The sequence below is a fragment of the Crocodylus siamensis genome, chromosome 3, assembly GCF_052110815.1.
Source record: "Crocodylus siamensis isolate JL-2025a chromosome 3, ASM5211081v1, whole genome shotgun sequence".
NCBI lineage: Eukaryota > Metazoa > Chordata > Crocodylia > Crocodylidae > Crocodylus > Crocodylus siamensis.
The window spans coordinates 29,215,039-29,287,127 of NC_143397.1; the positions used below are offsets into that span (position 1 = coordinate 29,215,039).

General features: G+C 44.9%; 1 long non-coding RNA gene across 3 annotated transcripts; it reads right to left on the minus strand.

The window, feature by feature from the left end:
• Positions 1–10,239: 10,239 nt before the first annotated feature.
• On the minus strand, positions 10,240–31,740 carry LOC149868131 (uncharacterized). 3 transcript variants are annotated; one of them, XR_016441187.1, is made up of 4 exons: positions 31,581–31,740; positions 24,223–24,375; positions 12,766–12,988; positions 10,240–10,950 (listed from the first exon to the last, which is right to left on the minus strand). It is a non-coding gene; the product is annotated as an uncharacterized LOC149868131 (long non-coding RNA). The 3 variants fall into 3 exon arrangements; XR_016441185.1 differs by having other exon boundaries at positions 24,127–24,375; XR_016441186.1 differs by lacking the exons at positions 10,240–10,950; positions 12,766–12,988 and adding an exon at positions 17,014–23,104 and having other exon boundaries at positions 24,127–24,375.
• Between the last annotated feature and the right edge of the window lie 40,349 nt (positions 31,741–72,089).

Below are 72,089 nucleotides of genomic sequence, written 5' to 3' on the forward strand. Positions count from 1 at the left end.
AGACTGAATCTTCCTCAGGATTTCCATTGGAGGCTGCCAGGGTCAACTCAGCAGCAAATGGGTACCTTGGCATTCAAATAACTGGACACCATATTAATCCTGTCACTTGTTGTCTATGTGGCACACAAACTGATGTGCCTTAACTGTACTAGCTCTATAGGGCACTGGCTCATCTAGCTACCCAGACCTAGATGACCTAGATCTAGGTGGGCCTTTAACATTTTTCTTTAACATTTTTCCATCATCTTCCTGGTTTGCTTTTGGGTCTATGCAGTTATATGCTGCATCTCTTGCAGAGCTTGTGACAAAGCCACAGTTAAGCCTAGATGTCTTAGCAGAGGTGTTGTTTAAAAATTCTGAGGCTGGATGGGCTTGAGTGGATGTCAGATTAGGAATGACCTCAACACTTCAGGGATTACTAAATGAAATAGCACAGTCATCCACTGATTTAAGATGAAGGGTGTGTGGTGTTAAAATATAAAGTGAAAAATAAAGAAAAATAAAAGGACAGACTAGAAAAACATGAATGGAAGGGAGCATGAGAAACTGGGTGAAATCAGATGCAAGAAATAAAAAACAACAATAAAAAAGGTAATCAAGAAACAAAAGCCAGGATTATAAGGGTAGATGAGTGAATAATAATAAAAAAAAAATGATTCCACTAATATGCAGTTGAATTTTAAGTGAAGTAATTTTAGCAATACTTGTGTAATATACTGTTTTCTGTGTTATGGGCTTCCATCTGAGCTTGATTCACCAAGGATATCAGTTTTCTTCTCTTTTCCCTTAAGCTCAAATTGTAGAATCATAGAAAATGAAGGTCGGAAGGGACCTCAGGACATCATCTAGTCCCATCCCTTGCTCACAGCAGGACCACCCCTAACTAGATCATTTCAGCCAGTGCTTTGTTGAGCCGGTCCTTAAAAACCTCCGAGGACAGAGACGACCACTTCTCTACATAACCTGTTCCAGTGCTTCACCACCCTACTAATGAGAGAGTTTTTCCTAATATCCACCCTAAACCTCCCTTGTTGCAACTTGAGACCATTGCTCCTTGTTCTGTCATCTGCTACCACTGGGAACAGTCTAGCTCCATCCTCGTTGGAACCACCCTACAGGTAGTTAAAGGCTGCTATCAAATCACCTTCATTCTTCTCTTCTCAAGACTAAATAAACTCAGTTCTCTTAGCCTCTCCTCATAAGTCATGTGCCCCAGCTCCTGAACCTTTTTTGTTGCCCTCTGCTGGACTCTCTTCAACTTGTCCACATCCTTTCTACAGTGGGGGACCCAAAACTGGACACACTACTCCAGATGTGGCCTCACCACTGCTGAATAGAGCAGAAGAATGGCTTCCCTTGATCTGCTGGCAACACTCCTACTAATGCAGGCCAGTATTAGGGCTGTGCAACCTTTCACCAGCTGTTTCATTTTGACTCATTTTGAACTCGAAACAGTACAATCAAAATGAAACAAAGGGCTTTGAAACACCCGTGAAACGAAATGAGGGCAGTTGAAACATTTTAAAAGTTTCGAAGCTCAAGCTGGACTTGCCTGCAGGGAAACAGAAAGTAAGGAGAGGGAGGGGGAAGAGTGGGGAAGGACTGCTTTGGTATTGACATGTGTAGCTGGCCAGTGACTGTGATCCTTCTGTGGCGTCCCTTCCAATCGCAGTGCTTTGAGGAGGGATGGAAAAACAGCATAAAAGGCAGCATTATTTGAACTAAGCTTTCTCTGTGCCTTCACACTTACAAGTGACACAAGTTTTGCTCTGAACAGTTTGAGGTGCAGTTTCCTAGAAACCCCTAAACCTATCTCCTTGAAACTTGGCAGATTTTGTGGCCTCAGAAGGGGCTACTATCCCTTCAAAATTCATCTGAATCAGGCTATAAATGACAAAGTTATAGGCAGTTTTGTACTTCCTCATTATAGCTTGCATGTGAAACATCGAAACAGCAGAACAATTTTGATGAAACGAAATGGAATAGTAGTTTCAAAACAAAACAAAATGAAGTGAAATGAAACATGTTCCGTTGAACCGTCGACATGAAATGGTGCTGTTCGCACAGCCCTACCCAGTATACTGTTAGCCTTCTTGGCAACAAGGGCACTCTGCTGACTCACATCCATCTTATTGTCCAGTGTAACCCACAGGTAATTTTCTGCAGAGCTCCTGCTTAGCCAGTTAGTCCTGGGGGTGTACTGGTGCACGGGATTCTTCTGTCCTAAGTGCAGGACTTTGCACTTGTCCTTACTGAACCTCATGAGATTTTTTTGGCCCAATCCTCCAATTTGCCTCGGTTACTCTGAATTCTAGCCCTACTATGCAGCATAAGTACTACCCTCCCCCCACCAATTGGTGTCATTGGTGAACTTGCTAAGGGTGCACGCTATGCTATCTTCCAGGTTGTTGATGAAGATATTAAACAAAACTGGCCCCAGGACTGACCCCCGGGGCTCTCCACTTGATACTAGCTGCCAACTAGACATCAAGCCATTAACTACTATATGAGCCTGATGATCCAGTCAGTTTTCTGCAGGAAACAGTATCAAAAGCCTTGCTAAAGTCAAGGTATATTATGTCCACTGCTTTCCCCACATCCAGAGCCAGTTGTCTCATCATAGAAAGCAATTAGGTTGGTCAGGTATGACTTGCTATTGATGAATCCATTTTGACTGTTCCTAAACACCAGGGATTCTGGTTCCTTGATTAAAAAAATTGCAGATTTTCTGATAACTCCCCCAAAATCAGTGTTGAAAATGAAAGGCCCCTCACCCCCCTACCCACAGCCCCCCCCCCAGTCCTGCCAGAGGGGGCTGTCAGCTGCCAGAGCTATGGTGCCAGGGACCCAGGTCCACAGCCCCTTGCCCCTGGCAGGAGGCAGCAGTTGCTGTAGCTGAGTGGAGTTTGGGTCCTTGGCCACTGCCTGCTGCTCAGCAGGAGGTGGCTCCCCACTGCTGCATAAACTCCTGGGGGCAGGGCAGAGTGACAGATCTGTGCATGGGGTGGGGGCAGGGGTAGGCTACTCACTGTGGGCTCAGCTCCCCACTCTGCTGCCCTCCCCGGGGCCTCCACAGCTCAACAGGTGTGACTTGGCACTGCAGGGCAGAGCAGGGCTGTATAGGAAAGTTGCTTGCTGTTGCAATCTTTGCGGTGCTCTGATGACACATTACTTGTGCAAGCAGCAGCAGCAGGGATGGCGGCATGGGCTGTGCCCCTTATTGCAGCTGCATGCACAGTGGGCATGTTGCCAAAGCAGCATGGAGCTTGCAGCAGCAAGCAGCTTTCCTGCACTACTCCACTCTGCCCTGCAGTGCTGGTTGCTGCTTCTGGGATGCAGAGGGCCCAGAGGAGGGCAGCAGGGTGGGGAGCCCAAGCCCACAGTCCAACCCCACCCTGTGCACAGATCATGGGGGCATGGGTCCCTTCTGCCCCCCAGGGAGTGCATGCAACAATGGGGAGCCAGCTTCACCTCCTCCTGCCCTCTAGATCAGCTGCCTACCTTCCCAACCAGGGCCCTATGGCTGCACATCGTGTTCCCAGGCCCCAAGCCTCATGCACTCTCCAGCTGGGCAGCAGACCCAGCCCCAGCCCTGCCAAACTCTCTCCCAGTGGTGCCTAAATCTCTCCCCTCACCCCAGCCTAACCTGTGGGAGCTGCTCTCCAGGCTGCCTGGTGGCTATGTGCATATACATGCACTTGGCACCCCCTGCCTGACCACCCTCCTCCTGCTCCCTCCCAGCCCCTTACAGGCTGGAACTCTGCCAATTTGCAGAGAGCTATTAGTAAAAATGCAAAATCTGTGGGTTTCTTCGCTACAATGGGATATCTCTGTTTTCCTCTGGTAAAGAGAAAAATCCATGTTTCTCAGTTTTCCGTTGAAAACTGGAAACCTGGATCCTTGCTAATTATCTTTTCCTCCTCCAAATGCTCAGACATGGATTCTCTGAGGACCTGTTCTCTGGTTTTTCTGGGGACTGAGGTGAGGCTGACTGGTCTGTACCTCCTCCTTCTTCTTACCTTTCTTAAAGATGGCCCCTATGTTTGCACTGTATTTGCCCTTTTCCAGTTGTCTGGGACCTCCCCCAGTTGCCATGAATTTTCAAAGGTAATGCCCAGTGGTTCTGCAATCACATTAGCCAGCTCCCTTAACACCCTTGGATGCATTGCGTCTGGCCCCATGGACTTAAACAACATTCAGCTTTTCTAAATAGTCCTTAACTTGTTTTTTTCTACCATCGAGTGCTGCGCGCCTTCTCTCCAAACTGTGCTGCCCAGTGCAGAAGTCTGGGAGCTGACCTTGCCTATGAAGACTGAGGTAAGAAAGGCATTGAGTACTTCAGCCTTTTCCTCACCATTTGTCACTACATTGCTTCCCATTCAGTAAGGGACACGCATGTTTCCCAACCTTCCCGTTTTTGCTAACATACTTGTAGAAACCCTTCTTGTTACCCATCATGTCCCTTGCCAACTCCAACTCCAACTCCACTTCAGCTTTCTGGACTTCATCCTCGCATGCTTGAGGAATATTCCTATCCTCCTCCCACGTTTTTTGCCCAAGATTCCACTTCTTGTAAGCTTCCTTTTTGTGTTTTTGCTCACTGAAGAGTTCTCTACTAAGCCAAGCTTGTTGCTTGCCACATTTGCTAGTCTTCCTGTACTTTGGGATGCTTTATTCCTGCACCCTCAGTAAGGTTTCTTTAAAGTACAACCTGTCCTCCTGGACTCCTTTCCCCCTCAGACTGACCTCCCAAGGGATCCTGCCCATCAGTTTTCTGAGTGAGGCAAAGCCTGCTTTTCTGAAGTCTGGGGTCCTTTGTCTGATGCTCTCCTTTCTTCCTTTCCTCAGGATCCTGAACTCGATCATCTTATGGTCACTGCTGCCCAAGTTGCCATCCACTTCTACGTCCCCCACCAATTCTTCCCTGTTTGTGAGCAGTAGGTCAGGAAGAGCATGGTCTCTTCAATACTTGCAACAGGAAGTTGTTTCCAACACTCTCCAAAAACTTCATGGATTGCCCATGCACTGCTGTATTGCCCTCTCAATAGATGTCAGGGTGATTGAAGTTCCCCATGAGAACCAGGGCCTGTGATCTGGACACTTCTGCTAGTTGTCTGAAAAAAGCCTCATCTATCTCATCCTCCTGGTCTGGTGGTCTATAGCAGACATCTACCATGACATCACCCTTGTTGCTCTCCCCTCTAACCTTAATCCAGAGACTATCTACAGGCGTATCTTCAGTTTCATACTGGAACTTTGGGCAATCATACCACTGTTTTACATAAAGTGCAACTCCTCCTCTTCTTCTCCCTGCCTGTTCTTCCTGAACAGTTTGTACCCACCCATGACAGTGCTCCAGTGATACAGGCTCTCCCACCAGATCTCTGTTATTCTGATCACATCACAGTTCCTTGACTGTGTGAGGACTTCCAGGTCTCTGTCCTCATTTCCCAGGCTCTGTGCGTTCATGTACAGATGTCTGAGAAGACTATTTGATTGCCCTACTTTCTCAGGGAGAATGAGATCTCCCTGTTGCCTCCTCCTGCTTTTGCTTCCTGCAGGTCACCTGCTTCCCCACTTATCCCCCCCTCCCCCCCCCCCCCGTGAACCTAGTTTAAAGCCCTCCTCATTAGGTTAGCATGCCTGTCTGCAAAGAAGCTCTTTCCTCTCTTTGTCAGGTGGATATAATTTCTTCCTAACAATCCTTTTTCTTGGAACAACATCCCATGGTTGAGGAAGCCGAACATCTTGCTGGTGACTCCATCTGTGCAGCCATGCGCTGATGTGTCCACTCCTGCCATGACCTTTTCCCTTGGCTGGAAGGATTAGGAGAAAGCCACCTGTGCCCCTGTCCCCTTCACCTTTGCACCCAGATCCCTGTAGTCACTCTTGATCTGCTCAGTATCAGTCCTGGCAGTATCATTGGTTCCCACATGTACGAACAGCATGGGGTAGTTGTCAGAGGGTCAGATGAGTCTTGGTAATCCTTCTGGTGTCATCTGGGCTCTGGGCAAGCAGCAGATCTCCTGGGACAACAGGTCAGGCTGGCAGATGGATCCCTTTGTCCCCTGTAGAAGAGAGTCTCCAGCCACCACCCCCCATCACTTCCTCTTTGTGACAGTGGTCTCAATCCTCCCCACACTGGGGGTTCTTGGCCTGGCCTCTCCCACCAATGGAATGTGCTCCTCTTCCTCTGTTGCTAGTGCTCCATATCACGTCCTTGGACCTGCTCATGATGCATCTGTACATTCATGACAAGGTGCAGTTAGCCTGTCCTGCTCACTGCTTCCCTGGTCACTTGGGCTGTATCCTTATATACCTCTCCTGGGCATGGACTGGGTAGGCCCCTTTGTCACAGCTAGGCAGCATTCAGTCAGCAATCAGTCCACTCAGCTGCTCAGAGCACACACCCAAGCATGCAAACCCACCAAACATCTCTCAGCAAGCCAAAAATACAGGCAACCCTGGTTCAGTTACCTTCCCAGAGCCTCATGCTGTTAGCTTGGGAAATTTCAATGCGTTATAAATAAGCATTTCAAAATCTACTACTTTGTTTTGCTTCCACAAGTGACTGTGCTGGGAGTGCTAGTGCTTTCAACTAGTCAGGGAAAAGAGATACTACCATGGCACTTATCTTTCCTGAGAGGACCAGTCACAATGAAATTATACTGAAATTTGTAACTTGCTAAACATCATTCCATGAGCAAATTTAGGAGCAAAATTCATTGGATAAATGATTTGTTCTAAATAATTTGAACAGTTTCTTATATTCGTACATGAATCACCATCATTGGCAATCCCTCACAGTTGAGGATGATTGTTTTCCATGATTGCCTTATCTGTGGGTCTGAAGATGGCTAACAAGGTCAATCTGGGATCAACAGGCTCTATTGCAACTTGGGCACATGTCTCCATGAGGGCTGGATGGCTCTGGTTTCTTGATTTGGGCCACAACACACTGTTTCTGTTTACTCATTACAGTTACCCTTGCATATTTTGCAGCTAACCTTCTCTGAAGGTCCTTTCATTATCTGCTACCTGTGGACATGCTGGGAAGGAGCATACCTCTGTTGCTAGCACACATGAATGACAGTACTGTGAAAAATACAGAAAGATAGAGGTAAGAGAAACCAGAAATAGAAACACATGCTGGCTTTTACCTTCTCAGCTGCCTTGGAAACTGAAAAAGCCAAAGTTTTTTGGTGATATGTTTTATTGGACCATCTGTTGGGAGAGATGGTAAACAAGGTTTGGGGCATAAAATGCCCTTCCTCAGTTCTTGGAATGAGGCCACTACAGCTTAAGTTAAATAACAAATGAAACAATGGCTTGTGTTTAACTCCATACTTAAATGAATCCAATCACTTAATATAATGGAGAAGGACTATAAACTAGGAGTAAAGAAAGAAGTTATCAGAAGTAGCTTCAAGACAAGTAAAGTGCAGTTGAATAGATAATCTAATTATGCAGAAGAACAGAATCTTTCAAAAGAGGAAATGGGTCATTATTACCCAAAGAGGACAGAGAAGTTAGCAGATAATTGGTAAGTTGTAATGAGCTATAAATCCATTTTTCTGTGTTTAGTCCATCATTTTTTGGTGTTCCGTAAGATTAGGAATTTTTGTTCCCTGGCCTGTGCAGGTTGTTTTGTAGATTTCCCTTGAGGATTATGAAGTCAGAAAGGGAATAGCTGTTGTGTGAAAATTGTTGTATTGGTGACTGTATTCAACTGGGCAGTACTCTGCTTGATGTCTGTTGATCAGCAGGGAATTTCTTCTGATGATGAGGTGGGCAAAGTTTGCAGGCTGTTTGAAAATGAAGAGCAGGGGTTTGGGAATAGATCTGATCACCTTTGAGTATAAGCTATATTTCTTTGATGATCCTCTTGCAGGTCCCATTGTAGGAGAGTATGTGACAATGAGGAATGCGTGGTCATTGGGGGCTTCTTTTTGAATTGTAGGAGGTTGCTGCAGCAAATTTGGGAGACGCATCGAAAGGTAGAGTCTATTTCTCCACTGGAGTGTGTGGGTAAAAGGCAGATTGTAGGTTGGTGAGGTAGGTGTCAAAAGTGTTCTTAGAGTAGATGTGGTCATATCGGAGAACCTGGCTATAGAATCCCATTTTCTTGATGTATTTGGGATTATTGCTGGTTTTGTGGATGTAAGTGATCCACAGGTCTTTTGTATATAGTGGTTTGTAAGGTGCCATCTCAGATGTAGATCGCAGCATGTAGAGAACTGATGTTGATATAGGAGTATTCCAGAGAGCACTAGATAGAAGGGTGGTAGGTGTTGAAGCTATGGAAGTCAATAAGTGAGTCAATTTAACATCACACATCTCTAAACAGTGAGGAAGAACTTAAAGGAAATACAGATGAACTCACTGAAGAATAAAGGTGGGTGAGGAAGTTTTATTTAAAGTGATTTGTTTAGTTCTGAACTCTGAAGGAGCAACTTTGTCTAATTTGTGTTAAAAAGTAACTGCATAGTTACTGGAAGTTGGATCACATGATGCATTTGAATGGTAAACCAAAGTGTTGAAAGGTAGTTGGAAGACCCACTTGATGTTTCATATATGAGTAATGAAGAAAAGATTGCATCCAAAATGCTAACACATGTGACAAATGGCAGAGTTAAAAAAATGTCTATTCATCCTTTCCCCAAATAAACTGTGTTGTGTAGAGATAAACAAGTGAGCTCTGAATGAACTAGCTTGGGTTCCAGAAATAGCATAGCTATGTTAGCATGACGCCTTGGCCAGACTAACTTTTGCAGCAGATCTAATCGTCTTGGGCAGGTTTCCAAGCTAACATGGCAATACTGTTTCTAATAGTCAAGCTAGGTTATTTGGAGCTAGCCCAGGTATCTGTCCGCAGAACTGGACTTTGCCACATTGACATGCCTTGTACGAGGCCCTAAAAAAGTCCTTTTTTTTGCTTTTGAAAAGCTGCACCTTCCCATTATGACTCTCCAACACTGCTGTCAGGGCCAACCAGATGGGCATTATGGTAAACACTATAAAAACAGTGCCAGGTTATCCCCTACTCCTGTCTGTGGATATTATAATCTAAATAACAGGAGAGACATGGGGTTGGGCACAGGGAGATTGGTAGTATGTACAAGCAGGACGAACAATATGATGGTAGCAGTCAGGGTTTTTTTGGTGGTGGCGGGGAGATGGGTCAGGTAGGCAGGGAAAAGTGAAGTTGGTTTACAAGTTCGGGAGGAAAGAAGAAAGCTAGAAGAGAAGGTGTGGAATGAAGCTGAGGTAAAGAGACTACAAGGGAATAAGAGGAAAAGAGAAGTGGAGCAAATCGCTAATCAGCACAGGGAAGGGAAAGTCCAGTCAGGTCTGCAAAAGTTCTCTGGGGCTAGGGATAGAAGGTGTACGTAAGCCTGTTTAAGTGATTGGAAACTGGCTTAAACCTGTGGCAGAACAGAAGCTCAGTGCACATAAACCAGTTTAAGATAAACCTGGTTGAGTGTAGTGTCAGATTGAGGCTAAACTGGTTTATGGAACTTCCATCCCAGATCCCTTACTGGTTCAAATTAACTCACAGTCCCCTAGCATCCCAGGATGCTTGGCAGCTCTGGGCTATGCTGTCTGCTCCAGTGGGGCAGGGATTGCCTTGCTCTCTGCTCCTTAGTCTGCTTCCTTCCTGCATCCATCAGCCCACAGAGATGGAGGGGTGCAAGGGAACAGACCCCCCAAACTCCCTAGCCAGGGTCTACACAGTGGTGGGGAAACCCCTGTGGTGGGGGCTTTTTGACCCTTGGCAGCCCTCCACTCTCCCCACTCCCAGCTGCTGATTGCTTCAGTGGCGGACACAGGAGGGAGGGTGCCTGCCCATGCAATCCAGCATGGGGACACTAGGGAGCCCCCGCCTTTGGGGGCTTCCTTTAACCCCAGCTCATGGCAGCCCCAGGGAACTGAGGGGAATTCTTTCCCTCCCAAACCCCAGAGCTGCTTGCCTTAGTACCTGTGAGTCTCAGGCAGCCTGAGGGAGCAGCAGGAAATTCTCCTGCTCCTCCGCAACCAGTTTTGCCTTAGCTGCTGTGACTCTGAGGCACAATTAGTTGCAGGGGAGCAGAAAAATTTCTCTCTGCTCCCTGAGGCTGCCCAGGGCTATCCCTGAGAATTGCAGCAGCTAAAGCAAGCACAGGAGGGGAAGAATTCCCCTTGGCTGGGGGACCCTGGGCTAGGGGAAAGCCCCTGAGGGGGAAGCTCCTCTAAGGTAGGTCAGTACCTGGATAGGGGTCTCCTTAGTCCTCTGTGGGGGGACAGCATGTTCTGGGGAGCCAGTTGGGGACACTTGGCTGGGCTGGCAATGGCCAGCAGGCTGGGAGATGTGCTCTAGCATCCCCGCCTACTGGCCTAGGTCAGTGCAGGCCTCCCCAAATGAAAACTGAACATCAGTTCAGTTGGTTATCAGTTCAACCTACGCACCTTAGAGGAGGCTGCCTAGATTGCATCAATTCTGTCTAGGGCTTATTTTGACTGTCTGTACTTAGCCTGAATGTCCGAAGGTTGACTTTGGTTGCCTCCTCACCTGGAGCCTTTGGCTAGTTCCTCCTGCCGGAGGACTCTGCTGGACTCTTAGTATCTCACAAGACAGGACTCTGTCCTGGATAAAGGAAACCTTCCCCTTCCAGCAAACTCTATTAAAAAACCCAAATCTAACTATATTTTCAGATCCATATTCTTGGTTTATCATATCTGCTTTTCTTTGCTACTTAAGACAAAGTTATACTAACAGAGTTCTCTTCCATTATAACAATTTTAATTTGGTATGTGAGACTAGCTGTTGCAAAATAGAGTAGCTTCTACAGTGCTTCCACTTCTATTAAACTTGGGAAATGACATCTTGAGAATCAGGGCACTATACATTCTGTCCTGCCATCTCATTCCCTTCTCTTGCTGAGTATAATTTGGTGTAGGAGACCATCTGGCCTGCAAAAGAAAATAATTTGTGGTTAAATCTGAACCTAAATTTAAGAATCTATGCATGTCTGTAATAATCAGCAGAACAAAATGCAGATCACACAAACTGGCCTATATGCTCTCTTTGCAAATGCCAGGGAGATATTTTTTTTCCTTTGCAGATACAAAGTCTGCAAACTATTTGCATATTTGGAGAGAAAACAAGTGGAGTAACTGGAAAAAGCAGTTAAATCAGTGGTGACCTAAATCTTGAATCTTTTTAAACTTCTACCCTTTAAAAATATAAATTCACATGCTCCATTTATTAAATGATAAGCACAAATCTATCTATCTATCTATCAGTCCTGAGGCCACACTGACCATTGGGGCACCTTTGATGTAGCAATAATTTTCCTCTATTCTTCCCAGTCTTTTGCAATCCTTGTACAATCAGTCTGTTTTAATCCCTACAGTTTTTGATGTTGGTGCTCCAGCTTGTCCTAGGTCTTTCTTTTCTTCTTTGCCATGCACAGCTACCTGCTATACTTATATTCATGCTTGTCTATATATATTTTGTATTTATTACTTAGTTATAGTCAGAATTTTCATGACTGTTCAAGTAAAGAATGTAAAGAATTTAAAACAAAGAAAATTAGTTTTTTTAAATAAATATAATAGTTAGTGACACCTCAGTTTATATATCTCCTTCTCCAGTTCCCTTTTCCTTTCCTGTCATCATACTTACCATTTTCCAAACTCTTTCTCATTATTTTTTTCTAAGATCAATTTTTTATTTATAGAATTTATGACACTTTTTTCCTATTTATAAACAGAATTGTAAGAATGTGGTATGTGGTAAAATACAACACTTGGCATTTAATCTGGCGTTATACATTATTTATCACTGTCTCTGGGTTTGAGAATCTGTTACTGCTATAAAAATAGATCCAGGTGGGTCTTTTCCAACTACCACTTTCAAAACATATTTACTTGAAATCAGAGGTTTTTTTTCCCCCTTACTGCCAATCCTTCATATTCAAGCTGGAACCTGAAAATCAGGCTGCTTCCTCTATACGCAAAGGTAATAAATGTTCTGTATTTGCAAATTAGGTGACAATATTGTTGATGATGCATAGGATTGGCTAGCATCCAGCTCCTTTCTGCATTGCTAACAGAAGTGAAACATTCCTTTTGTCAGGAAAAGCAAGGGCTACTTCTTAGAAACAGGAGCAGACACATTGAACAAGAATGTGACATTTCTACAGAGTTGCTTTACAGATCAGAAATCTGTAGAGCAACTAAACTGTGCCCACATATACCAGGACTGCATTTAGCCCATAATTTATGTGATTGAAGATTAGGGGGAACATATTATTTATCGCTGCTTCTGCAATAGGAAACATGATCAACTTCACCAAAGCTTCTTAAGTAATTCACTGTCTCTTCAGCCTTCTCATTCAGTTTTTATGTGTGTGTGACAAGAATTTGCAAATCGTGCACAAGACAGGCAGGAAGTAAGGAGTGGTATGGATTTGATTAGCCTTGCATGTCTATCTGCAAGGACTGTAGGAATAGTTAAGAAGGAAATTCAGTGCTGTAGGAGGCAGCTCTGGGAGGAAGATCACCTTGAATTTCCAGCTCTTTGTAGAGGCCTTCTGGGAAGTTGAGCTGAGGCTGTTCCCACTGAGACTCTGAATTCCCTAAGGGCCTGGCAGGCTGGAGTGTGAACAATTCCCTAAAGACACTTTCCAGTTCTTTGTCAGAGGGCCTTGGACTAGCTTTGACTTTATCTAAGGCTAGTCAGTGGCTCATTTTGGGACTGGTGGATTGTTTTGTTTCCCTTACTTCTTTTGGAACCCAGGCAGTGGATAGAGTCCAGAGGAAATCTGCTGGAAGTTTTGTTTCTTTCCTTGGACTGGTGATGACAGTTGCTTTGGCCTGGATGACTAGAGACCGAGTGAGTACATGATCCCATCACATCCTATAGAGGTCCTGTCCATAGTAGACTAACTCTTCAACAAATTAGTCATGAGTTCAGACAGTGTTCCAGACCTGTTAAAGAACATGACTACAAAATACAAAAAAAGGAAGGAATTAATATTATTTTCATTCTTTCTGGGCCATGTTGGCTGAAGCTCCAAGTGCAGCATGGATTTAGAGAGGATGCTGAAATGCTTGATTCAGAACCACCAACCAGCATGTAGCAACCGTGTAGCAACAGCAGCAACACACCTTACATTTTTCACACAATGACACTTCTGAAAGCACTCTATAGTTGTGACATAACACACGTTCATGACTGCAGAGCACTTTTAAAATGCCAAAGTTCCTCAGGGAACCCTGTGAGAATTAAGTACAGAAGTTTCCTCCCACATCCCATGCACTTTTGCAGGGCTAAGCTGGTGCTTGCACCAGTGAAGATCAACCCAGTCCTGCCCCCGGGTCTGTCACAGAGAAGAGTCTCCTACCAGTGCAGCAGGGGAGGGAGGGAGAGGAGGAAGAGGGTGGGGGATGGAGGAAGGTATCCCTGCTGGAGTCTTGGGTGGAGTTGGTTCTGGGTCCGCTAGCAGAGAAGGGTCTGTTCCCCACTTCCCCGCCTCCCCCCGCGAATCACAGAGGTTTGACTTAATATTTATATCACAGTATATTAAAAAAATTGAATTTGCTTACCTGTATTAAAATAGCATAATATGTTATAACTCTAATCAAACACGCTTGAAACTTATACACAGTTATCTGATAGGGAAGCATAATGCAGTTTCACTGTCTCATACAAGAATAATAATAGTAGCTAGTAACAATGTACACGTTAATGGAGTGCTGCCAGAATTCAAATGGAAAAAATCAATACCAGATTTTCATATTATACGATGATATTGATCATTACAGTTTTTAAATAGGTAGTATGCAAGAGTAGCTAAGTGTTCAATGTTTTTTGTGTAGTGGGTACGGTCAGGTATAGTAGGTGTGATGCTGGGCTGCCAGGTTCACTAACTGTCAATATAATATGTTCAGAATATAAATTCAATCAGATACTTGTCTGTGTGCAGTGTAATTAACTTAATATAAATATAATATCTTTATATTGTGAAAGTTGCTATATTCTGGCTATTTAAATACAATACGTTACTATATTTTTTGTGATAAAATATTACTTCCATTTGATGTGGTGTGCTCCATGTCAGGGCAACCAGTGCTGGGGCACTGTTGGCATTGCCCTTGATATAGTATTGCATGGTTGTTACCCACAATTGTGCAATAAGTGCTTCTGAAAGCCTGTAGTCCACAAGTCTGGCAACCATCAGGTGAGAGGTCATGAACACGGATTGGGGTTTTCCGTTTGTCACAGAAAAATGCAGTAAAACCTGGATTTTCACCTTTAAAGAGGAAAATTGCAGCAAATGGTATGTTTCCCTTTTTAGGCTGGCAGAGTTCCAGCCTGCAAGGGGCTGGGGGGAATGAGAGAAGGGTGATCAGCAAGGAGCTCCGTGTGCATGTGTGCATGTACACATGCACACGGCTGCTAGACAGCCTACAGAGCAGCTCCTTGCAGGTAAGTCTGGAAGAGGAGGGGGAACTGAGGTTCCCATAGTGAAGGAGGGAGGGAGCTGGGCAGGGGTTGGGTCCAAGCTGGGGTGGTGCATGGGGCCCAGGGCTGGAATGCATGCCCACAGGGGAGCAGGGAGTGGGATGGGGCTGTAGGTGGCCTGTCTGGGGTGGGATGGGGGCTGGCTCCCTGCCACTGTGCACACTCCTGGAGGGAACATGAGGGGGCACATGTCCCCCAGATTTGTGCTCAGGGTAGGTGCAAGCTGACTGCTGTGGGCTTGGGCTCTCCACCCTGCTCCCTGCCCTGCTGGCCTCCTCAGCCCAGTGGGCAGGATCTGGCATGGCAGGCCAGAGTTGGATAGGAAACGGGGATCTGAAAGCTCTGCACCACCATGACGAGACACCCTCTGCCCTCCCAGCAGCAGCAAGGGTGGTGGTGCAGAGTTGTGCCCCTCGCTGCTGCTGGGTGGGCAGGGGGCACCTTGCCACGGCAGTGTGGAGGTCCCAGTGGTGCCAATGAGCTTCCCTGCCTGGCACTACTCAGTCCTGCTTTTCCGGGTCTCACCTGATGGGCTTCAGAGGCCCTGGGGGGAGTAGCAGGCCGGGGATCCCCGAGCCTGCAGTGGGCAGTCTGCATCCACCCCCCTGTGACAGGCTATGTTCCAGCTGTGCTGCCCAAGGGGAGGGGCAGCCAGGCTCTGCACTTTGCTCTGCAGCAGCAGCCACTGCCTTCCATGAGCAGCAGTCAGGGCTTGGGCCTTCCTGTGGGGGGCAGGGGGCTGCGGACCCAGGTCTCTGGCCCTGTAGCCCAGCTGGGGGTGCCCTCTGGCAGGGCTGGGGAAGTGAGGGACTGTAGGTGGAGAGTGAGGGGCACTGGCAAGGCCAGGGCATTGCAGGTGGGGAGTGAGGGGCACTGGCAAGGGCAGAGGGCTGTGGGTGGGAAGTAAGGGGCAAAAGCAGGGCTGGTGGGGCTGTGGGTTGGGAGTGAGGGGCAATGGCATGGGCAGGGCTGCTCAGCACCACAAAGCAGTGGTGGGGGACCAGTCACTGCTGGACCTACATCTTGGTGAGTGAAGGGGACTGGGGAAGCTCTGATTTTCCATAATAAAAAACCCAAAATCAAATGCCAAAATTTATAGGTATTTAGAATTTATTTATTACCATGATTGAGGCACTGGTAGGCTTCCGAACTGCTTTAAAATTGTAAATATATTTGTAAAATATTGTGTTCAACTGATACCTATATATAGTGACATTTCATTTTAATCATGGAAAAATGTAGATTTTGGGGCTTTTAATCAGAGATGTTGTGATTTTTATCACAGAATTTGCAGTTTTTAAACAGAGAAAACCAGGATCCCTGGTCATGAAGCAATTTTCCTGTCTTGGACAATATTCCATGAAGCCATTGAGCTGCTTCTCAAGAAAATGTGGGAAGTAGTTTATCAGGAGCTGAAAGCCATGTTAGACCTAGGAGGAGAAGGAGAGTCACCTAGCGAGGAGAGGAGACCCATTGTAGTGATGCTGGAGCCTGATGGAATGATGTGCTTCTCCCCTGAGTTTTTTGAAAAATCAATAGTATATTACACATGACTTCTATTTAATACCAAAGATTGATGAGTTAGTAGAACAGCAGAGGTGTGGGGGGAAGGGGGAAGGAGGGATGGGATCACAATTCATTTCACAAATCTTTCTCACATGCAAACACTGGCAGATTTCTTTGAAACTAGTCCTTGGGCGGGGTGGAACTGATTTGTTGGCCTTCTAACAGGTTCTTTAACCATATGACCAGTATGCTGCAGCCTATGTGGATGATACAGGACTTTCCAGGCATGACTGCAGCCTCCATTCACTAGCAAACATGAATTTAAGAGAAATTTCACTAAACATAAGCTGGAACCAGGATTTCATTTACCTTGGTTAAACTGTGAGAAAAAGACAACCACAACCTCTGGCCAATAAAGTCTAGTCTTTCCTATCCCAGTTATTCCCAATGAAAGAACAATTTCTTGTGATATTTCTAGTAGCTATTAGAAACTATGCCAGGGCTTTGCACTGTTGCAGCCGTCCTCATAAATATTATACAGGATGGCAGCCCAAAAGATGTTCATAGATCCAAAGCCTAGGGCAAGGCCAATAGAACACTTAAGGCTAACTGAAGCCAGTTCTTTTCAGCCACGACTTTTGAAAGAAACTTTTTCTGCTAGCGGGTGCTTTTGTAGGAAGATGATAGAGAAAAGCACCCTGCCCTTTAAACAGCAAACTCTTCCTCAGTGGGAACAATGTCCAAAAACATGTTACTCATTCCTTGCAAACCTGTAAGTACCCTGGTTGTTTTTTGAGGAAAAGGTTTTGTGATATGGTATACAAATCCTCCACCAGACAGAAAGGGATTAGGGGACTGTGATGGGCTTGAGGAGCCTCATTTTGCCACCCCAGCAAAGGGTGTCAGGACTTGACGAATAGTTCAGCAAGGGAGACACTCAGGCCAGTAGAAGGTGGGTCTTGGGGGAGGATAGACCTCTTGTGCCCATTTTTTGAGAGTGACTTCATGGAGGACAGAACCTGCCCCCACTACTAAAACCTGTGTAAACTTCCTGAAAGTAATGCATGCCGGAGCATAAATAATTCCTTACAAAAAATGTCTGATTTTTAAGCAGAGGATATTCAGCTAGATTGCATAAGAACCTTGAAAGGACTCAACTTAGTAGCTTGTGTAAATTTTCTTTTTTATGGTTGATATTTCATAGGTCTATATTTTAAGAGTAGAAGGAATCATTAGATTATTAAGGATTACACAACTTTAAATGTTACTAAAGTATCTCTCTATACAGTCTAGCAAATTCTGTTTGACTAAATCAAAATGTGGGTTTTGGCTAAAGCCCGTTGTTGCAGAGCACTTCCCCCTATAAAGAGGGGAGGTGTGTAGCAGGGCACTAAGGTGCCTGCTACTTGCGGAGTAGTAATGAAGAGGCACAGGTGCTGGTTGCTAGGGCAGCTGGTGGGAGTAAGCTGACTGGAAGGGGCAGGGCCTGGCTCCTATATAACTCCCAGGCTGAGGCCAGGCAGGAAGGGACCGCATTCAGGCAGACCTGGATAGGTTGGAGAAGTGGGCGGATCGGAACAGGATGCAGTTCAACAAGGACAAGTGCAGGGTGCTGCACCTGGGGAGAGGGAACCAGCATTATGGTTGCAGGTTAGGGGCTGACCCTCTCAGCAGCACAGAGGCAGAGAGGGATCTTGGAGTCAGGATTGACTCCAGGATGAATATGAGTCGCCAATGTGACAAAGCAATAGGCAGAGCCAACTGCACCCTGTCATACATCAACAGGGGCATCACTAACAGGTCCAGAGAGGTCTTGCTCCCCCTCTGTGCGGTGCTGGTCAGGTCACAGCTGGAGTACTGTGCCCAGTTCCGGGCATCCCACTTCAAGAAGGGTGTGGAGGACCTGCAGAGGCTCCAGAGGAGGCCACTCATATGGTTGGGGGCCTCCATGGCCAGCCCTATGAGGAGAGGCTGAGGGACCTGAATCTGAAGGGGGATCTTGTGGCTGCCTACAACCTTATCAGGGGAAAGCAGCAGGGACTTGGGGAAACTGTTCACCAGGGCCCCCCTTGGAGTCACCAGGAACAATGGCCACAAGCTGAGGGAGGATAGGTTTAGGTTAGATATTAGGAAGAACTACTTCACGGTAAGGGTGGCCAGAGCCTGGAATAGGCTTCCCAGAGAGGTGGTGCTCTCACCTTCCCTGGAGATCTTCAAGAGGACACTGGATAGGCACCTGGCTGGGGTCTTATGACCCCTCCCACCCTCAGTGCTCCTTCCTGCCCATGGCGGGGGGTCGGACTAGATGATCTGTCTAGGTCCCTTCTGACTCATTGAGTCTATGGTTCCCTGCTGGCAGCCAAAGGGGTAGGAACTCTGCTGAAGCAAGAGAAGAGAATTGGCCAAGATGCATGAGCAGCTGGTACGGGTAAAGGATGGAGCACCTTTGGGGGTGGCTTGAGTGGTGTTGTAGCCGAGTGGCAGAAATGTATTTTCTAGCCTAGGGGCTTGAGTCTTGTGTTTACTGTTTACTACCGGTGGTTTGGGTGAGGCTATTAGGGGTTGGAGGAGGCCTCATAGGGGATCCATGGTAGCATGGGGAAGCTGGCACCAGAGAGGGCACAGCATTTTGGGGTGCACTGACCCCAGTCCCCAGTGGTGAGGGGGGCAGTGTAGGAAGATCCCAGTGGTGAGGGGGGCAGCAATTGATGAGTGCCTGTGGGGCACAGTGAGAGACAAGGGCTGCGGCTAAGACCAAACAACATCCAGTACAACTGTGAGGCTTGGGGCATGGTACAGGGGTGGTTGAAGCTTTCTCACTTAAGGCACCATCCCCTTGGATCATGTTTGTAATTCTCTTCTGTAGACTCCAACTTTTTAATAGTCTTTTTGAAACATGCTCATATTTCAGTGTTGGTATCCCAGATTATGTATACTGAGATAAAATCACCACCTTACTCCTATTCCTTGAATAGTGTAACACCAGCATTTCTTTTTTGGACACCATGATCAGTCTAAAATGGTAAAATTCAAACCATCATATATAAGAAACCCACAGACCAACATGCATATCTACACAGAACTAGCAATTACCTGAAACACACCAAGGAAGCTGTAATCTACAGTCAAGCTCTCTGATACCACTGAAGTTACAGTCAGGAAAATACCCGTGATTGCCACCTCACAAATCTTAAAAGGGCCTTCAGCCAACAAAGATACTCCTCCATAGAAAGAGATCACACTTTTGAAAGAGCCACCCAGATACTGTGTAAAGAATTCCTGCAGTACAAAAAGAAAATCCCCACAAATCGCACATCATTAGTTATGACGTAACACCCTTCCCTGGAACCTACATGGAAAATCCTCAAACAACTGCAACCCATACTAGACGGAGACCCAGTTTTTAAAGAGATCGTCCCAGAACCACCCATCCTAGCCTTAAAACAAGCACTGAACCTTGCTAACCACATCACCAGAAGCAAACTCCTTATGACCCAAACCACACCTACTGGATCCAGACCATGCCAGGACAAGAAATGCAAAACCTGTCAACATATCTTCATTCCCACCACTATAACTACACCCCACAACAGAACCATCAGCATTCCTGGATCTTTCACCTGCATCACCAGAAATGTAATATATCTCAAACAGAGCACCAAATCCCCTGATGGAAAATATGTAGGAGAAACCAAACAACATCTGTGCGCCAGAATGAATGCACACTGAAAATCTATCAATGACAAGATTACCCAATTACCTGTGGGGGAACACTTCTCACAGGACAATCACTCCCACTCTGATCTCTCAGTTCTAATCAAAGGAAACTTACAAAACACCTTTCATAGATGAGCCTACAAACTCCACTTCTTACATCTACTGGATACAAAAAATCATGGACTCAATATAGACATTAGATTCATGATGCTTTATAACCTGCCTGACATCTGATTCACCAAGTACCTGCCAGACCTGACCTTTTATACTTTTTCTGCCCTTTGTCTTCCTAATTTCCAGCTATTTCCTTTTTCACAGATTGCCTTTTTTCCACCCTGAATTACCACCACTGTAGAGTCTCCCTTACTCACCTTTGGCTTTTTTTCCCCCCTGCTTTACCTTTTGCTTTACTAATTTCTACCTTTTTACATTCTCAGTGACATCCTGTCACACTTTTAGCTTCTCTCATTCCTTGGGGTGTCAGAACAGCAGAGAATTCCTATGCCTGAAGAAGGGTGATTGTGCCCAAAAGCTTGCAAAGAGCTTTTTCCCAATTACTCAGTTGGTCTAATAAGAGAAATCACAGCTACTCAAAGAACCTTGCTCACTTTACTCCTATGTATTAGTTCCCTGTTTAAACATCCAGGAACTACATTAAAAACAACCTTGCCCTGGGAGTTCTTACTGGTGTGTTCTTCATTGTATAGTGCTAATTTTTAATCAGAACATCGAATGATACAGACTTTTAAATGCCCTACAGTCCATGTACAGAACATCTATACTATATCTATCATTTACAAAGTTGCAATCTCATCAACTTGAAACCACTGCTCCTAGTTCTGCCATCTGCCCCACTGAGAATAGTCTACCTTCATCCTCTTTGGAATCACCCTTCACATAGTTGAAGGCTGCTATTACATGTCCACTTAGTCTTCTCTTGTCTGGACTAAACAAACCCAGTTCCCTCAGCCTCTTCTCAGAAGTCATGTGCCCCAGCCTCCAAACCATTTTTGCTGCCTTCTGCTGGACTCTCTCCAATTTGTCCACATCCTTTCTGTGGTGGGGGCCCCAAAACTGAACACAGTACTCCAGATGTGACCTCACAAGTGCTGAATAGAGGGGAATAATCACTTCCTTTGATCTGCTGGCAACACTCCTATCAATGCAGCCCAGTATGCCTTTTGCCTTCTTTGCAACAAAGGCACACTGCTGGCTCATATTCAGGTCATTGTCCACTGTAACCCCCAGGTCCTTTTCTGCAGAGCTGCTGCCCAATCAGTCAGCCCCAGCCTGTACTGGTGCATGGGATTGTTCCATGCTAAGTGCAGGACTTTGCACTTGTCCTTGTTGAACCTCATGAGATTTCTTTTGATTCAATCCAATTTCTTTCTTGCTGGCATGGCTCAGTTCTACCCCAGATGGGAGGTAGGATGGTGGGCCATGTGGGTGGCCTGAGGGCAGTGGCTGTGCCTTGCTGATGGGGTACAGCTATGGCCCAGTGCCTGAGCACTGGTGGCAGGAAGAGGTGAGGGCAGTATGCCTTCCTCCTCCCTGTCCCCATTAATCCTTGCGCTGCTGCCAGCATGGCTGGCATGGGGGTCCAGCTGGTGGCAGCAATGAGTCTCACCACCCCTGCTCTGTCCTCTTGTGCTGGGTCCTGTCTGTGGGACTATGGCTGGAGCTCCATGCCCACTGTGGGTGCACAAATCATGCCCCACACACTCCCCTCCCTGCCCCATGCACCCACCACCTACCCCACACAGTAGGGGGCTGGGGCCCAGGGGTGGGGGGCAGTGGGTTGGGAGTTAAGGGCACCAAGCAGGGCTGGTGTACCCTTTTCTACTTAAATTATTTACTGGATCAGGATGGGCCATCGATGTTTACAAATGGGTCCTGGTACAAAAACAAAAGGCGGAGAACCACTGCCATATGGGTCTTTGGTGTTATGAATCTTGAAGCTGTGCCACTGCCAGAAAGTAATGCAAAATAAAGGGGCGCAGAGAAGGAGAGGGACCAAGCAGGATTAGCCCTGGGATGAGAGATTTTCCCTGGGAGCAGGGAAACTTGGGTTTTGTGTTTTAAGAATTTTGCATTAAAGATAAAATTCATAAACGATACTGTGAGCAGGGACTAGAATCCAGGACTCCCCTCCCAGGGGACTATCCTCGTTGCTTGGCTGTAAAGTCATATTCTCTGTTGTTTACTCTCTCTGGCCCCTTGAAACTTGCATTCCTTTTCTGGAGGAAAACAGGAGGAGGAGTGGATAGTCCTTTTCCCCAGTTTAGCCTGTTAGTTAGAGCACTTTCCTGCAAGGGGTCATATGGAGTTTAAACCCTGATATGGAATTTAAGCCCAGAACTCAGGTCCTTGACTTCCAGAATATGTTCCCTAACCACTAAGTTATCATTTAAAAAATGAATGGCAGCACCACCTACTCCTACAGCTGTTATGTCCTTCAAGAAAGAAGTAAGCTAGTTCCATATGTGTAAAGTGATGATTTAGACACCTAGTTCTAGTAGGGAGTTTCAGGCTATGAATCTCACTCTCACACAGATGCCTAGCTGCTGGTCAGAGTTGGGTACCTAGATCTAGCAGTATTTCTTTAGGATTCCTTAGGCTCCTTCCTACTAGCTTCTGTGAACCCTGTGCCTAGAAGTCTATCTCCCCATTCACTGTAGAGGAGAGTTAGGGGCATCTATCTTGGGTTTGTGAATTCTGGTGACAGAGCTGAGCACCTAAAAATCAGGTCCACAAAGTAGAGGTCCCAGGACAGGACTAGGGAAAGGAATATGAAGGTATGGAACTTTTCCTATAGTTTGACTTTGCTCTTTTTTGAACAATAATGGGACAGCTGTATAGCTCCTTATCTAATACGGCTGGTTATATATTGGGATCAAAAAATGATTTCCCCTTTCTTGCTGTTCTTTGTTTCCTTTATGTTTAATCTTTTACTCACTATAATAAAGTATAAAGACATATTTGGAGATCAAAGAGATTAACAGCTTGAGATAGCGGTCCTGATTCTAGTCTCACGTTGATTTCTACCTGGAATACTTCCATTGGAGTCAATGCAGCTACACTGGGGTAAAAATGATGTGGAAAAATGATGAGGAAACGCTTGCCATTCGCGAGTCACAGTTTCGCCCCATACACTCTCTCTCCCCTCATGCTCTTGCCATGCTCTCCCCGCCGCCGACAGTGCCAGCGGCGTCTGCAGGAGCTTTGTGTTTGCCACCGCCAGGCTCTTGTCACTGCCAGTGCAGCCGTGCCTCCCCAGCCGCCGGGGCCATGCGCTGTTCATGACGTATTCGTGGATTTTGCCATTTGTGGGGATCTCTGGAACGTATCCCTCGCGAATGGAGAGGATCTGCTCTATGTGAGAAGAATAAAGCCTCCAGAGTTTGCAATGATATCTGTAGAACATGTACTTTCACTTTATCTCTTTTACTGAGAATAATTTGCTCCACTACACCAGTTTGTTTCTTTTTTGGACAGGAATAGATCGTTAATATAGGAGATAATGGGTGCTTGCAGATATAGAAGAAACCCCCACAAATGGTGCTTTACTTTAAACTTGGTGAGCTCCTGTGCCAAGCACCACACATGCCTAGAAGAAGCAGTGTGTTATTTCAACTCATCTTGCCCAGCATCTGTAAAGACTGGGCTTTTTGGCACTTTTATCTAATAGCTGATTGACCCAGCCTTAGCTAAAAGCTCCAAAAAGCCCCACTGAAGCGCCTGATCTATACAGATGCTGCAGAGCCGGGCTGAAGTAGTGCCATGCTTTTTCTGGTAAAGCGCAGTTTGGGGTTTTTTAAACTTCTGCAAGCAGCCACTGATTACAAGCTGGAGTACACAGAGTGCAGCACCATTAAGAAAGTTTGACTATAGAAACTTTCAGCCTTCCTAGCAACATGGATGGTCTAGGAATCATCATTACTCAGCCCCTGGAAAATTTCTGATGGAGAAATTACAGGCCTCTTTGTAGAGGTAACTCCCTTTATGTTTCTAATTGGAACAATCTGGCATTTTCTCTCACCCACTCTCTTCTGAGTCTAATCTGTTTCCCTTACTTACAAGAATAATTATAATTACAGTTAATGTATTGAACAAAATGCATTGCTTGGGGCAGATCCTGTGTCTTGCCTAGCACTGAGCATATTGACACTACTTAATTTGTTTGCAGCTATTACTTTGTTAATCTTAATAGGCTCTGCATAATCCAAACATATGGCTGCACAAAGTAGCTTTCTCACAGGAAGGGTAACAAATCTATGGTATGTAAATCCATAAAGATGCCTTCTTGCTCATCTCTGTGAGAAATCTGGAAGGAAAAGGGAAGAAAAGGGTGATGCTCTGCCCTTAGGGTAGAAGAGGATGACATAAAAAGGTACCTGTTATCCCCGCTGCTGGGCTCAGGGCTCTGCAGGGTGGCCATCTTCCCTAATTACACGCTTCCTGAGCTTTCGCAAATAGTTCTTTACACTTACATAGTTCAGGCCATGCTTGCTTGCAGCCTTGAGTGCAGTGTGATGGATGTATATTCTTCCAGTGTGAAGGTGTCAGTACGGAGAGAGTTTCCAGAGCCCTTCACACGAGGTGAGTTGATCTCCAAAATATACTGAGCACTGTTTGTGTCACAGCTGATGATTACAAAGATGCAGATAAACAAATAGAAGAAACAAGATGTCATATCCCAACACAACATAAGGAAAGCTCTTGTCATTCACAGCTGCGGTAGCATCACTATGATTTTTGTTTACCACAGGATGTTACATGACATTTTCCTCAGTTTTTCTGCAGCACATCCAACAGGCCTCAGCAGGTGTTCACCACATGCTATAGCTATTGCCCAGGATTAGTTGAGTAACAGTGAACAAACATCTGTTTTGTATTATTTATACAGACATTGTTGCTATCCGTATCAATGTTCCTATCAGTGTGTGATGGTTGATTTGGTTGTCCAAAGTTCAGGACTAAGCCTGATAGCAATGCATTCAATAACTATATCTTGCTATGCTGGGATGTAGTTTCCCCTCCCTGGTGAAGACCTGGACTATTTGGATCATCTGAACAATAACAAAGGGCTACTTTCCCCCCAAGTCAGCATGAGTGAGCAGATTAGAGTAACAACTTTTATTCTGATTTCACAGGAAGAATTAATTTCCACAACATGTTTGGACCCGAGAGCAAATTTTATCACAATATTCTTCAAAGGAAATGAAATCTGCCAGGGGGAAAAAAATCTTATTCCCAATGTTTTCATAGGTGTAGAACAGGGATTGGCAAACCTCCTGCATGTGTGCCAGAGCAAGAGATGTGAGGCCATTTTGCTCGGCACACCACAGCTGGCATGGGCTCTGGGCAGCTGGCCACGGAGTCGGGCTGCCGCAGCAGGTAGCAGGGAGGCTGCAAGCCCTGCTGCAAGCCGCCTGGGCTCTGTGGCAGGCAGCAGCTCTGTGGTGGTGGTGGCTGCAGATGTGCCTTGGGGCACATGGCTAGGAAGTGGCTAGGGCTGAGCTGCCATGACAAAGATCAGGCCCCTTGCAGCTCCCCTGCCACCCGCCCTGGCACACCAACATCTTCAAAGTCCAGGTTGCAGAGTTTTTTTGGCACTTGGCCCAAAAACACTGCAGACCCCTGGTGTAGTATGCAGTCCAATGGGTGGAATACACTTGACCTGCTTGGTTGTTTCCTCTGTAATAGCCTCCTGTCTCTTGCTGTCCATTAGTCTTGTCACCATTCTTTTTCAGTATATTCATTCTCCTCAAAGCACAGGCTGATAAACAGAAACCCAGTCAAGGAAAATATGCAGTATATTTCCCAATGTTTCCTCAGCCATTAGCAAAGGAAAAACTGATTGAGGTTACGAGTAATGTAAGCTGGTATTTATGCAGTAAACTACAGTGGGCTGGTGAAAGGTAATTAGCTTTGAGGAGTTTCCGTATGGGAGCAAAGGGAATTGCAAAGCTCTCTTATGTTTTTACAAGCTTTCTTTTTTTGCTTATAGATTGCTCCTGTTCTTTTATAGAAAATCTCTGTAGAATTTAATGAAAAGTTATAATAATGTTATGCAACCTCTAAGGTAGCTAATTAAACTTTCTAGTAGGTTGGGATAGTGACACTTGAGAGCAGAGGTGCAGGTGAAATAGTCTTCCTGCACAGGGAAGCTTTTAGGGATTTTTAGTTTATAATTTGGAAAGTAATTTTGATGTGAAAAAACCCTGGAATATTTTGTTTAGAAAATGCCAAAGTGGAGTGTTTCAACAATATTGAATATTTTTTTTCTGAATGTTTTTTCCCCCCAGAGTGAAAAAAATAATTCAAACTAAGCCTCTCCCACAAAGTTTTATTTTTTACTTGGAAAAAGTGATTCATCAAAACCAAAAATTGTACCCTCCCAAAAAAATCACAAATAGATTTATTACAGAGTGACATTAAGTCCAATATGGTCATGGTGAGATCAACAGCTGCATGGAGATTGGCATACATTTGACACACAGAAAAGGATGATGTTGGTAAAATGGTCTCGCTAAGGTTTCCTCACATGGGACTTTTTTCCTTCTATTCTTGTTCTGCAAGACTAAGTATAGACATTCAAAAAGCCTGAGCCTGAATTGAGTCAATCTTTGCAAGTTAGTCTAACCTGTGTAGAGGTGGGGGGCGCTAGAGCAAGCCCTCCCTTCCCTTCAGGCTGGAGGAAAGCTGAGCCTGGGGTGGGGGTATGTGTGCAGGCAGGCTGAGAATGGCTGGAGAGGGGTTTCAACCCCCACCCTGGCCTGCACGGACCTCAGCTGGGGTTTGCCTGGCTTTTTTCCCCTGCTCATGGCTCAGCAAGGCCTGGGATCCCCAGGGTCACCCTTCCAGGCAGGGGGTGATCCCGCTGCACCTTCCCAGCTGCCAGGGACTCACTTGGGCAGCCCAGACACAAATGCCAGATGGGGGGTGAGAGGTGAACAAAATGACCCTAAACCCAGGTGGGGACATGTACAGAGGCACTGAGGCAGTGGCTGCTCCATCCTGGATGTGAGTCCCACTGAGCAGAGGGACTGAGGCTGGTTGGGGGCAGGGAAGCACTTGAGTATGTGTGTGCACTAGCCCAGGGCAGAGCCAAGCTGAGCCAAGCATGCAGCCAGTGTACCCGGTGACCCCTTCTACTCACTGGAGAGCGATGCCTGGACTGGCCCTGGGCCCCACAGCGGTGCACATAGCCTGGGCTTGCCCCCTCAGCCCCAAGTGCTATTACCTGCATCCCTCAGAGCACTGAGCTGTGTGTGCACTGCTCACTTTTCCCCTATCTGGTGGTGGCATCAGTGCAGCACAGCTCCGTATACAAGGTGACAGCATGGAGCGCTACCCCTATGGCTTCTCTGCTGCCACCATTGTTTGCCCATTCGACTGCCAACTGCAGTTTTATGGCATGGGCAGTGCCTACCAGTGTCCCCCTGATGGTGAGGGCAGCAGGGAAGCCATACAGGGAGTGCCCTGCGCCTGGTACATGGGGCTGAGCTACTCTGCTGCTGCCACTAGGAAATGCAAGGCACGTGCACCCAGCTTGGCACCTGGCAGCCCGGAGAATGCAGGTAATAGTGTCTGGGGCTGAGGGGGCGAGCCTATGCCATGCGTGCCATCAGAGGTGACCCAAGAAGGGTGCAGGGCCCAGGGTGAACTAGCCCATGCGGGGCCCCACCCCCACTCCGATCCCAGACCCGAAGAAGCTGCCGCTGCCATTGGCAGTGGGTGGGTGGGTGGGGACAAATGAAACAAGCCACTGGATGCAGAGCCACTGCTCTGCCCAGCTCCACTCCACCCAGCTCTGTGGGGCCTGGGGTGGTTGCCTGGATTTGCCCCCCTCCCCCAGAGATGGCCCTGTGTGCCATGGCAGGGGCCTGAGTGCCACTTTCCAGTGGGTACAAGAGCTACCAGGCAGGAGCTGCTCCCCCAGCTGCACACTCAGCCCAGCTTGGCTCTGCCCCAAGCTAGTGTCCCTTTCCCACCCTCTCTCCCCATCCCCCCCTCCCCAGCCCTCCCTCCAGCCTTGGTCCCTCTGCTGAGTGGGGCTCAAGTCCAAGATAGAGCCACCACCACTATGATCCCCCTGTGCTTGTCCCACGTGGGTTTAGGGCTGTTTTGCTCCCTTCCCTCCTCCCAATCTGGCCTTTGTTCCTGGGCTGTCCCAAGTGAAACCCTGGCCTCAGTGGCTGGGAAAGTGCAGTGGGATCAGCCTCTGGCTGGGAGGGGGTTTCTGGGGGTCCCAGGCCATACTGAGCCATGAGATAGTGGGAAAAGCTGGGCTGACTCTGGCTGGGGTCCCTGCTGGTGGGAGAAGGGAGGCGTGGGAGGTTAATTCTCCTCTGCCTGAGTCTGCTGTCCCCCACATCCACCCCTCCACTCCAGTGAGGAAAAGTCTGCCAGGGGCAGACTGGGCTGTGTCCCCAGCACACCTACCCCTTGAAAGGCAGCCATCACTGCTCCAGGTAGAGAACAGAGGGGCACGGCCAACTCTGCTCTGCTCCAGCAGACAGCCCAGCCCAGCCCAGCCCAAGCCTGCAGAGCATCCTGGGATGCTCGGCGACTGATTTTACTTGAACCAGGAAGGGATCTGTGGCAGAAATTCTATAAGCTGGTTAAATCAGTTAAGTCTGACACAACATTCAACCAGGTTTATCTTAAACTAGTTTTGGCCATTTTGAAACTGGTTTATGTGCACTGGATTTATGTACTGTTACAGGTTTAAACCAGTTTCTGATCACTTAAACTGGCTTATGTGTAACTTCTGTCCCTAGCCCAAAAGCTCAAATTTGTTAACTTCCCATTTGTGGCACAAAATCATACTTGTCTCTTTTCCTCTTTAGCACAGAGATGAGTAAAAACTGGGGTGTTTATGTTACTGGCAGTTCTTTTGTTTTATTATATAGGATTATAATCTATGATGCAGCTAGTCAGATAATAGGAGGATATTAATAATACCTATTTATATTGTAAATTTGAAGAGTTAAAAATAACTGATTTTGTCCCTGCTGTATAATTTGATAGTAACCCATAATTAGGAAATCATTCTATTTAGAGTAATTTCTACAGAATCCATTTTATTTAATTCCTATTAGATTTTAGGGGGAAGGAATTTTTTTGAAGAAAATGTGATATTTCTGAATATTCTTTGACCATGCAGGACTGTATCCTTTAGGACACTGTTAGATACTTTTTCCAAAGCAAGACATAAGCAGAAAGTAGTGGTTGTTCATGAAGTGAGTAGCTATAGTGACAGATTATCACCGCAGCCATCTGCTTTTCTTCTGTGTCCAAAACCAAAGAAAAATAAAAGTAACAAAGTATTACAGTAAATGAAATTTTTGACATAATCAGTGTTTCTGGAAATGATCTAGCTTATGAGTTGTTGCAGATACAGTTCATGTAGTCTGAAATTTTCAGAACCCTCACCTCATCAGCTACTGTTTACAGAGGTTAGATCCTTTGATAAAAATAGATGTTAAGAACATGCATGATAATTCCTTTTCCTACTAAACATCTATATGTAGGAATAGGAGACTTTATCTATAAGACTACAAGAGACTGGAGGATGTTATCAGAGGCCTGAAAATGGTAATAGAAATTGTTTTGACATGAATGAGCAGTAGATCTGATGCATAAACATTTTCAAGATTCTGTTACAATCTCCTTCACGAAAATGTATGCCAAGGAATTATTTCTGTTGTGTCACAGAGGGCATGAGACCCTGACTCAGGTGGCAGAAAGTCTGATGACCCACAGCTTTGAGAGAAGAAACTAGGATAATGTAATCAGGACTGTAGACATCTTATTTGTCTGAAGTATACCTAGGTCAATCAATCAACAACTCTGTATTTGAAAATTGGTTCTATTTAAACAGAACTAGATATTAAAAAGGAGGGCACATTATCAGCTTTCCAATTCATTGGGTCTGATCCTGCTATCAGTGAAACTGATACTAAAGTTCCTGATGATATCAGTGTAAATCATGTGTACTAATGTCCAGGGATCCTGGTTTCCCCTGATAAAATTGCAAAATCTTTGATAAAACCCCCAAATTCTGTGATTAAAATTAAAGGCCTCCCACAGTCCCCACAGCCCTATTGGTACCCTTCTCTCCTCCCCCCACAACCCCGCAGCCCTGTTGGTGCCCCTCACCCTCACCTACAGCCCCTGTCCCTCCCAGCCCTGCTCAAGGGGGGCCCCAGCTGCCAGGGCTATGGGACCAGGGATCCGGGGCTGCAGCCCCCTACCTCCAAGAGAAGGCAGTGGCTGCTGTAGCTAGGTTATTCATCATAGAGGACAGTCTATTGATATGAAACCGGATTACTTTATGTCCTCTATTTTTCTCTTGAAGAGAAAAATAAAGGACAGAAAGGCGATGGGTTTCATATCAATAAAGGACAGAGTAGCAGAAAACTGAAATGTCCTCTATGATGACCACCCTAGCTGGAGCAGAGCAGAGCAGAGCAGAGCACAGAGCTGGCTTTCCTCCCCCCCCCACACCTGCCTCCTGTGCGCTTGCACGGGTGGTGCCAGTTCCCTGTGGCTGCTTGTACTCCAGGGGGATAGGAAGGACCCATGGTCCCCAGATGTGTACATGGAGTAGGGGTGGAGCTGGTGCGAGCTGTAGGCTTGGGCTGCCACCCTGCTGTCCTCTCCTGCAGTCTCCAGGGCCTGCTGGATGTGATCTGGTGGTGCAGCGCAGAGCGCAGCTATGCAGGTAAGCTGCTTGCAGCTGTGAGCTCCACGCTGCCCTGGTGACATGTCTCCTGCATGTGCGGCAGCAGTGAGGGGCACAACCACGTGCGGCTGCCTGTGCTGCCGCCACACCCAGGAGATGCATCGCCAGGGCAGCGCGGAGCTTGCAGCAGCAAGCAGCTTTCCTGCATGGCTGCATTCTGCCCGGCAGCACTGGGTCTCAGCTGCTGGGCTGCAGAGGCCCTGGGGGAGGGCAACTGGGCAGGAGCTCAAGCCTGCAACGGGCAGTGTGCCCTGCCCCATGTACAGATCTAGGGGCACTGGTCCCTGCCCCCCCAAGCGTGTGCTGCTGATGTAAAAATCGCGGTTCGTTTCTCGGGAGGCGAAAAAAACCTTCAGCCACAGACACACTCTATTAGCAACACAAAAGGTATATATTTGCAAATAGGGTCAGAGAGAGAGACAAAAGATCAAACACTCTGCTGCCCCCGAGGGAAGCTGCCCAGCTGGCTTTATCCCCTCTCTCCTGACCACGTGTGCAGAAGGAGGAACTTTTACAACTCATTTCCGATTCATACAAACATGTATGTGAATACGTCAAATCATACGTCGCATGTGTATTATAATTAACTACTTAAGTATGCGGGGCGGATAGGCTTATATGTATTAATTCATTGCGCATGGGTAGAAAGTACCTGAGGTTACAAAAGTTTGAATTTTCCTTGCTTCAAGGCTAGAATTGCAATTTACTCTTATCTGCATGAGAAAAGCTGAGGAGTATATGCTTTACTGTAACAAAGAGATAGTAACTTTGCAAAACAAAGAGAGAGTGATACCTTAATACAAAGAGCTCTCAGTAGCTCTCCCAGTTCTCTTACCAGGGAGGGCTGACAGCTGCGCTGTTTTAACAAGACTTAATTGATAATGCATTTTTAATAATATTTCTAACACTGCAGTGGGGAGCTGTCCCCTCTGCCCCCAGGTTGAGCCACCTGCGTCCCTGTCCCACTCCTTGCCAGGGCCCTGCAGCTGTGCATTGTGGCCCTGGGCACCAAGCCCCAGATGGGCAGCAGCCCCAGTCCCAGCCCCAGCCCTGCCCAACTCCCTCCCTCCCTCTCTATGGGGGGCCCCCACTTACCTGCAGGAGCTGTTCTCCAGGCTGCCTGACTGCCCTCCTCCTACTCTCTGCCAGCCTGCAGAGGGCTTGTTGCAAAACTGCAAAATTCACCAGTTTCTCTGTTAAAATGAGAAATCCACGTTTTACTCCAGTAATGGGGGAAAATCTTCATTTTACTCCATTTTTTCTGTGGGAAACAGAAAAACCTGGATCCCTGCTGATGACTCAATATGTATATAAGCAAAAGAAAAACTGGCCTGTGATTCATATATATGAAACAGAATTGCTCTTAAATTTAGCAGTTTATTACTAGCCCCTGGAAAAATCTAGGTTTTGTTTAATGCTCTGCAGTTTTTGAAAATTCCCTTTGAAAACAACTGAGACAGCATGTTTTTCCCATTACTTTCATTTCTTTACATTATTCTCCTTATTTTGCATGTATATCATAAACATATAGTCTCCTTTGGCAAGACTATTTTTGGTAATGTCTTTTATTGGACCAACTATATAATTTTGAGCAGGAGCAGATCCAGAGGCGGTGTGGTGCTGTGGTCACTCCCCCCTTCAGCTGCGCGCTGCATGCGGAGTGAGCTCTCCGAACTCGTGGGTATGTCAGTAGAGCTCATGTTCGGCGCTCCATGTGTGCTAAGAGGCCATCCTGTGGTCTGCCCAGAGTCCCTGCTTTCAGGCAGCTTTGGAACCTGCTGTTGTTTGTGCTTCCCCTCTCTCTTCCTTTTTTCACCCTTCCCCAAGTTTGGTAGCAGGGGAAAGGAGGAGTGGTAGCAAGGGAAACGGGGAGCAACAGCAAAACTCAAGCTCTTGATTTCATGGAGCCCAGGGGCTGCACCACTGCCACCCATCCCTTTTTCCCCCTGAACCTGGGCATGGGAGGATAGAAAGAAGGAGGGAAAGAGCAAATAGCAGCAGGCTCTGGAGCTGAAAGCAGGGGTTTCAGGGGCCAGTGAGCTCACATTGCTCACAGCACATCCAGAACTCTTGCAGGAGTTGCACCGACATGCTGGTGAGGTCTGAGAGATCACTGGCATCCCAGATAATAGCATATCCCTTTTGGCTGTGTGGCACCTGTCCAATGATCTCCCTCCACTAAGCACGCACCAAATTTCTGGAGGGCGTGTGGTCACATCCCACCTTCCTGAATCCTCTAATGGTTGGGAGAGATGTTAGACAAGCTTTCTGGCACAAAGTGCCCTTCCTCAGATTTTGGAAAAATGCTGCTTTGTGCCTGAAAGTTTAGCTAACATCTCTCGTGGATATACAGTTTGGGCATTAAAAGATAATTAAAAAAAAAAAATTTCCTCATCTCATATATTTCCTGCACCACCCTGGCTACAACAACACCCCAACCCTATTTTCCTGAGAACATATTTAACTCTTTGCCTTTGAATAAAGATGAAATTCATTTAATCTTCCATATCTGTTTTCCCATATTAGTGTCCAAATGCCTTTCCTGTCAATATTACTGTAATATTAAATTATTTTTAAAAATATTACATCAACATAGTAGGTTCTTCCTTTTCTCTAACTGTATGGTTGTTTCTAGAATCTGACACACTGTCTGAGAACACCTGCTCAAGGCATTCATGTTTTTTCTTACAAGATCCTTATTTTGGATTATTAACTGAAGGACGAGTTGGACTTAAGTCTTTGAAACAAAATGTAACTCAATAGTTTCTGAGAAGCAGAATGCTATAAATGTTAGCAAGGTTTTTATGAGACATGAAGGAAAGGGTGAGGTTACTGTGTAAAACAGTTGTGCTTGCTCATCTCTTTTTTTATGCAACATCTGATGTATGGAAAGATACAATAATTCAGAAAGTCTAAACTGCAGCCTTGATTTATATCTAACTTAATAGAAACCTATAATACAATTAAACACAATGCAACATATCTTTAAAATTCTACTGTGCCATGATATCTACAAAAAACTTGGACAATGACTGGTTGCTGATGGGTCGAGACCACTGCCTAATACAACTAGCGATGTGATACAAGTTAAGTCAGGTATGATTCCACTGAAGCCAAAACGAATGACTAGTGTAAAATTGCGGTAAGTGAAGAATCAGGTGCAACATATGTCCTGTAAGATTTGCATTTACGTGCTTCTTTTTTTGTGGACACTTAAAATATTAAGCAAATCTTAAAGTTTTTTCTTTTCCTCTAGATAAGTGAAAAATATTCTTCCGGTTGTCACAAAAAATTGCCTGTTAGTTCAGGCCAAAAGTTCATGAATCAGCCCTCCAGAAGAATTAGCAGCCAACTGAACTTTACGTAATAAAATATATTAATGGATATGTATTGGCTATATCAGTCAATTTAATTGTCTTCTGTCTTCCAGGGAAACATGTTAGCTTGAGATATCATTTTGGTTATTGTTGCATGTTAGCATGTTCCTGAATTGATGTAAAGTGATTTCTTTTTATTTTTGGCGTTTAATATCTGAGCAGATGTGCAGTTTCTAGGAAAGCACTTTCCATTCCTTACATTTATTACACTCTTCCACCCTGCCATCTACTGCATACTTCCATCCAAATTATGGAGAGATACAATCTTGGGTGAAAACCCACCCCCACCAAGCCATCAGTCTCTGGACACTGTACCCAAGGAATGTTTTTTTCTGTGAAATTTGTATTTCCCATAATCTCAAGACTAGATGTTTTACCTTTTAACTTTGTAGACTAAGTTTATATAACGTTCCATGACTACAGCCTGGGGTTTTCTCATAAACTCATACCAGGCAAATATCAAGTTGAACTTCCCTTCTTTGCTTGGCAAACAGGTGACATGGATGTTTTAAGTAGCTTTTCTCAAAACCAGAATGGTTAGTAGTAGGTGCTTCTGGTTAGAAATCCATTTAACAGCAATTGCTACTGAACTTCTGTATGAAGCAAGGAATGCATCAGAATGTGATTTTTTTTTTTTTTTTGGGGAAAACAAGCAAACAAACGTGTCATTCATTTGTTATTTACAGCACTTGTAGCACACAATGGGTCTTTTTATCTCCTCTATAGTTTTTTGAGAAACCTCCTTTTGGTAATAAAATAGCTGAGAGTAAAGCAGTTCAACTTCAGTTATTACTAATATCGTATTATGTTGGCTTGAATCAGGCACTGTGCATGCATTCCTCTCCAGCCACAAAGAGTATTTATGGTTCATTTTGTAACTTTTGCCAGCTTACATGGCTCTCAACTAGCTTCCTTAAATAATACATCTTTACAACCCTGATTTCTAACTGAAGATTATGAGAGGATTAACAAAACTGTTAGAAGGACTTTTGGAAGAAACAGTTCTGTTTCCTCCCTTTTCGTCTTGTTTTGAAGAATACTATCACTACAATAACCCGGCCTCCATTTCTTAATGCAGTTTCTCTCATGGGGGCTAATAATTTCATGATTCATCACATCAGTGAAAATAAAGAATCTAGGTATATAGAAGCACCAGATCCTGCCCTCCTCCTTTCTCCCTTTTGTTATTGCTCCTGTAGTTCAAAAGGGAAAGAGAACTGGGCTCATGGGACAGCTGGGGATTCCCCAGTGCTTGAATCCTGCCTGGTGCACAGCTCTAGCTGGAATGTCACTGGACTGCTTTCAGTTATTTCAGGATGTGGGCTGAGCCCTCACAGGACTGAAGATGAGGCTAACAGAAAGGCATCCTAAAGCCACCTTTTTCCACAGTCTAGGTCCTCTGCCAAGGCCAGCTAAATTGGATCTGAGGCCCTGGATCACAGATTCTGGAACGCTGTTAGTCATTAAACAGACTCTTGTGTGTTAGTGCCAAGCCTTCTGCCAATGTTAAGAAACCTGGGTGCTTGAGATATATATATATTTATTGCTTCTTTTCTGCTTCTCTTTTCCCATGGTAAGCAGTTACAGACTTCCTTATCAGACGTTAGACTGCTAGCAGTAATACTGAGTTTCATTGGGTGCGTCTACCCAAAATGCTACATTGCTGCAGCGATGAGCGACAGCAACAAAGCATTGGCAGGCACTAACTGTGACGCGGCCTCTACTATGCAGTAGGGCAGTAGGGTTGGAAACAACCTGTGCACCATTGGGACTTTTCAGTACCACTGGGTACCATGCAGTGGTGTGAATGTGTAGACATGCTCACTGAGTAGATAAGAACGTAAGGACGCAAGAACTGCCACTTACTGGGTCAGACCAAGGTCCATCTTGTCCAGTATCCTGCACCAAACAGGATGCTCCTTAGTCCATTACTGTCTTATTATCTGCAAGAATAGAATGTCTTTTCTTCTCTGTAGTAGTGCTGATTTTGTACCTTTTTTAAAAAAAAGGAAGAAAAATCTTCAATGTCCGTAACTGTTTATCATCACAGGATTTGGACCTGAAGTGTCACTGAGGTGCAGGCATCTCTGGTTTAATGTCCATGTATTTCCAAAACAAAGAAAAGATTTTTGTGTGTGATCACAGCATTACTGTCTGAAGCTGTACATCCTCCTAATCACAACAGGTATGCTGAAGCTCTGAGTTGCACTTGCATTTGAAAAAATGCAACTGTGTATGCAAAAGGTAGAAATTTGAGTAAGTGTCCACTTAGTTGAATGTGCAATCTGATCTGCATGTACACACCTGTATGCACAAGCTTTACAGGCTGCTTCTAGTTGCTGCTTTTTGAAAATGTTTCATGCTGATTGCTGTTTACTCTTTCAATGTTTCTTCTGTTTTTCCCCACTTACACTCCAGATTGCTTGCCAGTGAAGCAAAGCATAATGGGGACATCCAGTTGTATAACTAGGGGTGGGTTAGTGGGGCATGAGCACAGGGTGCTGCCTAAGCGTGCTACCACACTATAGCCAGAGGGGTGCCTCATCCTACTGCCCCCTTCATCCTGCACCTTCCATGCAGTGGATCTGGCAGCTGGGTGCAACACTTGGTGTGAGATGGGCAGAGAGGACAGAGGTTTGCTCCCAGGTGAAGCCACTGCCGAGTGTGGAGGTGTTGGTTAATCCTGTTGCCTCCTCTTTATTTCGGATGCACAAATTTGGCTTTCAAATTGCCTCATTTTTGTAGCAGCTTCTATGTTAATCCCTGCAACAGTGGCTTGCCCTGTGATGTCTCTCCCTGATGCTGCCCCTGTCCTGTGCACTGCCACTGCTCAGGGTACAGAACAGTCCAGTTATGCTTCTGGGCTAGGGATGGATGTTACACAGAAACCAGTTTAAGTGATCAGAAATCGATTTAAACTTGTAACAGAACAGATGTTCAGTGAACATAAACCAGTTTGAAAATGGCTGAAACCAGTTTGAGATAAACCTGGCTGAATGTAGTATCAGACTTAATCGATTTGACTGGAACCAGTTTATGCTATGTCTGCCCCAGATTCCTTGCTAGTTTAAGATAAATCAGAGTCTTCCAGCATCCCTGCATGCTCTCTGGCTGAGCAGGGCTCTCTGCTCCACAGCAGAGCTGGCCTCTCCCCTCTGCTGTCTCGCTGGAGCTCAGCAGTCTCTACAGGCATCTGCCTGGCTTCTGCTCCCCACCCTCCTCCCCTCCCCACTTTGTGCTAAGCAGGCAGTCCCCTGTCCCTCACAGACACCTTAGCATTAGCTAGCAGACCACATGCTGGCTATAGTTTGTGCTGTGGGAGAGGCAGACAGGCTTTTTGGAACTATTCAACAGGTAGCTTAATGTCCTTCCTTGGAAAAGCTGTTTAAGAGCTGGGTGCTCCCCCTCTTCCTCTCACCACTCCCTGCTAAGCTGGAACTCTCCCCTCCCCTCTGCCTTGCAGAAAAAGTATCTGTGTATTAGCTATCAGACCACATGCTGGGTCCATGCTGAATCAACAGGCAGAATCAACAGGTAGCTGGTAATGTCCTTCTGTTTTATTAATGGGGCGATAAACACTGAGATAGGGTTGACCCTGTTATCAGCCCCCCGCCCCTGCTTGCTTGCCTGTCAATTTGCTGGAAACAGTATACATAAGCAGGGAGGGAGATTGAAAAGCTCTGTATCATCAACAGATACATGCACTGCACCCCTCCCCTCCTTTGCCTCAGTGCTAGCTGGGGCTGGGAGCTGGCAACACTCCTGCCCCTTGAGCAGTGAGCCGAGAAAAACGTGGGACTGCAGGCAGGCTGGGGGTTTAAACCCCTCCCTAATAAGAGCCTCCTCCTGGGACCTGGCCACACCCCCCTCAACTCAGCTCTGCAAGGGAAAGGAGGGCTGCTCTAGCACCCCCCAGCTTCCAGCCTGAGGCACTGTAGGCACGTGCCTGAATTTCCTCAGTCCTGAGATATTGTTTGTATGGTTGGAAACTAGTTCAGCCTAACCTGCAAAGGTTGACTCAGTTCAGGCTTTATGAATGTCTGTCCCAAGCCCTGAGGACAGCACCACAAAACTCTTCAGTACAAACTTGAAAGTGAATCAACAACAAGAAGCTAATGAAATTATTATTTTTTTTAAATCACCTGTACTAGCAAATTCTCTGACCATAAATGAGGCTTGCACTTGAACACACACATCAGCTTCACTTCTGCGCTTAAATCATGTCTAAAGACTGCGCCATGCATCCTCTCTACCCTGCATGCATTTCCTTTCATCTTAGTATTCAGGTTCTGGACGCACTTTTGGCTGGAAATATTTCTGTCAGTAAGCCGGGGGTCTGTAGTGCTGAAGAATTTAGTCACAGCTTGGTCCAACTTCTGAGCAATGATTAAACTTATGATTTCTGAAATGTTTATGTTAGCTGTGTCTTGTATTGTTTATTGCTGTTGTTGACACTAACACTGTATTGTCCAGATGACAGAATAAGATCTGCAACTGAGATTGTGGAATATTGTAAACTCAATTTGCAGATGTACTCCTGACTAATCAAAGACAGAGTATCTCCTTTGAGTCACATGTTGGAAAGTTAATAGGCATGTTTAATTCAACATTCACATTTCCAAGTTGGAGAATTTGACAGAGACAAATAACTGGAGGCTTAGTGAGTTTTTTCTGAAGCTACTAAACAGCTTCTTTCTCATAGAAACCTTGAGTGCAGCTGAGTGAGAAGAGTTTCTAGAGGTTATGTTATATTCATAATAATAATTAGTACCTAACAATAGGAGCAAACTTAGGACCTGAAAATCCTGTTTTATATTTTTGAGGTGTTTTATAATAGCTAACCAATTAATTCCCTACAGCAGTCCTATGCAGCTTGGTAGATCTGAGTGGCCCTAAAAATGTTGCTGGGTTTTTGATTGTAGCCATGTTCATCTAAGGACATAGGTAGGCAAGGGTCTCACAAGACAGTCAGTCCCTCTCTGATCTCTCAGTTCTAATCCTCAAAGGGAACTTACAAAATACCTTTCATAGATGAGCATTTATGAACTTTATAAATCTACTCGATACAAAAAATCACAGACTTAATATAGACATTGGATTTATGACACATTACAACCTGCCTGACATCTGTTTCACCAGGTACCTGCCAGACCTGACCTTTTACACTTTTCTTTCCCCCACTTTCTCCCCTCTCCTCCCTTCCCTTTCTACCCTTTGTCTTCTAATTTCCAGCTATTTACTTTTTCACAGGCTGCCTCTTTTCTACCTTGGAAAACTACTACAGTAGAGTCTCCCTTACTTACCTTTGGATTCTCCCTCCTTCATTTCCCCCTCCCCTCCCTTCTTTACCTTTTGTTTTCCTAATTTCTATCTATTTGCCTTCTCACTGACATCCTGTCACACTTGTAGCTTTTCTCATTCCTTGGAATCTCAGAACAGTAGAGACTTCCTATGCCGGAAGAAGGGTGAAAGCTTTTACCTAAAAGCTTGCACCCTAAGGCTTGCAAAGACCATTTTTCCAACTGTTCAGCTGGTCTAATAAAATATATCACATCTACCCAAGGAATCTTGCCTAAACAGTGTAGCTTTCTTTGGGCTTATTCCCAAAACACAATGAGAACTTTGCCCCCGCTTACTTTTGAGAGGTCAGTGGACTAAGCTGCTGAGGTGTTGCTGAGCTTCTATGGATTTTTTTTAAGTGAACAGAGACTCTGTATTCTTAGCGCTCTTGAAAACCAACTTATTTAGTTACTTAAAGTTGCATTTAGAAGCTCACTTAAGGCCATCAAGTTTGATTTGGGGAGTTCCAGGCTTGTAACACTGTTTTAGCAGTTAGGCCAGCTTTGTGTAGGTGATGAAATTGGAATATCTTGAATTGCAAATAATTCTCCTGTTGTACAATGTTGAAGCAAGTACCCATTTCTGTAAGAATTGTGTTTTTGGTTTTAGTATTTGCTTTTAATACTCTCATTTATTTTAATTAAATGTTATGAATATGCCAGTACAGGGCTGTCGAACTTTTGAACAGCTGGAGGCCTCAAGACACCAATCCATATATCATGTGGGCTGTAAACCCTTGGGCTACACACCATGAGTCTTCAATGAACCGCCTTTGCTGCACCACTGTACCACATGGTTCCCCAACATGTGGACTTGCCATGTCATGGAGGCATCCTTCATGCATGGATTCATGGGTGACTCCTGTTGCACCACCCCTGCCTGGACACCTTTGCAGTCCCCAGATCCCTCTGAGCCCTCAGCTGCACAGTCTGCCCGCTTTGCCCAATGAGGCCCTCCCAGGGGTGGAGACAGCCAGTAGAAGCTGGAGGAAGGAGGAAGAGCCTATGTGGCAGCAACAAAAAGCAAAGTGGGAATTGTGCCCAGACCAGGAGCCTAGAGACCACAGTTTAACCCTTCAGGAGCTGCATGGCAATTGGATAGCCCTATGTTAATATAATAATCAAGTTGTTGCCTACTGACTGCAGTTTTGTTGGCTTAGGATATATATAGACTTGTTAATATGTGATAAGGCATCGCATGTCATTTAGGTCCATAGCTGTTTAACAACATCATGCTACTACTTCAGCAGTAGCTTTAAACATATTTCCCAACAGTCTTTCAGACTTGGAATCTTTCAAATAAACCCATGTCTATTTCTGTTTTTATTTATGGATTTATTTGGTCTGAGTAGCTCAGCTAGTAATAAATAGAAGGACAGGGAGTCATTTCCAGAATGGAAAAGCTTGATTAAATGAGAAAAGGCAATGGAGTGACTATACGAGTGTATTTAAACTGAATAATGTCTGATATGCAGCATCTCCTGCCTTTCATTTTCTTCATTTCTTGCTATCCTGCAGTAATGGGATGATGCAGCATGTGCTCTGTACACAGAATGCATGTTCCTCATTCTGTGGGTTCCTCCCCAGAGAAGCATATAGGCATATGACCATATCATTTTTTTTCTGCCATACTGAGCTGGATGCAGTACACATTAAGGTATCATTAAGATCTCTTTATTTTTATTGTCCTCTAGAAAATAAATTATTATCTGTAGTAAAATCTTCTGCTCTTTAATGCAAGGAATATTGCATATTCATTATAGAAAATATTTTATCACTTTGGTTCCCCTGCAGGTATTATAGAGGACAAACTTTTCCTGTTTTCTAGTTATCTTTCTGCTCCTATTTAATGTAGATATATTCTCCACTGGAATACTTTTTACGTGGGAATCTACTCTTCCACCACTCGACTGTACGTCTCTTGTCTGGTGCACTGTTGGTTTTTTGATGATGTCAAATAATGTGAGTTGATTTTGTTTATGAACTACGCTTGTAATTTATTGAAAAACAATGTAGTTTACACAGAAAGAAACCACAATCTAATTACCAAAAAATGTGGTGCAACTTTATTTCTTATTGTTTTTGTTATTACTACTATATTGATAATCCATTAAGCAACAAAAGAGAAACTGTTTTTTCATAATAGTTAACACAAGTTTTACATGTAGGTGTAAAAATGTGTTATCAATAATACAAAGGATTCTCAGTAGATTAAGCCCAAAAGGGCCAAATACATAATTTCATCCTAGTTCCAATATTTTGATTAAGAATGTTTAAAATTGTTATGCAGAAATTACCAACCGTCTTTAGGTGCCAATGAATTTACTAAATTTAGCTTCACTGAAATAAACAGAGTAAACAGAATATAATGTAGACTCTGAATTGTTTGAAATAGGACCGTACAATACTGCATCACATTTCACTCTTTGTATTTATATATTTTCCTCTGAATGTACAATTGAATTACAATCAATGTACATGAAATATGTATTAGTACGAATTCTTATATTTGGTACTAATAAATGTTGCTGTTTTAGCATGACCTTTTGTAAATATTTATGAGCTTGTCCTTAAAAACAAGAATCTTAAAGGAGGTAGGGAAGAAAAACAAAAGAAAAGTAACAAATCAGGAACATGTTTTTCTTGGCTAAGGAAAAGATGGACTCAGAGACTAACATCAACATTTGACCAAGAAATCAACAAAACAAACAACATTAACAGAGTAGTTCTAATGAGGTACGGGCTTCCCTTAATATCCCTTCCCCCAAGAAATAATACTTTACTTATAACTTTTGTGGTTATTTTTGTGATGACAGCCCATTTCTAATTAACCATTCAGTTTTTTCTGGGTGAGTAGAAACAAAAATGCCTATAAAATTTCCTTCACCATTCTTCAATTCTTCATTCCCCTTGATCCTTCTAGTCATCTCCTCAATCCTTCCAGTCAAGGAGAGTGGCCTGGGCAGGAGTGGTTGTATTTTTTAGATCAATGCATGGCCGCACATATGGTGTTGCCAGTAGGACTTTGGCTTCTTCAGCCATTTGATGTTTTGCCAAGAAGAAGAATTGCTAGGAAGAGATGGGATCCACCTGACAAAGAGAGAAGAGCATCTTCACAGGCTCACTAATTTAGTGAGGAGGGTTTCAAACTAGTTTCTCGGGGGGATGGAGACCAAAGCCCTAAGGTAAGTGTAGAAGTGGGTGACCTAGAGGAAGCAGAAGATGGAAGTGGCAATAGAGGGGGCATACTTATTCTTCCTAATAAAGGAGGGCAATCAGCTAGTTACCTCAGGTATCTACACATGAATACGTGGAGTCTGGGAAACAAACAGGAGAAACTGGAAGTTCTCACACATTCCTAGAACTATGATGTGATTGAAACAACAGAGACATGGTGGGATAGCTAGCATGACTGATGTATTGTCATGGATGGGTAAAAACTGTTCAGGAAGGAGAGGTATGAGAGCAGAGGAGTTATGCTTTATGTAAAACAGCTGTATGATTATTTAGAGCTCCAGTATGAAAATGGAGACAGGCCAGTTGAAAGTCTCTGGGTTAGGTTCAGAGGGAACAACAACAAGGGTGATGTCATGGTGGGCTTCTGCTATAGACCACCAGACCAGAAGGATGAGGTGGATGAGGCTTGCTTCAAATAGCCAATGGAAGTTTCCCCATCATAGGCCCTGGTTCTCATGGGAGACTTCAATCAACTTGACATCTGCTGGGAAGGCAATACAGCACCGTACAGGCAATCCAGGAAGTTTTTGGAGAGTGTTGGGGATAACTTCCTGGTGCAAATGCTGGAAGGCAAACTAGGGTTGTACTTTTCTTGGACTGCTACTCACAAACAGGGAAGAACTAGTGGGGGATACAGAAGTGGATGGCAACTGAGGCAGCAGTGATCACGAGGTCATTGAGTTCAGGTTCCTGAGGAAAGTAAGGAAGGAGAGCAGCAGAACATGAACCTGTACTTTAGAAAAGCAGACTTTGACTCACTCAGGGAACTGATGGGCAGGATCCCCTGGGATGCCAGTCCACAGGGGAAAGGAGTTCAGGAGAGCAGGTTGTACTTTAAAGAAACCTTACTGCAGGCACAGGAATGAACCATCCTGATGCACTCAAAGAGTAGCAAGTATGGCAGGAGACCAGCTTGTCTTAGCAGGAAACTCTTGAGTGAGCAAAAAGGAAGTTTACAAGAAGTGGAAGCTTAGACAAAGAGCTTGGGAGGAGGATAGGAATAGTGATCAGGTGTGCAAGGATTAAGTCCAGAAGGCTGAAGTGCAATTGGAGTTACAGCTAGTAGTGGATGTGAAGGGTAACAAGATGGGTTTCTACAAGTATGTCAGCAACAAGAGAAAGATCAGGGAAAGTGGGGGGAGAGAACCTAGTGACAGAGGATGCGGAAAAGGCTGAAGTACTTAATGGCTTTTTCAACTTAGCTTTCATAGGCAAGGTCAGCTCCCAGACTACTGCACCTGGCAGCTAACAATGGAGAAAGAACAGGTTAGTGACCTTTTAGAAAAGCTGGACATGGACATGTCTGTGCTTCAGACTAGATGCACCCAAGGGTGTTGAGGAAGTTGGCCAATATGTTTATAGAGCCACTGGCCATTATCTTTGAAAACATGTGGCAATTTGGAGAGGTCCCAGATGACTGGAAAGGGGCAAATATAATGGCAATCTTTAAGGAATGGAAGAAGAAGGATCCAGGGAACTTTAGCCTCACCTCAGTCCCTTGCAAAATCATGGAGCAGGTCCTTAAGGAATCCATTTCTAAGCACTTGGAGAAGGTGATTAGGATTAATGCCCATGGTGAATCCATGCTGAAGTCATACCTGACCAACCCGACTGCCTTCTATGACAAGATGACTGGCTTGGTGGATATAGGAAGATTGGTGGACGTGATATACCTTGACTTTGGCAAGGCTTTTGATATGGTCTCCCACAACATTCTTGTAAGTAAGTTAAGGAAGTCTGGTTTGGATGAATGGATTGTAGGGTGGATAGAAAACTGGCTGGATCATCAGGTTCAGAGGGTGGTAGTCAATGGCTTGATGCCTATTCAGCAGCCAGTATTAAGTGGAGTGCTCTAAGCGTTGGTCCTGGGGCCGGTTTTGTTCAATATCTTCATCAGTGACCTGGAAAATGGGAAGGAATACAGTCTCATCAAGTTTTCAGGTGATACTAAGCTGGGGGAAGTAGTAAATACACTGGAAGATAGGGCTAGGATTCAGAGAAGCCTCACTAAATTGGAGGATTGGAACAAAAGAAATCTCATGAGTTTCAATAAGGACAAGTGCGAACTCCTGCACTTAAAATGGAACAATCCCATGCACTGGTACAGGCTGAGGACTAACTGGCTAAGCAGCATCTCTGCAGAAAAAGACCTGGGGGTTACAGTGGACAATAAGTGGAATATGAGCCAACAGTATGCCCTTGTTGCCAAGAAGGCTAATGGTGTATTAGGCTGCCTTAGTAGGAGTGTTGTCAGGAGAACAAGGGAAGTGATCTTCCCCTCTATTCAGCACTGGTGAGGCCATATCTGGAGTACTATGTTCAGTTTTGGGGCCCCGCTACAGAAAAGATGTGGACAAATTGGAGAAAGTCCAGTGGAGGGCAACAAAAATGGTTAGGAGGCTGGAGAACATGACTTATGAGGAGAGGCTGAGAGAACTGAGTTTATTTGGTGTGGAGAAGAGAAGACTGAGAGGGGACTTAATAGCAGCCTTCAACTACCTGCAGGGTGGTTCCAAACAGGATGGAACTAGGCTGTTCTCAGATGACAGAACAAGGAGCAATGGGTTTAAGTTGCAGCCATCAAAGTTTAGCTTAGATATTCAGAAAAACTTAATCACAAGGAGGGTATAAAGCACTGGAACAGGTTACCTAGAGAGATTGTGGAATCTCCATTATCAGAGGTTTTTAAGACCTGGGTAGACAAAGCCTTGGCTTGGATTAGTTGGGAATGGTCTTGCTCTGATTAGAGGGTTGGACTAGATGACCTCTTGAGGTCCCTTTCAGTTCTCATTTTCTATGATTTTATTATTCAATTCAGTTTTAATGCAAACAAATTAACTCTTTGCAGAGTAGCCTTGATTTTTTGAATTAGGATTTTTTTTAAGGATAGGAACATGTTTACTTTTACACTGAATTTTATCAGTTTATATTTAAGTCACAAACCACAACTTTAAAGAGACTGAATTCAAGCAAATGTTATGGTAATGTTAGAGTGATGTTGTAGCTGTGATGACCCAGGAGTTATGTAAGTGGCAAATATTTTTTTAGTATAATATCTTTTACTCAACCGCCCTCCCCCTGGACATGAATGCCATGTGCCCCAGCGGCTGGGGGGGCATGATGAGCTCTAGCAGGCAGCAGCGCTGGCAGTGGCAGGAGTGTGGCTGTGGTAAGCGTGGAGCTATGCAAGCAGCCACAGTGCGGCGCCTTTTCATAGGAGGTGCACCGCCACGCTCAGGGGGTGCGTGTGTGTACCCACGTGCACCTCGTATGTGTTGGTAATGTATGTGGACCAACTTCATAGGTGGGATAGAGTTAGAGAAGTTTTTAAATGGAAGACTTGACCGGATGAAGAATGTCTAGCATTTGAAAGTTTGTCTAAGTCTATCCCAACCATGCAGATGGTTCAATAAAAATATCACAAAAAATCCTTGCCTCAAGCAAAAGATATTAATTCTGCTGAAAATACTAGGCAGGAAAGTTCTATTGATACTTTTTATAAGTAGAATAATGATACTGCATAGGAGAATCTTACCTATACCATTCCTCCAAAGGGCATGAATAGGCTTCAGTTAAGTCAATGAAAGGACTTCCATTGCCTTAATGGGAGTTGGATCAGAGAACTGGATAAAAATGAGCTGGCTGTGACTTAGCCTGAATAAGACTGATGCCCAGCATGTTTGTAACAGAAAGCATATATAGAACCAGATAAAGACAGGGTGGTGTTCTCTATTGGATTTCGCTAAAATGGTGGTGCTGTTGGTTAGAACTGGATGAATACTGCAAAACTGTTCTTAAACATTTGTTTGGATAAGAGATGCAGAATCACTTTAAAGGCCTGAATATTGCCAGGGATTTCTTTTTCACAAGCATCGATGTGAGAGGAATTTTGTTTGCAAGACTCTTTCTGGAAAGGGAAAACATTGTGAATGTTTATACGAAGATATATTGGCACAAGTTTCTGATTAAGATCCATTTGTATAGCTTTTTTGAAAACTTTTTTTGAGTTTGGGAGTCAAGGAACAGTCAGGGAACAAAAGCCATGCCATGAGATGTAGTGAGATGTAGTGACAATTCACATTCACAAAACTCATGAGTTTTCCATAGTGAATACTCAATGTACTAATCATAGTAAGTAATTAATGGGACCTGCCTAGGTTTCTCACATAGGGGCAACAGCGACTTCCAGTTGCTGCCGTGCTGCTGGTGTGACCTAGCCATGCCACTGTGCTTTGCTCAGTCATTCTTACTGTCCCTGTAGTGCAGAATATAGCTGCTTTCCTCTTCAAGGACCAGACCTGTTATTAGAACATTGCTGGTTATGATTGTGCTAGCAGCCTTTCTTCAATCTTTAAAGTCTTAAAGGATCTGGGAGCCTCAGAAGTCACAGTGCTCAATCCCATTGTGATAATTATGATCAGCAGAGTAGCTCTCACTTTTGTTTCCTGAGGCCGAACCCTTGAAGTCTGGCAACATGGCTTTTTCAGTTGAGGGTCTGTCTATGGAATTTCTTCCCCTTTACAGTCTGCCAGAATTTGTGTCTAGGGCACAACATTCAACTTGTGTGTTCAGTTCTAGTTTTCTTTTTGTCTTCTTTTTTTCTCCTGATGTATGTTACATAGATATTTCTTTTTTTGAAAAACTGACAAGATGGTTGCTAAATTTTCTGGATTCAGGGGCAACAGGTCTTTGAAGCTATACTTTGTCTGTTACTTTATGCAATTTGCAGTGTATCATTTTGTAAATATGTTCCCAGCTGCTCCAGTATGAGGCATAATGAGAATTAAATCACTTACCTCTTGTTTTTAGTGTATAGAGAGTGACAACCCAAAAACTGTTAAATGAACAAATAAATCTGTTTATGCTAAACAAAAATATATCTAAATTAACATAATTTCAACAATACAAAGACTTTTCTTTCATTTCACCACTAATAGCAACTCCTTCATCTTCTCTAGCCCCTCTCCTCACCCAAATATGAAAAAAAAAATCTCCATGATATGCTTCAGTGAACAGAGAGGCATTTTGACATACCCAGGAAATGAACACACTCAATCAGTGTTGGATCAAATAGAGACGGGGGTTCCAACTCCATGCTCCTGGCACCTAGACACACAAATGTCGAGAACTGCAGCCAAAGAGCAGTTCTCCTGGGTTCTCCTGCTGGAGAGTCATGGTCCTGCTTCCTTGCAATCTTTGTTGCCAGAGGAATCTTGCACTGTTGGCTGCCCTGTGGGTCCGCTTCAATAGGAAGGGTGAAGAGTTCTCCATCAGTTTAGCCTTGGGCTGTCCAGCTGGCAGCCTGAGAGCTGCATGCAGCCTGTAATGAGTTCCAGGCTCCTACTGGGCTGCTTGTCCCCCTGTTGCTCTGGCTGCAGCGAGGGTCTCAGGCTCTCCCTTCCCTGGCTTCTGTTTCCTGCTCCTCACCCCAAGTAGGGTAGTGCAGCCATGGGGCCAGAACAGCCTGTGGGAAGCTGTGGAAATAAGAGCTATCCAGATGTAGTCTGTGACAAGCAAGAAAGATGATGTACATTGAATGAACAAGGGTGGAAGGTGAGACTAGGAAAGCTGAAGTGGGGTGAGGGATGGCTAAAGCAATCAAGATGGGATACAAAAAGAGTGCGGATGTAAGTTTTAGCTCTAGGTAGAAACAAAAGGACCTATATGAAAAATGTAATGGAGGAAAGGGCAGCCTGAAGGACCCAGAGAAAGGAAAAGGGTTGCTTTGCAGATAGGGAACATAGAGGTGGTGTCATAATGATGATAAGTAGGCTCTGTAGACAGGGTTTTAGAACAGCGCTGTCCAATTGGTGGCCCAAGAGGGGTTGAACTGTGGCCCCTGGGGTGCAGAGAGAAGTGTGGCTCCCCGTTGTAACTGAGAACACTTTGCAGGAAGATTTCTGAGCTACAACCATGATCCCCTGGAACATACAGAAGTTCACTGTTGGTTTCAGGGGAAAGGGAATCTAGCTGCTTGCTGGAAGCCTGTAGCCAGTTTCCCCTAACAGCCCCATGTCTCTCCCAGCCTGTCCCTGATTCAGAATGGGAGGGGAGAAAGGGAGCAGAGAGAACTCAGTTTAGGGCAGCAGTCACCAACCAGTTGATTGCGATTGACTGGTCGATTGTGGAGCCTCTGACAATCAATCTCAGTGTGGTAGGGCTGAGCGTGTGCACGCATGCACATGTGTGCTCAGCCCCCTCAGACTGAGATTGACCATCAGAACCTCCATGTCCTGCTGCCAGGTGGGCGGGGGGGTAGCTTAGCCCAGTGGCGGGATGCACATGATATTGTGCCGCTCCCAGCACACAGTGGCACCCACCTCTGCCCTGCACACAGATCGGGGGGGTACATGCCCCCCGAGCCTCCGCTGTGGTGCATGCAGTGGCGGGAGCTCCCCTGTGCCTGGACAATCATACCATCACCTCACCAGGCAGGAGCAGTGCCAGAACCCAGGGACCAATCCTGGTATACAGGAACTTATTCCAGTGTGTGGGGATGGGTGGGGGAGGGGGAGGCACAGGGCCTCAGGGTTTGATCCCAGTGCTTGGGGGTCCAGGGCACAATCCTGGGCCATAGATCCAGTCCCTCCCAGTCTGCAGAGACCATCACGTGGCCCCACCACCTGGCCTAGCTGGATCCCACTCACCCCAGCCTCTGCCCCTGCCTCTGTCCCACTCCCTCCCTCACTGTGGGAGCCTCAGTCTTTCCCCTCTCACCCCTTCCCTCTCCCACAGATTGACCTGCTGGGCAGGGGGTGGTGGGTGGCATGTGGTTTATCCTGGGTTGCAGTTTAATTCAAAAAGTGATCTTATACTTAAAAAGGTTGGAAACCACTGGTTTAGGGGTTCCCCAGCCAGCACTGGAGAGTGAGATGGGTGAATTGGAGCCCCTTCAGTGAGGGCTGAAAAATTCCTAGACCGAACTCCTTCTATTCCCTTTCTCCCTCCCATTCTGAAAACAGCAACAGGCTGGCAGGCAGGCAGACAGACAGAAGTTACAGAAGATGCTCTGTTTTGAAACATGCTTATCTGACTCTTCACCTCCTGGGTGCTTCACCCCTGAACCCTCCACTTCAGCTGCTGTTGCTGCCAGAGCCTTTAGGCTCTCCATCAAAACTCTGGCTTGCACCTCCTGTCCCCACCTATGGGAGCTGGATGGCACTTCTTGGGGACCCTAGGGCTCTAGATCCAGGTGGCTCCTGGATCAGAATGTGCCTGTGTGGTCGTGGGAGCTCTAGGTGGCTCACACCAAAGGGAAGTGGAAGTGAGGCAAGAGAGGCATGGTGGAACATATACAGCATAGAGAGTGCAGAGAGTGCAGAGTGCATGGTTCTGGGTGTGGCTTGTGGTGTAAGAGGTTGGGGTGCAGACAGTCTTGCCTAATGGTTAGACCACTGAGGGCAGGCAGGGGTCTGGGGCTAGGTCATAGCGTACAAACCATATATCAAAACCAGAGGGAAAACCAGAAGCAGAACCCACAACACAGTCCAGGATCAGAATCTAGGGATCAGATGCTGAGTATGATTCTGAGGGCAACTCATGGGAATAAATTAAAAAACAAAGCCAAACCAGCGTCAGGAGCCAGGAAATAGATCTGCAGGGAAATCAAAAGCCAAACTCTAGAAATACATCAAAAACCAGGGTCAGGAACCAGGAAAACCAGAGTGCAAGAACCAGAAAGCTTGCAGCTCCTGACTGCTGGTGTTAAATGAATAGGCGGCACATGTAGCAGTCAATTAGGATGCCTTCTGCTCTTAAATTGGGGCAGAGTTGATTAGCTGAGGCTTACTGCAGGTTTGGCTGCTGAGGTACTTGGCTCAGGCTATCCTGCCAGCTCAGAATCCCTGACTGTACTTGGCCTGGGCTGGTCTGCCTGATCAGGAGCACGGGACACCGTCAGGCAGCAGGGAGCTCATGTGTTGGGTTGGGTTTGGGGGTCTGCACAGTGTGTGGCTCCGGGATCCTGTAGCCCATGCAGATGTAGCCTCTGCACCATGTGGCCACTGGCTGCTGAGTTGGACAGCTGTGCTTTAGAGCAGTGGTTCTCAACCTTTTTTGCACCAGGACCCATTTGCAAACATCAGTGGCCAGTCTTGACCCTGTACCCCTCACTCCTGACCTGTGGCTCCCACTCCCATGCCTCAGCCCCCCCGGTGTATGGGACAGTGGAGGAGTGTGGGACATGGGGGCCCCCAAGCACTCTTGCAGGCTGGAACTCAGCCAGCCTGCAAGGGAAAAGCTATGGTTTCCAACGTTTTTTCCTTTAAAGGAAAATCCATTTTTAAAGTTTGTTGATTCATTTTTAAAGTTTAAAGTTTGCGACTATCAGGATATGGCCTCCCCAGGGATGGCTGTGATGTCCCTAGGGCACCGTGACCATGACAGCTCTGCCCTATGGGGTCCTACTAATCTTGTCTGCCACATCTTGCTGGTTTAAATGATGAATCGGGAGGCTGCCCTTGAATTGCTTCTTGGTCACAGTCCTGACAGACTCATCTAAACCTTGTGGGTTATTGGATCCATTACTGTGTCCCACACTCAGAGGTGCCTTACAATATCCACCAAACCTTATGGGCTAGATGTGTGGCTCCAAAACCTCCCCTTTACCACACCCCATGCCTCGCTGATGGCATTTAGACATTGTCTATTCTGATGAGGCCTCAGTCTAGTTTGGCCTCTTGTTGTCACTGGACCCTTAGCCTCAGTAACTGCCCCCTCTGGCGCTGGACTCTCTGCAGCCCCTGTCGCTGTACCTTCTGGCACTGGGCTCTCCATACTGCTGTGTGCCCCAGTAAGGCCTGCTCCTCCTCAATAGCCTCAGCTGGTCCACTGGTATAAATAACAACAGAAAACACAAGGCCCTGGGCTACAACACAGCAATAACCTGGGGTCCACACTCTATCCCTTTTGCGAAGGCAAGCTTCTCTCTCACTATAATGTGCCTTCTACCCCACAAGCCCTTATGAGCTCCTATAGCCCCAGCAGTCAAGCATCTCCCAGTAGCTTTGTCTACAGGATCTCCTTCCTCCTTGGCTGCTGCCTGAGAACTAACCCCTGCTGGCCTCACCCCTGAGGCTTATATTTGCCCAGGCCCTGACTCCTTCCGGTCACCTGACCAGGTGAAGGTGCAGGTGCAGGCTAATTCCCTCCAATAGCCTGCTGCCCAGGCAACCTGCAGCTGTGGAGCTCTCTAGCTCTCAGGCTCTCTAGCTAAGCAATTCCTGCCCTTAAAGGAGCAGGCACACTTCTCCTGCGACAGTGACTGTTTCATATATTCTTATGACCCACTTTTGGATTGTGACCCATAGGTTGAGAAACACTGTTTTAGAGGAAGGACTAGAAGTTCAGTGCTGGCTATGTTAAGTTTATTTTACTAGATGCTCTCACTTAAATTACATAGTTTCATAGTTTTATAGTTGGCAGGGTCAGAAGGGACCTGAGCAGATCATCAAGTCCGACCCTCTGCCGTGGCAGGAAAGAGTACTGGGGTCAAACGACCTTGGCAACCTCCTTTTGAAGAACCCCAGGGTAGAAGCCAGCATCACTTCTCTTGGAAGTTGGTTCCAGTTCCTAGCTGCCCTGACTGTGAACTAGTGCCTCCTGATATCTAGCTTGAACCTACTGTCAGTGAACTTATGGCTGTTATTCCTTGTTATTCCCAGTAGTGCTTGGGGGGACAGGGACTCTCCCATTGCCTGCTGGTCTCCCTTGGCTACCAGATCCCCTCAGCCTTCTCTTGTGGAGGCTGAACAGGTTCAGGTCCCGTAGCCTCTCCTCATAGGGCCTGCCCTGCTGCCCCCTGATCATGCGAGCGGCCCTCCTCTGGACCCTTTCTGGACTTTAGGTAGGCCTTTGGCACCAACTCCCACCCCATTCTCATTAAAAAATTAGGAAATTGTGGTGTCAGTGCCTACACAGTCAGAGGGGTCGCCAATTGGCTGGAGGGCCGCACCCAGACAGTGATAGTGGACAGGTCATTTTCGACCTGGAGGGATGTGGGCAGTGGGGTCCCCCAGGGCTCAGTCCTCAGGCCCGCACTGTTTAACATCTTCATCAGCGACTTGGACAAGGGGGTGAAAAGCACCTTGTTCAAATTCGCTGATGACACTAAGATGTGGGGAGAAGTGGGCATGATAGAAGGGAAGGACAGGCTGTAATTGGATCTGGACAGGTTACAGGAGTGGGTGGATAAGAATAGGATGGGATTCAATACTGACAAGTGCAGGGTGATGCACCTGGGGAGGAAGAACCAGCAGCATACCTACAGGCTGGGGAACTCCCTTCTCATCAGCACAGAGGCAGAAAAGGATCTTGGAGTCATTATAGACTCCAAGATGAACATGGGCTGCCAATGTGGGGACGCAGTCAGGAAGGCCAACCGTACCTTGTCATGCATCCACAGATGCGTCACGAGTAGGTCCAAGGAGGTGATCCTCCCCCTCTATGCGACACTGGTCAGGCTGCAGTTGGAGTACTGCATTCAGTTCTGGGCGCCACACTTCAGGAGGGCCTATAATTTCCTGGGTTCTCCTTCCTTCCTTTTCTGAAAATGGGGACCACATTGGCTCTTTTCCAGTCCTCTGGTACCTTGCCAGAGCACCACAAGCCCTCATAAAGCTGTGACAGGGGTCCTGCAATGACCTCTGCTAATTCCCTCAGCACTCTGGGGTGGAGATTGTCAGGACCTGCTGATTTGAATATGTCCAGTCCCACCAGAAGTTCCCTGACTAGGTCCTCTCTGACCCTGGGCCTGGCTGGGTCTCCCCTGGGACCATCAGGGATCCCGGTGGGGGGGATGACCTGGTCCCTGCTCCAAAAAATACAATTTTAGAACCTTTATTTTCAGAGAGTGTCTATACACATGCTCTGGGGTGGAGGGTGCAGAAGTGCTTTAATTAGAGCAGCTCCAAGAGCTACTCAAATTAAAGTGCCCACAGTGTCACATGTATTCAGTGTTCTTTGCTTCAAAATGATGGTGGGGGCACTTCAACTAAAGCTCACTGAATGAGCACCCCTGCCGCCATTTTGAAGTGTGGGGATGTTGAATACGCATGACACAGAGGCTGCTGGAGTGCGTTAACATGCTCCAGCAGACTGAATTAATCTAGTCTGCTACAGGGTGTGCTAATTAGCATGCATCAGAACGGATGTCCAGCACATGTATAGGTGCCCAGAGATGCCAAAACAGAGGGTGTTGGATTAAGCGATGAGGTTTAAAGATGTGGTTCTCAACTTTTCTGGACTCAAGGTTCCCCTCACTCCTGACCTGCACCCTCTGGCCCTTCTGGTGCCTGTCACTCCTGACTCGCAGCTCCCCAGCCCTGCCAGTGCCCTTCACTCCCAACCTGCTGTCCCCTGTCCCCTGATCCTGGCCCCCAGGTCCCCAGTGTGTACAGTGGGGGCTGGGAATGCACATGCCCCCCACCCCAATTTCTGTGTCCACAGCAGGCATGGGGCTGCTGCCTGGCTGGACCGAGCAAGAGCTGCCTCCACTCCCTTCAGGCTACTGGCAGTGGCCTTCCCCCACTCTTTCCTTTTGGGGTAGAGTTGTGTCGTGAGAAGAGCGGTGGTGGTGGATGGGCCGTGGTGGTGGGATAGAGCTGGAGCCCAGCACATGACTGGCTAGTGGTGGGAGGAGGTGAGGGCAGTGCATCCCCTTGCCTTCCCATTACTCCTTACACTGCTGGTGGTGTGCCTGGTGTGAAGGTCCCAGCAGCAGTGGCAGCAGCAGCCAGTTTTGCCACCCCACTCTGCCCTCTTGCACCGGGTCCCACATGCTGGGCTGGTCAGGCTGCAGTCCTTGCCCATTGTGGGCACAGAAATCAGGGGAGGGCACGTGCCCTGCTGATGCATCACCTATGCCCTCCCACCCAACTTACCTGCAGGGAGCAGCAGGAGCTGCTCTCCACCGCTGCCTGGCTGCCATGTTCATACACATGCACATGACACCCCTGCTGGCCTCCTGCTACTCCCTCCAGCTCCAAGCATTTTTAAAGTTTATTCATGACACTTTGATATGTTGTTGCCACCTACTTTTGGATCATGACCCATGGGTTCGAAATACTGGTTTAAAGAACCCGATTCTGCCCTCCTGACAGGCAGCCTGCAGCCTTGTTCAGGTTTGCAGCACAATGTGCACAAGTCAGACACATTCTTGGATGGACATTTTGCCTAAGTGAAGACTGTAATGTCAGGCCCAATAACTACTCGGTGTTTGAGTTGCAATACTTACTTACTCCATTTATTATGGAGAATGGCAGTAAAGCCCATCCATCTACTCTTAATATGACTGCTCTTCAAATCAACAGGAAAATGGAAGAATGCACTTGAGTTCTATGAACAGCTCTGCATGCTAGTCTGAAAGAGTGGAGCTGGGACCTATGACTGCTGGGGCAACAGAAAAAGCCATAGTATTTATTGTTTTGCTTATTGCCTTCATCATTTTTTCTTGCTGAAAATGAAATCATGCTTTTTGCCCTGCTGAGCAGATCCATACTGACATCCCGCTCTCCTGCTACCATCTCTGCCCTTCACGAGCCTGTGGACTCTTGTTGCCTATTTGTGGAAAGAACAGTAACAAAGATGAGATTCATATGGCCAGGGAAGGGCAGAATGTTGCAATGATAGAGGAGTGTGGTCTTGGGGGTTACTACAAGGATATTTTCATATTTCACAGTCAATATGAAAGGAAAAAATGTTACAGCTTTGTTTAGGCATAAACAGTTCTTTTGTTGAAATAAATAAAATTATCCCATTTCTGTGGGGAAGATTAGTATTGTCCTTATGCATCCTCTCTGAACAAACAGCAGACTGTTCCCATTCAGAGGTGAAATCATAAACTGTTTTCTTCCTTAAATTGTTCCTAGACTTTTTGAAATGACATCACCTGTGCATTCATCAAAGCTCTATATTTGGCATATTTTTTCTGTTTTGGCAAAAATGAAGTGATAAACTGAATATTCTCCAATTTGTAGAAGATTACTTAAAAAATACACGTGTTTTAAATTTGTTTGGGAGGCTTAGTAGCACAAAAGATTTTATGCCAATATTTCAGTGCTCTATTTTTTTCTCAGTGTTTTGGAACTTGGGATCAGAAATGTTTTCTTATTGAGCAAGACATAAAGCAGAAGAATAAACTGCTTAGAAATGTCAGTGTTTTCCCGATAACACTGTGTGAGGTTGAGAATGGTCTCTGGTGCCTGGGCGTACTTATTGAGTAAGAGGAGTCAAGAACCTCTTCCCCCTAACTCCCATGAAATACAAGGACAGGATACTTTTATTTAAGAGGCCTGTGTAGCCCCCACTGACATTAGTAGGAATCACTTCGCTACTCACTGTCCAATTAAAAAAGGACACATACATTTACATTCTAGGTTTGGGCTTATACCCATCTGTATTCAGAAGGCATGCAAGTATGGCTTCATTTGCAGTAAAAAGCATGATGTGAAGCCTGCTGAAGTTAAAAGAAAGATTTTTATTAATTTCAGGAGGCTTTGGATAGGGTTCTCAGTGTAAGCTGAAAAAGCTAAGTATGTTCTTAGTTTTTGATGGATTGGGGTTTGAGTGCAACCCATGGAGCAGAAAGTGTAATGAGTCACAACTCTCCACTTCTCAGGGCAGGCAAGGCAGGACCTGGGGCTTTGAATATTCAACACATGTACTAACATAAATGCAGAGATTAACTTTTGGGTGCCAATATGCCTTCATCTGAGAGAAATCCAAACTGTACAGATCAGTTTCTGTATGTAATTGGGTAATAAACATGATAATTTATTTGTGCCCACAATTTTTTTCAGTTTAAATATCATTATGTGGGAAATGGAGACAGACTGTGGGCAAGTAACCCACTAATATTAAATTAATTAAGGACGCCACGGTGGAATTATGCAATCCTCATTCCTCTAAACTGAGAGCTTGGTAAAATAATTCTTCTCATAGCTATAAAAGATTGGATACAGAAGGTCGGTTTATGGCTAGAATTAATAAAAACAACAAGAGTACTTTGTTTTCAAGTTAAATTCAGAAGGCTCTGAACTGCAAGCACAGTAAATGCATAGTGTCTGATTCTCTTCTCACTGGGCTGCATCTACATGAGATGCTGTCTGTGGAGTTGTTACTGTGCAGTCATTTCATATTTGCATACACAAATACTATATGACTGCACAGTAACTGGAGTTACTGCACAGTAGCATCGGCGAACAGCTTTTTGGTGATGCTAACTGCACAGTAGTAATGAGCTACTATGCAGTTAACATCTCGTGTAGACCAAGTCACATATCTACCGTTATATCTTTGTAACTCCATAGACATTGATGTATTTACTGCTGGTTTTCAGTGGTGCTAGTGTATGTTGAAACTGCAGTCACAGCTAGTCTGACAGACTAGAGCTAGCTTTAACTAGCTGGCTCAGATTTTGGTAATGGTCTCATTGTGACAGCATGAAGTCAGCTGGGAATAAATATCCTGCCTCACTAGCAGAGGAAATTGCCTCTTGCGGAAACCCATGCTGCTGTGGCTAGACTCCTACCAGCACCCATATTAGCTGTGCTTTGGCTGCAGGGTAGACACTCACTGAAATGAGATATAGGATGACATTTTGAAAGTATTTAAGTAATTCAGCAGTTTAGGTCTTTTATTCAATAGTGACAAGAGGGTTGTCACCCTAAGCGAGCTACACTAAATAATTTCCAGGCTTTGAAGCATGCTGACTTGAAACCTGTGGGAGGGGAAGGCTTCTCCTTGAAAGTCATGAGCTTGGCATGGAGTTGGAATAGACATGGCTTTAGGCACATAGGGCTCAAAAGACTCTGTTTTCAATGTTCCTGTTTAGGGCCCTACAATCATGTGAATCTGAAAAAGTATGGGAGGGACATATATACACTTCCTCCTCCCCTCCCCCCCCAACACACACATACCAGTACTTACACATAGAATATATATATTCCATTTACAGCAATTACCCTAGCTTTCTGTTTTTGATTAATTTTTTCTTGTGTGCTGTAGCCATAGTGGATAATAAAGTTTACTCAAACACTGTGTTGCCTTCTCCCTTTCTTTAATTCAAGTCACACAGGGCAATTATATTATACAACCATATAGAAAATTAGGATTCTTTCTATACAGGGAAGCTAAATACTGAAATCATATGGGAGTGACTGTCATTTCTGGTAGAACGTTACTTGTATTCTAGATTGAAGGCATGTGTTCACAATGCATGGCTCTTTTCCTTCTCTCTCCCTCCACTCTCTATGTACTAAAATGCTCAGAGAGGATTTGGAATTGTCTGCTTATAAATAGCTGGGAAAAGTTATATGTCCACTAGCTAAGGCCATGTGTGCATATCTGTAATCATAAGTAAAAGTGGGATTGTTATTGTAGGGGTGAACATACTGTTGTTTGTTTAGTTTGTTGTTTTTTCAGAAGAGGTACATTCCTCATTTTAAACCTGCACAGAAAACCCCTGCTACATTTGGCACAGATTACTATAGTTTTAAAGAGGCAGTTTGTCAAATTTTTAATGTACTAATTTTGACCACATTTCTAAAACTAACAAAACTATAGCTTTTGTACCATGGTGAACAGTAAGAAGAAAACAACTGAGGCAGCCAATGCCAATGAGTTTTGAAACCCAAAATTCAATTTAAAAAAATGAAAAGCACAAGGGAAACAAGAAAAAGAAAGTGTAAAAGGAACACAATGACAGAGAGACAGATAATTTGTAGTTGGCACTTCAGTTGCTGTGAAATGTGGGCCAAGAGAGATCACCCAAAGCCAAAGGCCTTGGAAGAACTAAAAGAAGTTGTTTAGGAAATGTGAACTTCATAGGGCAAAGTCATGTAGCATGCAGCAGCTGAGTTATTTAATTAAGTTTGAGTAGGAGAAAGAATGTGAAAAAACACAAAAAGCATGTGCAGAGAAAAATGAATGATGTGAAGGAGGACAGGTTTTTTTGGTGGGATGTGTTGTAATGTGGATCTGACCTAGGCAGTGAAGTCTGTTGAAGATATGGCATTGTGATTGTGGTGGCAGAATAGTTATACTTCCACAGGTATGAGTTCAAGCCTTGTTCCAGACTTGTGCTGATAGTTGCTCCCATTGACCCAGCTGCAAATGGGTACTTGGTCATTCAGACTAAAGAGCAGAAGACAGCCAGATGTGATGCTAAACAATGCTGCTTCTGTATGCTATTGACTGTGCAAAGTGGTGAGCCTGAACCATACTAACTCAGTGGGTCTCTGACCTTTGACTTTTTGACAGTAGACCTGAGCTTTGCAGAAGAGAAAAAATGGAATTAGTTCTCCTCTTTTCTTTCATGTTTATTTCCTTTTTCTTTTACACACTTGACTTTTTAATCAGTGCAGTAATCTAATCTTTTTTTTCCTTTTCTTTTTGAAAAAATGTAAAAGTAATAATTAGTGGTAACTATAATACTGTTGCTCCTTATACAGATGCTATTTGGCACTCTAAGAGTGTGTCTGCACATCACCCTATGTTGCTGTAGCCATGCACTATGTAACCGTATAACGTGCTATGATGACGTAGTGATCACACGATTCAACATATGACTGGCAGCTACTTTGCTGTAGCAACATGCTCCCATGTTTTAGCAAGCCAATATGGCAAAGTAGTGGCTAAAACTAACCATGTGCCGTGTGCGCAGTGCAGTATGGGCCATTGCTGCACTGTGCTGTGCCTTTTGGAAGTACTAAAGCATGGCTTATTAACAATGTCACCATAGGGTGATGTTTAGACATACCCTGAACAACCAGCCCTACAGACCATATTAGGTGTCACAGAAGATTTACTGTGCACAATGCTTAAAAAAGCAGCTTAGATCCCATCTGGGACACCTCTTGGTTACTTGTCTTGTATTGCCATTTACAGAGATGTCTTCTTGTATTGGGACCTGTGGTTTCCTGCCCTGATTCATTCCATGCTGTATCCTTGGTGGTCTTTTATTCTGTATACCTGCCATTAGGACTGGTAAAATTCAGAAAAGTTCGAGGAACACTTCATACTTCTTTAGGATTTAATTTTTTTTCCAGTGGAATTGTAGGTTTGCACAATAATAAAACCAAAAACAGCTGCAGTCAGCAACATCTCTTCCATAAAGCAAAATACCAAAATAAATTAACATAAAAATGTAATTTGCAGATGACACCAAGCTGGGGGGAGTAGTAGATATGCTGGAGGGTAGGGCTAGGATTCAGAGAAACCTTGACAAATTGTATAATTGGAACAAAAGAAATCTCATGAGGTTTATTAAGGACAAATGTGAAGTCCTGCACTTAGGCTAGAACAATCCCATGCACTGGTACAGTCTGGGGTGTGAACGGCTAAGCAACATCTCTGAAGAAAAGGACTCGGGGTTACAGTGGACAATAAGCTGAATACGAGCCAACAGTATACCCTTGATGTCAAGAAGGCTAATGGCATTATGGGCTGCATTAGCAGAAACATTGCCAACAGATCGAGGAAAGTGATTATTCCCCTCTATTCAGCAGCGGTGAGGCCACATCTGTGTCTAGTTCTGGTCTCCCCCACTACAGAAAAGATGTAGACAAATTGGAGCAAGTCCAGCAGAGGGCAATGAAAATGGTTAGGGGGCTGGGGCATGTGACTTATGAAGAGAGGCTGAGGGAACTGGGCTTACTTAGTCTGGAGAAGAGAAGACTGAGAGGGGATTTAATAGCAGCCTTCAACTACCCGAAGGGGGCTTTCAAAGAGGATGGTGTTAGACTGTTCTTAGTAGTAGCACGGGACAGAACAAGGAGCAATGCAATTTGCAGCAAGGGAAGTTTAAGCTGGATATTAGGAAAATCTTTTTCACTAGGAGTTTTTCACTTATCTTACTAGACATTAGGAAAAACTCAGTCACAAGGTTGGCATAAAGTCCTGGAATAGGTTACCAGGAGAGCTTGTGGAATCTTTGTCCTTGGAGGTTTTTAAGACCCAGCTAGACAAAGCCTTAGGTGGGATGATATAATTGGGATGGCCCTGCTTTGAGCAAAAAGTTGGGCTAAAAGCCCTTCTTAAGTCCTTTCCAATCCTAGTTTTCTATGATTCTAACCCCCCCTAACCTTCTCTATCTCTCTCTGCACATAAAAAAACTTTCCAGTTTGAAACTCATTCTAATTTGGTGAACCACCCTGATAGAGAGCTCTGGCTTTTCTTTTTTCTGCTTCCAAAGTAGCTACCTCTCTACCTCCATTTCTCTGAGTACCTTTACAAAGAAAAGAGGAAGAAAACTTGTGTTTACTAACTGTGTATGTTATTATATCGTGGTCAACTTAATGTGCTGTACCATACCAACTTTCCAAGCCTCAGGTCATATAAGACAGGATAAATGCCTAATGGGGTTTCTGTGTGGTGTGAAGCCCCATTGGAGTTCATGAAAACCATGCCTTATTCAATGGTCTGTACAACGGATAACTGTACATATCTGACATACAAAAAATCAGGACACAAGAACATTTTTCTAAAATTCAGCTTCTGGAGATCAGGGTGCACATTTTAATTGAGGAAATATGGTACAGGCAAAGTAAAGGTCTATATGCTGCATGCAGTGTTCCCTGGTTGCTGTTTTTGGTGTTTCTCCCTTCACCCTAGTAGAGGCTCTCAAGGAAAGATTTTTTTTTCTTCATTCAGCATTTCAGAATCAAGGTACATATTTTATTCAAGTGTGTATTTATTAAAAAAATACAGCATAGCACTGGAAGTCCAGTGTGGCTTCCCATTTCAACCCACCTCCAACCTCTACTGCTTATAGTTAGAGTCATAGATACTCAGGAGGAGAGACAAGGGGCATGATTCCTAGAAGGGTTCTGCTTGAGTTCCTTGTTCTTCTAGGAATCCACCTCTCCACCACTTGTCACCCTCATGTGCTTCCTATATGATGACACAGTTAAAAGATATAGACAGAGGGAAGCATGAGCCTTCAAATGCTCCAAAACTGAGAAGACACATCCACAGATACCTTTAAAACTCCAAACCAAAGTCTAATCCCTAGTGTAGCCTATATCATTATTTTTATTTATTCTCAGTAGTCTAACTGTGATGCTCTAATTTGGCAAATTTATCTTTGCAATGATGAGGTTTGTTCCTGAGTAGCATTTTGAAGATATTTGTATCATATTTATTTGTACATACTGTATGCATTTTCTGATTCTCATCATTAGTCCAGCAACTAAGGAAGCAGAGGAGAAGCAGTAACTCTCTATAGTAACTTGAGAAGGCACCAAAGCTGCCCAGTAGCTAGCAACCAAGGGAACATCATTAAATATAACCACAGTAGCTAACAACTGAGACTATGCCAATTGTGTAACCACAGCATCCACAGTAGCGAGCAAGCTAGAGAACACCAAAAATGCAGCCTCAATTCAAGTTTTGAAATAATGTGCTGATGGTTTTTATTTTTGATTGGCTGTTGACATGAAATACAAGAAGAATAAAGAGATTTTTGGGCTATGAAAGATCCTGTTACCCGTATGTACAATGCACTTGTGTCATTTCATGTAATTCCAACTTGAACCACTGCACAATGATATTTCCACTCTGTATGGCCTGAGGTAATGAGCATAGTGGAGTTTCTCAACAACATGATGTTGTTATTGTTTTAATCTCATTTTAATATATTGAATATCATACAGTTACTTAATCCTTTGCTAAATTAAACTGGTAATATTATTACTTTTACAAAATGTAATGTATTTAGAGTCTTTTTTGTGATAGATGCCATAAAGCAATTCACTCATATAACCAATTCATATAGATGTGAATTCTGTAGTACAGTGGTGCTCAACCTCCGGCCTGCAGGCTGAATCTGGACCACAGGGACCATGTCATCTAGCCCAAGGACCCGCAGGTCTGGATATTTGGCGATGGAGAAGTGGTGGTAGCATGAATTGCTGCAGCTTCTAAAGCTGTGCCACCTAACACAGCTACTGCTCCCCTGCCACCAAATTTCTGGACCTGTGTGAAGCCCTGAGGACCAAAGGACATGGCCCTGCAAGGACATGGCCCTGGTGCACTGGGATGGCTAAAGCAAGCAAGATGGGATACAAGAAGAGTGTGGATGTAAGTTTTAGCTCTGGATAGAAAGAAAAGGACCTATATGATAAATGTAATGGAGGAATGGACAGTCTGAAGGACCCGGAGAAATGAGAAGGTGTCATAATGATGATAAGTAGGCTCTGTAGACAGGGTTTTAGAACAGCGCTGTCCAACTGGTGGCCCAAGAGGGGTTGAACTGTGGCCCCTGGGGTGCAGAGAGAAGTGTGGCTCCCACTGTAACTGAGAACACTTTGCAGGAAGATTTCTGAGTTACAACGATCCCCTGGAACATACAGAAGTTCACTGTTGGTTTCAGGGGAAAGGGAATCTAGTTGCTTGCTGGGAGCCTGCAGCCAGTTTCCCCTAACAGCCCCATGTCTCTCCCAGCCTGTCCCTGATTCAGAATGGGAGGGGGGAAAGGGAGCAGAGGGAACTCAGTCTAGGGCAGTAGTCACCAACTAGTCGATCGTGATTGACTGGTCTATTGTGGAGCCTCTGACAGTCAATCTCAATCGGGAGGGGGGGCGGGGAGGGGGGAGCATAGCATGTGTATGCTCTGTGGCTGGATTTGGCATACCTGGTTGGGCTAGAGTGCCAGATGGCATGGATTCAGCTTATGGACTGACTCTGCCTATAGGATTTGGCTTGTGGACTGGCCTTATGCCTCTCATCTGACCCATGCAGCCATATGGTTGAGTAGCAGTGCTCTAGTAGGAAAATATCTTTTATGCTGCTTTCATACCATATTGCAGCTATATTCAGTCCCAAAAAGGGATTATACTGCATAACAATGGCACAGTACAGAGTACCTCCACAGCACCATTTGATTTCCAAGTTTGAAGGCTAATTGGCCTGAGTTAAAAACAGCTAAAAGTAACATCCAGGGAAATAAAGCCCAGAATTAGAAACGAACCTATTTATTAACAGGCATCTTTAGTTTCCTATATACATGAACATGCCTATTTATGACAATGAAAATACTGCTGATCATAGTTCTAACTTCAGTTGAAATGAAACATAAGCAGCTTGAGCAATTTCATTCACTTTGGATGTTAGATGAAACAAAAGCTATATTTTGGTTTGGTTTAATAAGCAATCAAACATAACACCAGAATGGATGTTTTTTTTTCTGGTCGAATTTGGAGGTTTGAGGAAACATTTTCCCTACCATATGCAGGTGGATGGGGAAAAATGGCTTACAAACAAAGATGGGTGAGTTTTTGAGGGTTAAATATTTTATTCCTCTCTCCCTCAATACAGATTCAGGTAAACTGGAAACATTTATATATACTCATGTCATATCGAGTGAGTAATTTGAGAAAAATCAAATGTTTTTTCTTTTGACATTTAAAAAAAATGTTTTGCATTTTCATTTTGACAAGACATTTATGTTGAAATTTACCTATGTTTAATTTAACAACTAAACATAAAACATAACAAATGTTTTTTAAGGTTTTTATTCTGTGAGAAAATCTGAAAAAAAATTTTTTTGATGACGTGAAAAAGGTCTTTTGTTTTTGGTCTGGTCATCAATCTGTAAAAAAGGTGTTTGTACTGTACAGTTTTACTTACATGCTGTCTAGAGTGAATATGAAAATATACTATGGAACATCAGTACAAGGGAAAAATAGTAAAATTCTAATCCAGCTGCATTGTTTTTCAGTTAGATTTGTAGGAAAATGGACCGTTGCTTCCAATGGTTGTGTTTTGCATTCCTGCAAGTACTGACATAAGGTACCCCTCTTCTTACATAAGAGTGTTACGTCTCATTAAATGTGCATGCTATACAAAATAGCTTATAATGAAATCTGCCAAGACTGATTGAAAAAGCAACAGTTCAAAACGAGGTTGAGAAAGTAATTCTGACCAGGATGTCCTATTTTGCTGGTTTGGCTGCTCTGATTGAAACCGTCTGTGAAGCAACAGCCTTTGCGTGATAGGCCCAGACACAAATTAATAAGTCGACAGTGTGTTGACCTACTAAACAAAAAGCACAACAGCCTGATAACTACAAACAGACGCAGTTACTTTACCGCTCAGTTAACACCCCCCCCCCCCCACACACACAGAGTTTTTATGCAGTGGCATCTTCTGGTCCTATGTAATTCTCCCTATGGAAATTTACAAAACTATGGTCAATCCCACCTGTGAATGATTGTATCATTTAACCCAGAGGTTACTTTTTCTGACACTAGTTCAAGAAAAAGCACCTTTTTAACAGTTTTGTGGTTGATTTATATAAGGCAAATTCAGTCCAGTGAATTTGCATATGTATGGCCAGATTTTCATCCTCAGTGGAAAAACATCAACTTTCATCAGCTAAAGATCTCTGATCATTCTTTTTCCAAACTGGAATTCCATAGTGGAAAGTGATTAGAGTTAACACAGTAACCCTGAAACATAATAGTCTGAATTTTTGCTTTACTTAAGATGTTTTAAGGACTCTGTACCCTCAAGGAGTGAGTCAGATATATTTTTGTATGTGACTACCATTCTCCGAGTAGCCATGAATATCTTTCAGGGTGGCCTTTGAGAGAAGAATCCAAATATTGCCTTTGTTTTTCTGCATGAGACATTATATGCAAGCTGCTGGTTGTAAGGACACTCTGGCATTCTGCAAGTCACATGTTTAGCAATTTATTCCAGCAAACTCAAACAATGTTTTTTTCATTATCCTCGTGTTTTTACCAAAGTTTTGTATAACACTGCATAATTGGTCTCTTAATGATATTTACAGCAGAAAGGGTGTATCTCAAATGCCCACTTCCAAGATATCCAAACACCTGGTTAAGATAAATCTTTTAATAGAACTTCAGTTTTTGTTAACTCTTCTGTTACTGAATCTTTTAAAAACCTAATTGCCAAAATCAGGAGAATTAGATAAACCCGTGAACCAGACATAAGACTTTCCCAGAAACATTTTCATTAGTTATATGTGTACTATACAGAGAAGCAAATCAAATTGTTTCATGGTTTCAAGTATTAATCTCATTGTCAAATAGTCAATTCAGTTTATGACTTCTTTTTTCAATTTCTAAATTCCAAATTCAATTGGACTAATAGTTTCCATATTGAAGATAGTCTCACAGCTTGAGTAAAACAGGGATTTTCCCATGAAAATAACAGATTGAAAAAGTGAACAATATTCATCATGATATAAGGGGAAAAGAAACATTGCCCAGCTGTAACATCTATGTCACTGTATATGTGGATTATCTTTGCCTTGCAAGTAAATAGGATTTTCTAATGTTGAATTAAAGTTTCTGCACTGTTAAAACACTGACACAGGAATAGACAAGAGGACTTGCACTTATCCTGAATACCTGAGTGTTTCAAGTGCATTGGGAGAGAAGGGGCTGGGAGCCAACTGTCTTCAGTTTGGTCTATGGGAAAATGCAGATCCAGGGTAAGATCATAGCTGAACTTATATTCTTGTTTTTACAGAATGTGTGGGTTTAAACCATTTTAAATTAAAGGCTTTCCAAAGTATTTTTAAAAGCATTTGCAAGGGCACTTCCTAGCTGCTGGTTACCCATGACCTTTCCATTCCTGATTTTTGTGGCATTGTGGTTAGATCAGAAAACTAAGGTCCTTTAGCTTTAAAAAGTATTGTATAACCCTTCCATTATTTTCCCAGACTACTTCTAGGTCCAGTTCATCTGGTTCTATTGCAACAAATGTCAGGTGGGGGAAAGCAAGGTAAGAATTTAAAGCAATCACTTTAGGCAAATTTTATTTTACTTCTGTTGCTGATTGGCTTACCATTGGGCTCTTTTCTTCAATCCCAGAAATGACTGAAGTTCTGGATACTGTTGTTGTTATTATTATTATTAGATTATTGTGAATGACCTTAAAGTCCAGGGGTGTAGGTTGTAGTCATGTTGGTCTAAGGACAATTTTTAAGCAAGCTTTCCGGTTCAAAAACCCTCTGTCAGGTCTAACAAAGTGTTTTTGAACCCGAAAGCTTGCTTAAAAATTGTTCTCCAACTATTTAGTTGGTCTAATAAAAGATACCAGATTCACCCAGAGAACCTTGTCTGCCTATGACCTTAAAGTAGGTACTTTTACTAACATGGTGGCCAGGTCCACATGAGCAGTGGCATGCCTTTGCAGCAGCACAAATAGTAGCAGCACAAATGTGTGCCTCTACTTTGTGTAGCAGTGCACCCCCCTGCACGTGTGTTTTGCAGTAGGACATACTGTTCTGCTGCTCCATGTGCTGTGGGGGGCAGGGTAAGAAGGGAAGGAGGTCTTGCTGGGGCGCAGGGTGCCTGAGCAGGGGCTAGCCATCCCCTGTGCTAAGCCACCCTGTGCTGCAGCCAGTTGAGGAGCAGTATTGCAAAGCTCTCATGCTGAGGCACCCTGCACCACAGCCAGCCAGCTTCCTTCTTGGCTGGGGCACAGCATGCTTGGAGACAGGGGAGCAGACAGCCCTGCTCCCCTGTGTCTGTGTGCCTCAGTGCAGGGTATGTGGAGCCCCCATGCTAGGGCACAGTGTGCCTTGAGATGGGCGAGTAGGCAGCTCTGCGACTGGCTGGGGCGCAGTATGGGGGCTTCACAGCGCACAGAGATGGGAGAGGAGGCAGCTTAGGGCTACTTGCTTCCCCGTCTCTGCGTTTGTCCTGGTGCCTGCCACTTTAGCATGGTTTCCACTGTTTTTTTTCCAGGGTTTTTTTTTTGCTACCAGGAAATCCAAGTAGCAAATTTTGTGCCAGCTTTGTAAATTAGCAGTACTGCACACTGATTAACGTGCAACTCGTGCAGTTTGTGGTGTTGTAAATAGGTTTGCAGCACCATGAACCACATGTGCCTGCTCGTCTGGATCCAGCCAGTAAGTAAACGTTCAGGGCTAGATACACAAAGTGTTCTTCTACATGAGACACTACTGTGCAGTTGTTACTGAGCATTTATATAGTACTTGAATTAGCAAATACTAAATAAATGTGCTGCACTGACATGTCTTTTAGGTAATGCTACTGCGCAGCAGCCTAATAATACCATGCAGTAGTGTATTAGCACTGTCTGATCTGTGATGCTCTACTGCACAGTATTTTTTGGCTGCTGCACAGTCAGCATCTTGTATAGATGCTCCCAAAGATGCCTAACTACGACGTCAGCTACCTAAGCTGAAAATGTAGATCCTGAAAACCCAGATGTACTCAAATTCTGTATGTGCATAAGCTTTTACTATTGATCTTGTGCATAACCATTCAAGTCATGAGGATACCAGGCAGCTTAGTGTCTAAACCTGAATAAAGTCACAGGTTAAGCATCACATATCTATCTTACCTGTGGAATTTGAATATATTTCCTAGATAGGACCATATACAGAGGACAAGGCAATGTTTTCCTGATTATACCAGTAGCTCAGAGGTTACAGCTCTCACTGGGGATGTGGGATGTCCACAATTAAATCCTCTACCTTATTTGATAAAAGGTAGTGTACTAATCACTGGATTCAGTGCTATAACTGATGGGGCAGGGGGGCTGGGCAACCAGCCAGCAGCCTTGGGAGCTACATTTATAGAGAGCTCAAAAATAGTCACCACTGCAGGGGCAGCTGACTACATCCCTGCAGTTGACATCACAGCAGCCAGTGCTACCCCATGCATTATGGCTACTTTAGGCAAAAAGCTGCCCTGCCACACTTCTGACTGAATTATACAGTATTTTGAGAAAAGAATCGTCTTCAATCACTACAGCTGGAGCTGTTCCACTTTTTATAAATTCCTTAAATATGAATTTGGTTAGAGCGCTTGTGTAAATGCCTTTATAGATGGTAGTCTCAGCTCTATCCTAGGAGCTGTAAGATCTTGGTTCAAGTCTTCACTCCTCTGCCTGATTTGGAGCGATTTCCACTTGTGCCTTTAACATCCGAAATGACTATACAAACTATACATCTTCAGTAATCCCTCACAGTCGAGGATGACTGTCTTCCATGATTGTCTTATTTGTGGATCCAAAGGTGGCTGATGAGGCTGATCCAGGATTGACAGACTGTGTTGCAGTTCAGGCATATGCTTCTGTGCGGAGGAGTTGGCTCTGGAGTCCTGATTTGGGTCATGGTATGCTGTTTCTGCCACTCTCGCTTTTCCATCTCCTGCTGTCATTGTAATGTTTCAAAGTACTGAGATCCTTGCGGCAGACTTTTCTTTCATTTTGGGCAGTTCTAGGCAATAGTCTCCCATGAGTTGATGTTGATGTTCCATTTTTTCAAGTTGGCTTTGAGGATGTCCTTAAAGGCTTTCTCTGCCATCCTCTGGAGTGCATACTTGGGCTGAGCTGGGAGAATGCAACTTGCTTTTGGAATCTGGAGTCAGACATCTAGATGATGTGGCTGACCCTGCCAATTTGATGTTGGATGATCATCACCTTGATGCTCATTGGGTTTGCTTCCAGGAGAATGTTAATGTTGGTGCAACTATTTTCCCACTGAATTCAAAGGATCTTCCACAGGCAGTATTGATGGTACTTCTCCAACGACTTGAGGCATCTTCTGTATGTTGTCCATGTCTCAGCTCCATCCAATAAGGTGGCAATCACAACTGCTTCATAAACCATGAGCTTGGTTTTGGATTTGATGTCATGATCTTTGAACACCCATTTCCTCAGGCACTTGAAGTCTTTACTTGCACATTTGAAGTGATGTTGGATTTCTTCATCGATATCAGCCTTCTGTGAGAGATGGCTTCTGGGGCACAGGAAAAATTCAACTGTCTCCAAGATGCTGATGATTGCTTGAAAGTGTGTTTCTGAGTGAGCACACACTACAGCATTATCAGTGTACTGGAGCATAGTAGTTGAAGTTGGGGTGGTTTCTGGTTTTGGTTCAAAGTCAGCTGAGATTAAACAGCTTACTATCCATTAGGGCTGTGTGAAGCTTAGGGTGATGATTCAATTCAGAGGAGATTCGGCCCGATTCAGTGGCTGAATCTCTGAATCTGAATTGAATCAGGGAACCAATTTAAAGGTCCAAATCAATTCAAAGCTCTTTGAATCTTCGGCAAAGATTTGGAGAGCTTTGATGATTCGGGCAGTCCCCAGTTCGGGCACTCTGAGCTGGTAAGTACTAGGGGCAGGGGAGAGGGGACTGGGGGAAGAGAACATGGGGGGACCCCTGCCAGCCCCTCTGACCCCCCTGCTCCCTCAGTCCCCTGACCCCTGCCTGCTCCCCCAGCCCCCTCATGGATGCCCCTGCCCACCCCAGCTCCTGGTACTTAAAAAAAAGACCCAGTGCTCACTGAGTGCTGCTGGGCAGGGGGGCAATCTCCACTGCCCCCCACTGCCCCACGCTGCATGAAAGGTACTGCATGAGCCCCCTTGACCCCCCCTGCTCCCCTGCTCCCCCCCATGGCTGCCCCACCGGCTGCGGCTTCGGCTCTTTAAGATAAAAAAGCCAAGAAAAGCCCCAGGACTCACTGTACCTGGTGCAGCCTCGGGGTTTCGGGTGCTCATGCAGAGCCCCCACGTGGTGTTGGGCAGCAGGGGGCAGCGGCAGGAACGGTGGCAGGAACGGTGAGTCCCAAGGTTTCTTCAGGTTTTTTTTTTTCTTAATGGGCTGGAGCTGACCTATGTGGGGCACCCATGAGGGACTGGGGGAGCAGCAGGAGGGGACAGGCCCCATGCAGCATGGGGCAGTGAGGGGCAGCAGGGATTGCCCCCTGCCTGGCAGCATCTGCTGAGCTGGGGCTTTTATTTCCCCAAGTTCTGGGAGCTGGGGTGGGTGAGGAAGCCGTTGCTGGGCTGGGCTGGGCTGGGAGAGGGGTGAGGGATGAGCCTTGCCTGGTTGATTTGGATATTCAGAGATTTGGCTGCTGCCAAATCTCCGAATCAGATTTGGCTGAATCGAATCAGGACAGTGATTTGAATTACTGAATCGAATCACTGTCCCCCGAGTTGGTTGAATCCAAATCTGAAACAAATACTAGCCATCTTGCAAAGACCTACTATCCATTCAGTAGTTTAGTTCCACTCTGACTAGAAGCTTGTTTATGGTCAGATGTAGCACTGTGGTAAAAAATATCAGGAAGAGTGTTGGAACAATGATGCAGCCTCACTTAACTCCCATCTTAACCTCAAAGGGACCTGTGATAGATTCATTACTGAGGACCGCTACTTATCATGGATTAGGCAAAAAATGGTGACAAATTTTGGTAGGCATCCATACTTCAGAAGGATCCTTCACAGTGCTTCTCGGTTGACAGAGTTGAAGTTTTTTGTGAGGTCCAAGAAGGCCATGTGGAGAGGATTATGTTGTCCCTGATATTTTTCTGCAGCTGGTGAGCAGTGAAGATCATGATGGTTGTGCCTCTCGATACTTTAAACCCACATAGAGATTCCAGGAGTTCTTCAGCAAGTGGAAGGAGATGATTCAAGAGGGTTCTGGCAATGATCTTTCATTTGGGGGACAGCAAGGCAATTTCCCTGTGATTTCCACAGTTGGACATCTCTTCTTTCTTGAAAATTATCACAATCATGACATCTCCCTGAGGTCATCTGGGATTTCCTTATCATTCCCAATCCTTAAAATGATGGCATGCAAATGTGATGTCAGCTCCAATCGCCCCTGCTTGAAGTATCTGGTGGGGATTTCATGAGCTCCAGAAGCCTTGTCATTCTTGATTTGCTTGATGCCTTTTCTCATCTCATTAAGGGTTGGAGGGATTCCGAGATTGTCTCTGACTGGATCGTGTGGGGTGGAGTTGAGAACACTCTCATCAACAAAAGAGACTTGATTGAGGTCTTCAGAATGCTTTTTCTAACAGGCATTGATGGCTCCCCTTTCCTTGATCAGTTCTCCTTTCTCCTTAAGTCTCAAGGGTTTCGTCCCTCAGTGCTCAGACAGTAGATGGCTTTGGTGGCATTGAAAAAATGGCACATATTATAGTGTCAATGAGAATGTTCTTTGCCTTGTCTTCCCATCATCTGTTCTTCACATCGTGGGTCCTTCTCTGGACCTCTGCCTTGGCTTGCTGGAGATTCAATTTCTTTTGCTTGGAGTTGATGTCATTCTGCCAAGCACAAAAGGCCTTGCACTTGCAGTTGATCAACTCCTGGATCTCCTGGTCATTCTCATCAAACCAGTCTTTATGTTTCTGGGTAGAGAATCCAAGTGTCTCATCTCAGGTGCTAATGACTGCAGACTTGAAGGCACCCCAAGCACTGCTGATATTCTCCCATTGTTGTTGATTGGAATTTGCCAGTTTTTTATTGACCATGTCCCCACAGTCGACATCACAACAGCCAGTGCTACCCCATGCATTATGGCTACTTCAGGTAAAGAGCTGCCCTACCACACTTCTGACTGAATTATACAGTGTTTTGAGAAAATAATCTCCCTCATATGGAAGAGGCACCGTTGGAAGAGGTCTCATTTGATTGGGTCCATGAGTCCTTTGATTTTGATCTTCTACTGGTATTTCTTGTGCTGTAGCTATCATTTGGGAGCCAGTTTGAGTGACAGAATGAAACAGATGAGTCAGTGATCGGTCCTCAGCTCCTAAGCAATCATCATCTCCTGGCATAGCTTCAGTGATGTTGACATCTTTTGATGCTGGGATGAAAAATGACACAATTAATCAGATGCCAGTGCTTATACT